Here is a 72089-nt window from a genome sequence, read left to right as displayed (position 1 = left end):
GTCAAGGCACATATGGGAGTTGATGCTTCCTGCTCCTCCCCTTTCTCTCTCTCTCTCTCTCTCCTCTCTGAAAATTGAATAAATAAAATCTTAAAATTAAAAAAAAAAAGAAAATACAGATTCTGGCTCCACAGGTCTGAGATGGGGTATGGGATTCTCCTTTTTTTTTTTTTTTTTTTTTGTATTTTTCTGAAGCTGGAAACCGGGAGAGACAGTCAAACAGACTCCCGCATGTGCCCGACCGGGATCCACCCGGCACGACCACCAGGGGGCGACGCTCTGCCCACCAGGGGGCGATGCTCTGCCCTCCGGGGCGTTGCTCTGCCGCGACCAGAGCCATTCTAGCGCCTGGGGCAGAGGCCAAGGAGCCATCCCCAGTGCCCGGGCCATCCTTGCTCCAATGGAGCCTCGCTGCGGGAGGGGAAGAGAGAGACAGAGAGGAAGGAGAGGGGGAGGGGTGGAGAAGCAGATGAGCGCCTCTCCTGTGTGCCCTGGCCGGGAATCGAACCCGGGACTTCTGCACTCCAGGCCGACACTCTACCACTGAGCCAACTGGCCAGGGCGGATTCTCCATTTTTAACAAATATCCAGGTGATGCCAATACTGCTGGTCTCAAGATCATGCAGTTTTTTGTAATATATGTAAAACATTAATTTTTTTACAGCTTTACTGATATATAATTTGTAAATAATGTGTAAGTTTAAGGTATAAAACATGATGATTTGATATATAGGGTGAAGCAAAAGTAGGTTTACATTTTCGTATGGAAAATAATATAATAAATAATAGTACAAGAATGAACTGTGTTTCACTTACTCACAACTATAAACCTACTTGTGCTCAACCCTGTATGTATATATTGTGAAATGGCTACCACGATGAGATTAACATGTTCATCACCTAACATAGTTACTATTTGTGTGTGTGTGTGTGTGAGAGAGAGAGAGAGAGAGAGAGAGAGAAAGAGAGAGAGAGAGAGATAGGAGGGGAGAGAGATGAGAAGCATCCTCGTAGTTGCAGCACCTTAGTTGTTTATTGCTTTCTCATGTGTGCCTGAACGGGGCGGGGGGGGACCTCCAGCTGAGCTAGCGACCTTGGGCTTCAAGCCAGCAACCTCTGGACTCAAGCCAGTGACCATGAGATCATGTTGTAACCTTATGCTCAAGCCAGCTTCCCTGCACTCATGCTGGTGAGCCACCCTCAAGCCAGCTATCTCGGGGTTTTGAACCTGGGACTCAGCATCACAGGTTGACACTCTATCCCCTGCGCCACCACCAGTCAGGCTGTTTGTGGCACTTTCAAGTATGCAATACAGTATTATTAACTGTAGTCACCATTCTATACATTAGCTTGTCAGAACTTATTCATCTTGGAACTAGAAGTGTGTTCCCTTTTACTACCTTTACCCTTTTTTCCTGCCCCGGCAATCCCCAACCTACTTTCTGTTTCTATGAATTTGTTTTTTTAAGGTTTTACATATAAATGAGGTCATAAGTATTTGTCTTTCTCTGTCTCAGTTATTTCACTTAGCATAATGCCCTTAAGTTTCATCTATGTTATTACAAATGTCAAGATTTCTAGGCCCTGGCCAATTGGCTCAGTGGTAGAGCATCGACCTGACGAGTGGAAGTTCCTAATTTTATTCCAGGTCAGGGCACATAGGAGAAGCGTCCATCTGCTTTTCCACCCCTCCCCTCTTGCCTCTCTCTCTCTTCTCCTCCTCTCCAGCAGCATTGGCTCAATTAAAGCGAGCTGACCCCAGGCACAGAGGATGGCTTCATGGTCTCTACCTCAGGCGCTAAAAAATGGCATGGTTGCAATGGAGCAAGGGCTCCAAATAGGCAGAGCATCTCCCCCTATTGGGCTTGCCAGGTGGATCCAGGTTGGGATGCACGCAGGAGTCTGTCTCTGCCCCCCCTCTAAAAAGATTTCCTTCGTTTTCATGACTAAGTAATATTCCACATATATATAGTCCATATATATATCCCTGTCAGACTCATATTTGGATTGTTTTTCATGTATGGCTATTGTAAATAATACTGCAATGAACATAATGCTACACAGATATCTCTTTGGAGTAATCATTTCATTTTCTTTGGATATATACCCAGAATTAGGATTGCTAGGTCATACCCAGACTCCACACTGAGGTGCAGGTTATAGAAAGCCCATGAAACACACTTACCAATTAATTGTGATGCAGAAGACTGGAGTCAAAACAGTCATTTAAGCAATGCAATTACACTCTCAACAGCCCCTTGGCAGGTAATTAATGCAGCACCATCCCTATAGGGAGTCTTATAAGCTTCACACAGCCTCTTTTTCACACATGCCATCATCCCCTCTCAAACTCTTGTTGCATCCACATCTTTGTTCCTTTTTTGTCCCAAGGCTCTGAAAGCCATGTTTTCCAGAAATGTTGGGCTGGCTAAAGAAATCCTGTTCCAACTCTGACAGGTGACAGCTGACCCACCCTCCTCCCAAATTAGGCTTTTTTGGGAAAAACCCTGGCAGTGGGCCATAATTCTCTCTCACACACACACACACTTTATGAATTTTAACTCGCCCCAAGTCAAGACGTCATGGGGCTTTGAAAAGAGAGCATTGAATCTTCCCCAGGTAACTCTGGACAACTGTGCCTCTTGCTTGGGTCTGAAGGCAGTGCCTGCATTCTAGAGAAGGACCTGGGTTCCCACAAAAGGAAAAGTTCAGTTAGGAAGGAGCCCTGCTTAGTGAGGATTAAGTTCCTCCATTAACGTCCTCATGGTGAAATCTGATTTTTCTATTAATCAGACTCTGTGAAATTTCCCTTTTTTAAGGTCGCAATCATTTGAATACTGACAATTTCATATGGTTTGACCTAACAGTACAGCCCAAACTGAGGTCCATCTCAGAGTATATTGAGGCAGAATGTCATTGTCCACAGAATCAAAGTGAAAGAATGCATAGACTGGAAGCCATCCAGAAGCCAAGCAGAGAGTAGCCACTCTCTGTCATGGTTACATAAATACAGTGTGTCCGTAAAGTCATGGTGCACTTTTGACCGGTCACAGGAAAGCAACAAAAGACAATAGAAATGTGAAATCTGCACCAAATAAAAGGAAAACTCTCCCAGTTTCATATCTATTCAGTGCAGTTCTATGTGGGCTCACACACAGACTTTTTAGGGCTCCTTAGGCAGCTATCCCGTATAGCCTCTACAGACTTGTCACTGACTGATGGCCTACCAGAACGGGGTTTCTCCACCAAAATGCCAGTTTCCTTCAACTGCTTATCCCACCGAGTAATGTTATTCCTATGTGGTGGCGCTTTGTTATAAACGCGCCAATATTCACGTTGCACTTTGGTCACGGATTCAAATTTAGTGAGCCACAGAACACACTGAACTTTCCTCTGTACCGTCCACATCTCGACTGGCATGGCCGTGGGCTGCTCTGCTGTATACATGGTGTTACGTCATCATCTGCGCATGCGCACATGCTGCCACATCATCTTACAGAAACTGGGAGGGTTTTCCTTTTATTTGGTGCAGATTTCACATTTCTATCGTCTTTTGTTGCTTTCCTGTGACCAGTCAAAAGTGCACCATGACTTTACAGACACACTGTATTTGTTAGCGTGTGTGCACTTACTTGTAAAACAACTGCTGCTTTACTCTGATGCAGGTGTGAACTCTTGATTTAGACACAGGTGGAATGGGTCTGTGGGGTATTTGATTAAGGTAATAGCCCCAGTGGCATCTGTGGTCTGCAGAATGAAGTATCAACTCCTTGCCTGGCATTAAAACCTGCCCTCACCCAGCAGCTTGGTCTTTCCAATATGCTCATCTTCCCACACTCAGGTTCCTGCCACTAGGAATGGCCCCTCTCCTGTGCAAGCCAGTACATCTCCCTTCCATCTTTGCTCACATCTCCACTCTTCCCAGAGACTCCCCCTGCCCTCCTCTCTTGATGAATTACTGTCCATATTTTGGGGTCCAGCTCAAAGGCCACCGCCTGCATGGAAACTTCTCTAACTTCTTTCATCCAGATCGAAAGTGATTTCTCCCTCGTCCACTTCCACAGTACTTTGAAGCTCTCTTATGATACATCCCATGCCACCTTATTATATATTCCTTCAGGTTTAATTTTTCATTAATTCATTCATTCATTTAAAAAATAGTTATCATCCTGCCATGAGCAGACTCTGTTCTTGCTGACCCGTCTACACTGAAGAACAAGACAGGCAGAGTGCTGTAAAGAAAGATAGGAGGATGATAGAGATCGAAGGGGGAATCACTTTAGATATGGTTTCCCAGGGAAGCCAGTCTCAGAAAGTGAGGTTGGAGCTGGCACCTGAGTGAGGTGAGGAACTGAGTCGTGAATGATCTGGAAAGGGCATGGGGAGCAGAGGGCACAGCAAATGCAAAAGGTCTAATTTAGGAAAGAGTGTGTAGGTTCCAGGGCAGTGCTTCTCACTTTAGTGTGCAGAGACCCGAGGGGGAGCTTGCTAAATGCAGATTTGGATTCTGCAGGTCTGGGGCGGGGAGCCTGAGATTCTGCATTTTTAAACAGCTCCCAGGTCTCATGGCCAGGCTGTGAGCAGTTACAAAGAGAAGTCCCAGGAGGCAGGAGGGTATGCCGGAGGCAGAGCGAGGAAGAGGAGGCTAGAAGGTGGGCAGTGGCAGAGCTTTGATGGCCATAGTATAGAGTAGCATTGCTTCTACTCACCATGTAGAGTGGTTGGAGGGTTTTAGCAGAGGACTAATATAATCTGATTTTCACTTTAAAAGATTCACTCATGGCTGAGTAGTATTCCATAGTGTATATGTGCCACATCTTCTTTATCCAGTCATCTATTGACGGGCTTTTTGGTTGTTTCCATGTCCTGGCCACTGTGAACAATGCTGCAATGAACATGGGGCTGCATGTGTCTTTACATATCAATGTTTCTGAGTTTTTGGGGTATATACCCAGTAGAGGGATTATACTACTCAGCCATAAGAAATGATGACATCGGATCATTTACAGCAAAATGGTGGGACCTTGATAACATTATACAGAGTGAAATAAGTAAATCAGAAAAAACCAGGAACTGCATTATTCCATATGTAGGTGGGACATAAAAGTGAGACTAAGAAACATTGATAAGAGTGTGGTGGTTATGGGGGGAGGGGGAGAGGGAGAGGGAAAGGGGGAAGGGGAGGGGCACGAAGAAAATTAGATAGAAGGTGACAGAGGACAATCTGACTTTGGGTGATGGGTATACAACATAATTGAACGACAAGATAACCTGGACATGTTTTCTTTGAATATATGTATCCTGATTTATTGATGTCACCCCATTTAAAAAATAAAATTATTTAAAAAAAAGAAAACCAAACAAAAGGTGGCAGAGGGTAATTTGACTATGGGTGATGGGTATACAACATAATCAAATGTCAAAATGATCTGGAGATGTTTTTTCTGAATTTATGTACTCTAACTGATCAATTTCATCCCATTACAATTAATTGTTTAAATAAAATTTTATGACCCCCCCCAAAAAAAAGGTTCACTCAGACTTGTACTGGGAAATAGACTGGGGGAAGGGAGAGGGGAGGACAGTTAAAGAGGAGAGGTAAGTGGCTACTGAAATGTTCAGGTGAGTGAAGGTGGCTGGATCTAGGATGAGAAGATCAGAGGTAGAGAAGTGTGTAAGTAAAACTCTCCTGTTTACACTCTGGAAACGCCTTTTGGATAAGAATTTCAAAGTCCCCTGAGAATAAGGACTGTCTTTAGCATCTCTTTCCTTCCTTTTTCATTTAAACTTCACGAAAGGCAACACCCTACTGTTCTATGAAAACTGCTTTTCTGGAGGCCACTGGTGGTTTTCCAGTACTAAAATAATTTCATTTTCAAACTCTCTCTCACCACTTCTATTCAACATTGTACTGGAGGGAAGAGTCAATTAAATAGGTATTGAAAAATGGCATAAATATTGGAAAGAAAGAAGTAAAAATTTTTGTGAACTATGTGATTGTGTATGTAGAAAATTGTTGGTCAAATAAGTTTGTAAATATGATATATATGTTTGCTCGCTTATAGTTTGAATGGGGTGTGGGAGACAGGCTGTAAGCAGGCAGGGTCATTATAGCCTGAGGTTTAGTTTTAAAACTAATCTTTCCCCCACACCCTTGACTGTTGCATGATGTGGGTGGTACACTCTCATGAGGAATCCCATTATGTCTCAGATAAGTGACTTTGTATCAGAGACTTCCTTGTTTGTATATTGGATTAAAGGTTTTGATTTCTACACTATAAAATGGGGACAGACCGGGGGCTCGCTGTCTCGGTTCCTGAGATTAGCATTAGAGAGGAGAGCAGAGAAAGGCCACGTGGAGGAGAGGAGAAGCAGCCAAAATGGCAGAGTGCTAAAAGAGAAGCCAGTTTGTGCAGAGTTTGTGCAAAGAGAAGGAGATGGGAAACATAGGAGAATAAGGCTGATGAGGTAGATACCCTTGATTCTAGGAAACTCAGATAAGTCAGTGGCTTTTGGGAACCCTGAATGGAAAGGAAAGTGTTTTCTCACTGTGTGTATTTCTTGCCCACTGAGTGCAAGCTAGGATTAAAGCTAATGGCCCACCAGTTCTTGGCTCCATTCTTTCATTACTGTCTGTCTGAATCAAATGCGAACCTGCCCAGGCCGGGCAGCTGTGATGGTGGCTGTGGCTACTGGCCTTACAAAAATCCTGAGGAATCTCAAAAAAACAAAAACAAACCTCTTAGAAGCCACAAGTGAATTTAGCAAGGTCACAGGATATGAGATCAATATTCAGAAATCAATTGTATTTTTTATGCTAGCAAATAAAATCCAAAAAGTATAACTTTAAAACTACCATTCAGAGTAGCGTAAAAATACTTAGAAATAAATGTATTAAATATAGTTAAGACTTGTACAAAACAGTCCTGAGAAAGTAAAGAAGACCTGAATAAACAGAAAAATATGTCATGTTCATTATTGTTTATTAGACAAGGTAATTCTCCCTAAATTAATCTATACATTCAGTGAAATCCCTTTAAAAGTCCCAGCAGGCTATTTCATAGAAATTGGCAAGCTGACCCTAAAATTTACTTAAAATACAATGACTTAGTTTAAAACAACCTTTTTTTTTTTTACTCTTAATTGTGGTAAAAGTCTCATAGCATAAAATTTACTATCTTAACTATTTTAAAATGTATAGTACATTCACATTATTATATAACCAATGTCCAGAACTCTTTCCATCTTGTAAGACTAAAACTCTGTACCCACTGAACAACTCAAATTCCCCTTTCCCAACTCCAGGAAGCCATCATTCCACTTTTTGTCTCTATGAATCTGACTACTCCAGGTACTTTATATAAGTGGAATCATAAACTATTTGTCTTTTTGTGACTGATTGATTTTACTTAGCATAATGTTCTCAAGATTCATCTGTGTTGTAGCATGGGTCATAATTTCCTTCTTTTTAAGGCTGAATAATATTCCATTATTTATATAGCACGTTTTGGTTATCTTTTCATCTATTGATAGACACTTGGGTTGCTAACATTTTTGCTATTGTGAGTAATGCTATTCTGAACGCAAGTGAACAAATATCTCTTCAAGATCCTGCTTTTAATTCTTTTAACTTTTTGAGAAAATACCATAATATTTTCCATAGTAGCTGCACCATTTTACTTTCCCACCAACAGTGTACAAGTGTTCCAATTTCTCCATATCCCTGCCAAAATGTTATTTTGTTTGTTGTTTTGTTTTGATAATAGCCATCCTGATAAGTGTGAGGTGATACTTCATTGTGGTTTTGATTTGCATTTCTCTAATATTGAGCATCTTTATATGTGTTTATTGGCCACTTGTGTATCATCTTTGGAGACATATTTATTCAAGTCCTTTGCCACAAAACATTTTTTTTTATTTAGACAAGTTAAATTAACTAGGTGACATTGGTCAACCAGAATACATAGATTTAGACAAAACATCTCCACATCATTTGGACAGTCGATTATGTTATATACCCATCACCCAAAGTCAAATCATCCTCAGTCACCCGATATTTTGTTTCTTTTTTAGCCTCTTCCTCCACCCCACTCCTTTTTTCTCCTCCCTTCCCCTCTCCCCGATAACCACTGCACTTTTATCTATGTCCATGAATCTCAATTTTGTGTCACACCTATGTATGAAATAATACAGTTCTTAGCTTTTTCTGATTTATTTATTTCACTCAGTATAATGTTATCAAGGTCTATCCATGTTGTAATAAATGATACTATGTCATCATTTCTTATGGCTGAATAATATTCCATAGTATATATGTACCACATCTTCTTTATCCAATCTACTGAAGGGCATTTCGGCTGTTTCCATGTCTTGGCCATTGTGAACAATGCTGCAATGAACATGGGGCTGCATGTGTCTTTATGTGCCCATGTTTTCGAGTTTTGGGGATATATACCCAGTAGAGAGATTTCTGGGTCATATGGTAGTTCTATTCTTAATTTTTGAGGAACCACCATACAGTACTTTCTTCCATAATGGTTGTACTAATCCACATTCCCACCAACAGTGAATGAGGGTTCCTTTTTCTCCACAGCCTCTCTAGCACTTGTTATTACCTGTCTTGTTGATAATAGCTAATCTAACAGGTATGAGGTGATATCTCATTGTAGTTTTCATTTGCATTTTTTTAATAGTTAGTGACGATGAGCATTTTTTCATATATCTGGTGGCCATTTGTATTTCTTCTTGGGAGAAGTGTCTGTATATGTTCTCTTCCCATTTTTTTTTATTGAATTGTTTGCTTGTTTGTTGCTTAGTTTTGTGAGTTCATTATATATTTTGGATATTAGCCCCTTATCTGAGCTGTTGTTTGAAAATATCATCTCCCACTTAGTTGGCTGTTTATTTGTTTTGTTATCAGTTTTATTGCTGTGCAAAACCTTCTTAGTTTGATGTAGTCCCATTCATTTATCTTTGCCTTTACTTCCCTTGCCTTTGGGGTCAAATTCATAAATTGTTCTCTGTGGCCAAGGTCCATGAGTTTAGTGCCTATGTTTTCTTCTATGTAATTTATTGTTTCAGATCTTATGTTTAGATCTTTGATCCATTTTGAATTAATTTTTGTGCAAGGAGACAAACTGTAGTCAAATTTTATTTTTTTGTGGCTTTCCATGTGGCTTTCCAATTTTCCCAGCACCACTTATTAAAGAGGCTTTCTTTTATCCATTGTGTATTTTTGACTCCTTTATCAAAGATGATTTGACCATATATATGTGGTTTTATTTCTCGGCTTTATATTGTGTTCCATTGGTCTATATGTCTATTTTTCTGCCAGTACCATGCTGTTTTGATTATCATAACTCTGTAGTATAGTTTGAAGTCAGGTATTGTAATGCCTCCAATTATGTTTTGTTTCCTTAGAGTTACTTTGGTTATCTGGAGTTTTTTATGGTTTTATATAAACCTGATAGTTTTTTGCTCCATTTCTTTAAAAATAGCATTGGAATTTTGATGGAAATTACATTAAATTAAGGTGCCCAATCATCCTCCTTTAGGGAGGACAGTCCTTCTTTTGTAAGTTCTGTCCTCCCTTGAAAAGTCCTCCTACATGTCCTCCTTATTGATATTGGAAGACTAATCTGTAAATGTCTATATTCGATCGATGCAGTTGATTCATTGCATGTGATGTGACATATTTGTATCTAAATGAATACTTTTTTCTGACAATTATTATTAAAAATTAATAGGCATGGACTGACCAGGCGGTGGTGCAGTGGATAGAGCATTGGACTGGGATACTGAGGACCCAGGTTCGAGATCCCAAGGTCGCCAGCTTGAGCACGGGCTCATCTGGTTTAAGCAAAAAGCTCGCCAGCTTGGACCCAGGGTCACTGGCTCAAGCAAGGGGTTACTTGGTCTACTGAAGGCCTGCAGACAAGGCACATATGAGAAAGTAATCAATGAACAACTAAGGTGTCACAATGCGGAACAAAAAACTAATGATTGATGCTTCTCATCTCTCCATTCCTGTCTGTCTGTCCCTGTCTATCCCTCTCTCTGACTCTGTAAAAAAAAAAAAATAATAGGCATGTAAGCATAATTACAATATAAAATATTACAAATGCTTTTACTATGCATTTATCATATTATAGTGTATTATTGTTGCAATGAATAAAATATTTCTTTTATTTACTCTTTTCTTCTATTTATTTTTGTCCTTTTCATTGTAAAAAAAATTTGGTCACCTTAATTAAATTTGTATATTGCTTTGGGTAATATTGCCATTTAAAATATATTTATTCTTAATATTCACAAACAATGAATATTTCCATTTCATTGTGTCTTTTTAAATTTCCCTTAACAATGCTTTGTAGTTTTCAGTATATAGGTCCTTTACATTCTTTGTTATGTTCATTCCTAGGTATTTATTTTTGTGTTGCAACTGTATAAGGAATAATTTTTTTGAATTCTTTTTCTGAAGTTTCTTTGTTGGCATATAAGAAAGCAATAGACTTCTGCATATTAATTTTGTATCCTGTGACCTTACTGTATTGGTAGATTGCCTCTAATAGCCTGTATGTGGAGTCTTTGGGGTTTTCTATATACAAGGTAATATCATCTGCAAAAAGTGAAACCATTACTTCTTCTTTCCCAATATGAATGCTTTTTATTTCTTTCTCTTGTCTGAGTGCTCTGGCTAGAACTTCCACTACTATGTTGAATAGAAGTGGAGAGAGTGGGCAACTTTGTCTTGTTCCTGATTTTAGAGGAAAAGTTTTCAGTTTTTTACCATTTAGTTTGATGTTAGCTGATGGTTTGTTGTAAATGGCCTTTATTATGTTGAGGTATTTTCCTTCTATACTCATTTTGTTGAGTGTTTTAAACATAAAAGGATGCTGTATTTTATCAATGCCTTTCGGCATCTATTGATAGGATCATATGGTTTTTGTTCTTAGTTTTATTGATATGGTGTATTACGTTAATCGTTTTATTTATGTTGAACCATTCTTGTGTTTCTGGGATGTATTTCACTTGATCATGATGAATAATTTTTTAATGTGATGTTGTATTCAATTTGCTAGTATTTTGTTTAGGATTTTAGCATCTGTATTCATTAGAGATATTGGTCTGTAGTTTTCTTTTTTTGTGTTGTCCTTGCCAGGTTTTGGTATGAGGGTTATGTTAGCCTCATAAAATGTGTTTAGAAGTATTGTTTCTTCTTCAATTTTTTGGAAGACATTGAGAAGGATAGGAACCAAATCTTCTTTGAATGTTTGGTAGAATTCACTAGTATAGCCATCTAGTCCTGGACTTTTATTTTAAGGGAGGTTTTTGATAGTAGTTTGTATTTTCTCCCTGCTTATAGGTGTATTTAGTCTTTCTACTTCTTTGTGATTCAGTGTAGGAAGATTGTATTGTTCTAGAAGTTTATCCATTTCTTCTAGATTGTTATATTTGCTGGCATTTAGTTTTTCATTGTATTCTTCAATAATCCTTTGTATATCTATGATATCTATGGTAATTTCTCCTCTTTCATTTTGGATTTTGTTTATATGAATCCTTTTTCATTTTTCCTTAGTGAGTCTTGCCAGAGGTTTGTCAATTTTGTTGATCTTTTCAAAGAACCAGCTCTTTGTTGTATTAATTTTTTCTATAGCGGGGGTTGGAAACCTATGGCTCATGAGCCAGATGTGGCTCTTTTGATGGCTGCATCTGGCTCGCAGACAAATCTTTAATAAAAAAATAATAATGTTAAAAATATAAAGCATTCTCATGTATTACAATCCATTCATTTCTTACCGCTCATGTTCATGGTTGCGGGTAGCTGGAACCAATCACAGCTGTCCTCCAGGACAGCACCAAATTTTTACTGGATAATGTGTAACGTACATGGGTCATTGTGAGGTCAGGAAGTAAACTTCTTTTAATCAAGTAGTCAGCTAGCTAATTGCAGAAACTCTTTTGATGAAGAAGATGGCTAAAAGAAAAAAAAGATGAGGAGTATCGTACTTTTCAGCAGGAATGGACAGAGGAATTCGCCTTTGTGGAGAGAGCAGGTTCTGCAGTGTGTCTAATATGCAATGATAAAATTGTATCGATGAAACGGTCAAATATAAAGTGGCACTTTGACATACACCATACTACATTTGCATCGAAATATCCAGTGGAGGACAGCAGGAAGAAAGCATGTCAAGAGTTACTGTGCAGAGTGAAAGCTAGTCAGCAGCAACTTCATGTTTGGACCCAAAAAGGTCCATGAGTTTAGACTGGAATTCAGCTAGCTTTGCTGGTGCTTTAGCAATTGTGAGAAACGGAAAGCCATTCACAGATGGGGAGTATGCCAAAACATTCATGCTTGATGTTGCCAATGAACTTTTTGATGACTTTTCAGATAAATACAAGATAATCAAACGAATAAAGAACATACCTCTGTCAGCAAGAACTGTTCACGATCGTACCATCATGATGGCAAATCAAACTGAGGCAACACAAGTGAAAGACATAAATGCAGCACCATTCTTTTCTCTTGCTTTGGATGAGTCAACGAACATAAGCCAATTATCCCAGTTCAGCGTGATTGCAAGGTATGCTGTTGGTGACACACTATATGAGGAAAGTCTTGCTGTTTTGCCTATGAAAGAGACAACAAGAGGGGAGGATTTATTCAAGTCTTTCACTGAGTTCGCTAAAAAAAAAAAAATCTACCGATGGATAAACTTATTTCGGTGTGTACTGATGGTGCTCCGTGCATGGTGGGGAAAAACAGAGGATTCGTAGCACTTCTTCGTGAACATGAAAAGAGACCCATTTTAAGTTTTCACTGCATCCTACATCAGGAGACGCTTTGTGCTCAGATATGTGGCAAGCAGCTTGGTGAGGTTATGTCGCTGGTCACTCGGGTGGTCAACTTTATGGTTGCCTAAGCTTTAAATGATCACCAGTTTAAAACACTGCTGGATGAAGTTGGGGATAATTATTCTGGTCTGCTTCTGCACATCAATGTGCATTGGTTGTCAAGAAGGAAGGTGCTCAGCCTTTTCACAGCTTGTCTGAGCGAAATCTGCACTTTTCTTGAAATGAAAAACATTGAGCATCCTGAGTTAGCTAACACGGAGTGGCTTCTGAAGTTCTACTATCTCGTGGACATGACTGAACATCTAAACCAGCTCAATGTGAAAATGAAAGGCATTGGAAATACAGTCTTATCCCTTCAACAAGCAGTGTTTGCATTTGAAAACAAGCTGGAACTCTTCATCTCAGACATTGAAACAGGTCGCTTACTACACTTTGAAAAACTGGGAGAGTTTAAAGATGCATGCACAGCAAGTGCCCCTGCTCAACATCTTGATCTCCAGCAGCTAGCGGCCTTCACATCTAATCTCCTCCAGTCATTCAAAGCATGCTTTGAAAAATTTTGTGAGTGCACTCATCTTTTTAAGTTCATCACCCATCCACATGAGTGTGCAGTGAGTTACATCCCTGGTGTTTTCGTCAGAGATTTTGAGCTACAAGCTGCTGACCTGAAGGCCTCAGACATGTGGGTGAATAAGTTCAAGTCACTGAATGAAGATTTGGAAAGATTTGCACGACATCAAGCAGAGTTGGCGAGCAAACACAAGTGGGGAGAAATGAAAAAACTTCAACCCGTGAATCAGCTGATTGTCAAAACTTGGAACACGCTTCCTATTACATACCACACACTGCAGTATGTGAGTATTGCTGTACTGACAATGTTTGGCTCTATATATGCATGTAAGCAGTCTTTCTTACATCTAAAGAATGTTAAAACCAACCTACGATCATGTTTAACGGATGGAAGTCTCAACGCCTGCCTGAAGCTTAACCTCACCACGTATCAACCAGACTACAAAGCCATCAGCAAAACCACGCAGCACCAGAAGTTGCATTAATGGTAAGAAGTACTTTATTCATCATTGATTAGCAACAGCATAACAACGTTATTAAAAAGAATTCAGAGACTTATTGTACTTTAAAAGTGTTGGTCTTACATAAAATGTACACATTTACTTGTATTTAATGTTAAACACATTGTATGGCTCTCACGGAATTACATTTTAAAATACGTGGCATTCATGGCTCTCTTAGCCAAAAAGGTTCCCAACCTTGTTCTATAGTTTTTCTCTTCTCTATTTCATTTATTTCTGCTCTAATCTTTATTACATTTTTTTCTTCTGCTGGTTTTGGGTTGCCTTTGTTCTTCTTTTTCTAGTTCCTTAAGATGTGATGTTAGGTGGTTTACTTGGGCTCTCTCTTGTTTTTTTATATAAGCCTGTAATGATATGAGCTTCCCTCTTGTTACTGCTTTTGCTGCATCCCAGAGATGCTGCTATGTTGTGTTGACATTTTTGTTTGTCTGTATATATCTTTTGATCTCTTCTTTTATTTCTTTGACCCAGTCATTTTTGAGCAGTATATTGTTTAATTTCCACATTTTTGTGGGTGTGTTTACTTCTTTTTTGCAGTTGAATTCTAGTTTCAAAGCTTTGTAGTCAGAGAATATGCTTGGTATAATTTCAATCTTTCTGAATTTGTTGATGTTAGTTTTGTGGCCCAACATATGGTCTATTCTTGAGAATGTTTCATGTACACTGGAGAAAAATGTATACTCTGATGTTTTGAGATGAAATTTCCTGTAGATGTCTATTATGTCAATTTGTTCTAGTGTTTTATTTAAGGCCAATATTTCTTAATTGATTTTCTGTTTGGATGAATGATCTAAAGCCATCAATGGTGTATTGATGTCTCCAAGTGTAATTATATATTTTTTGGTTTGTACTTTTAGGTCAGTTAGTAGATGTCTTATATATTTTTGTGCTTCCTGGTTTGGTGCATATATATTAAGAAGTGTTATGTCTTCTTGATACAATGTCTCCTTTATCATTATGAAATTTCCATCTTTGTCTCAGGTCACCTTTGTTGTCTTGTAGTCAGCATTGTCAGATACAAGTATGGCTACATCTGCTTTTCTTTGAATATTATTTGCTTGGAGAATCATTTTCCAACCTTTAATTTTGAAACTATTCTTAACCATGTAGCTTAGATGTGTCTCTTGAAGGCAACATACTGTTGGGTTTTGCTTCTTGATCCAATCTGCTATTCTGTGCCTCTTTATTGGTGAGTTCAATCCATTTACATTTAGTGTAATTATTGACACTTGAGGATTTCCTATTGCCATTTTTCTGATAGCTTTGTGTTTTGTCTGTTTCTTCTTTTTTTTCTGTCATTTCTTTTTGTTTGGTGGTATTCATACTTCTATCTTCTGTTTCTACTTTTTTTAAGCTATGTGTTTCAGTAGTGGCATTTTCAGGGGTGATTACCATTAGGTTATTAAAAGGAAAATTATCATATTTATTAGAATCCATTATTTCATGAGTGCTTCTGCACTCCATTCTTCTTTGCTACTGCTGATCTTTATCCTCTCCCCTTTTATGTTATTGTTGTCACAGATTATCCTTGTTTTTATTGTAGTTTTGTTAAAATTTTTACTTGTAACTTTGTTTTGTTTTGTTCTTTGCATCTGGTCAGATAACCCCCTTTAGTATTTCCTGTAGTGGGTTTTTCTGGTGATAAATTCCCTCAGCTTTTTTATGTCTGTACATGTTTTCATTTCCCCTTCATATTTGAAGGATAGTTTCTTTTGTTTGTTTGTTTGATTTTTGTGGTGTGTGTGTGTGTGTGTGTGTGTGACAGAGACAGAGAGAGGGATAGATAGAGACAGACAGACAGGAATGGAGAGAGATGAGAAGCATCAATTCTTCACTTAAGCACCTTATTTGTTCACTGATTGCTTTCTCATATGTGCCTTGACCAGGGGGCTACAGCAGACTGAGTTACCCTTTGCTTAAGCCATCAAACCAGATAAGCCCATGCTTAAGCTGGCGACCTCGGGGTTTCGAATCTGGGTCCACCGCATCCCAGTCCGATGTTCTATCCACTGCTCCACTGCCTGGTCAGGCGAAGGATAGTTTGATAGATATAGTATTCTTGGCTCGTAGTTCCTCTCTTTCAGTACTTTAAATGTTGGGGTCCACTCTCTTCTGGCTTATAGAGTTTCTGCTGAGAAATTTGATGATAGCCTAATGGGCCTTTTTTTATATGTTATATTTTTCTTCTCCCTAGCTGCCTTGAGGATTCTTTTTTTATCATTGATTTGTGGTCATTTTCATTATGATGTGCCTTGGAGTAGGTCTGTTTAGGTTGAGGTAACTTGGCATTTTGTTTGCTTCTTGGAATCGAGGCTCCAACTCTTCCCACAAGCTTGGAAAGTTCTCATCAATTATGTTTCAATATATTCTCCATTCATTTTCCCTTTCTTCTTCTTCTAAAGTACCCATTATTCTTATATAGCTCTTTCTGATGGAGTCAGATAGTTCTTATAGGGCTTTCTCATTTTTTTTAAATTTGTGAGTCTCTTTTATTTTCTCTGTTGTATCTCTAGTTGTCTGTCTTCAATGTCACTGATTCTCTCTTCAATATGGCCTGTTCTATTAGCTAAGCTTGTTACCTCATTTTTCAGTTTGTGTATTGAGTTTTTCATCTGTTTGGTTCTTTTTTATAGTTTCAATTTCCTTGGTGAAGTACTCTTTTTGTTTATTAAGTTGTTTCTTGAGCTCACTAAATTGCCTTTCAGTGTTTTCTTGAATCTTATTGAGTATTCTTAGAACTTCAATTTTGAATTTTTTGTCATTAAGCTCCAAGGTTTCCATGTAATTGAGATATTTTCCTGGAGATTTTTCATCATCTATCTGAGCTATGTCTCTGTCTTGTATATCCATACTTGATTTCTTTTTCCTTGATGGATTTGCAAGTGGTATTGTTAATAACCCTAACAAGAGATAATTATTCTTTTTTCTTGTAGGAGGTGCTATACTACAAGAATTGCCTCTGCGAGATTCTTGGGTGGAGTTCTGCTGAGGCTCGCTGTGGTAATGATGCAGGCAGGGCTGTCAGTTTGGTAGGAGGGGCTCGTTGTTAGGGCTTTGCAATTTTATGGCTCTAGCAATGGCCAACCAGAAGTCCTCTGGGGCCCTCTTCCATGTCACAACAGAGCAGGGGATCAAGCACCTGGGCACCCTTGCCTCTCACAGAGGAGAGCAGCTTGGAGACCCAGCTGAGGGGGGTCCACCACCACCACTGTTCGCACAGCAAGGGGAGCAATGTGGGACTGGGAGACTGGGGTAACACAGTTCAGTCGTCCCTCCTAAACCACTCTAAGCAGTCAAAACACAGCCCTGGGCAGGCAGGGACTGCATGCCACAAGCTGGTGTCTGAGCTTCAGGAGCAGTTGTGACAGAGATCACAGATCAAGCACATCCAGTGCCACAAGGCTAAACTCCACTGGTCAGGTGGGCAGATCAAGAGTGCTCCAGTGCCCTGTGGGCTGATCTCCACAAGCTACTTGTATGCAGTTCTTGAGAATGCACCATGGTTTTTGTGTGCCCAGTGCCTTCAATTGCCCAGCGCCTGCAATCCCCATTCTTGGTCATTGCCCTATCTCCACTCCTTCCCCCCAGACTCTCCTCTTCTTTAGGCTCTGGCTCCGAGACAAAACCTGCACCAACAGAGCCTCCTTCCCTCAGGTCCATGAGGAAAGAGAAAGACTCAGTTCTCTGGCATTTTATTTCTTCTGTGAGCAGATTCTATCTTTGGCCCACCTTCTTGAGCAAACCCTACCTTTGTCTATCTGGTGTGTGTATATTTCAGGTTCATCTGGGGTTTTTCTCTGAGTATAGTTGTAGAATTTGTTGAAATTTCAAGGGGAGAGATTGGGAGTATCTCTCACGCTGCAATTTCTCTGATGTCGCTCTCATAAAACAATTTTTAAAAAGAAGGAAGTTAGAAGACATACTACATAATTTTAAGACTTACTATGAAACCATAGTAATTAACACAAAGTAGTATTAAATAATAATAGACATATAGATGCATGGAACAAAATTGAAAGTCCTAAAATAGACCTTTACTTATATATTCAATTAAAAGTTACCAACATAATTCATTAGAAAAAATATTAGTCTTTATAAATGGTCTTAAAGTAACTAAATAGTTATTTTTAGAAATATATTAACCTTGACCCTTTCTCACACCATACATAAAAAATTAATTCAAAGTGAATCATAGACCTGAATGTAAAAGATAAAACTATAAAACTACCAGAAGAAAACATGGAAGACAATTTTTGTGATCTTGAGTTAAGCAAAAATTTCTTAGCTAAGACACAAAACTACTAATCATTAAAGAAAACATTGACTCATTAGGTTTCATCAAAATTTAAAAAAATTTTCAGTGAAAAAATAAAAAGGTACACCACAGATTGAGAGAAAATATCTGTAAACTATCTGACTAGTATTCAGATATGTTAAAAAAAAACCTCTTAATACTCAATTATAAGAGGACAAATTACCCACTTAAAAATTAACAAATGGTTTGAACAAATATCATATTTCACCAAAGAAGACATATGAATGGTCTACAAGCACATGAAAAATGTTCAACATCATTGGTCATTAGGGAAATGCAAACTGAAATCGCAAAGAAAAGCCACTCTATGATTACCAAAATAGCTAAAAAAAAAAAAACCCAAAACCCAACAATGCCAATGTTGATAAGTATGTAGAGAAATCAGAAACTTCACAAGTTGCTAGTGGAAATGTAAAAGTGGTTGTCCTCTTACGAGAACAATTTGACAGTTTCTTTCAAAAGTAAACACATGCTTACCGTGCAATCCAGCAATTCCACTCCTAGGCAGTAACCCAAGAAAAATGAAAACATATGTCTTCTGAAAGAGCTGTAAATAAATATTTATTGCAGCATTATTTTTGATAACCCCAAACTGGAAACAATACAAATGTCCATCAGCTGGTGAATGGATAAACAAAACACAATCTATTCATACAGTGGAATAGTACCTACTATAAGAAAGGAATGAATTAGAACTGCCTGCGACAACATTAAGGAACCTCAAAAACAGACTAAGACAAAAAAGGCAGACACAAAAGACTATACAAATGACAAAACTATAATCTTAAGGGGATATCTGTGGTTGCCACAGGCTGGCCGTGGTATCTGATATTGACTGCAAAGGGGCATGAGGGAAATTTTTTTTATTATTAAATTTTATGCAGTGACATTGATAAATCAGGGTACATATGTTGAGAGAAAACATCTCCAGATTATTTTGACATTTGATTGTGCTGTATACCCCTCCCCCAAAGTCAAATTGTCTTCTGTCACCTTCTATCTGGTTTTCTTTGTGCCCCTCCTCTCCCCCATCACATCTCTCCTTCCTCGCCCCATCCCCCATCCTCCCAACCCCCACCCCTGTTGCCATCACATTCTTGTTCATGTCTCTGAGTCTCATTTTTATGTCCCATCTATATATGGATTCATATAGTTCTTAGTTTTTTCTGATTTACTTATTTCACTTCGTATAATGTTATCAAGCTCCATCCATGTTATTGTAAATGATCCAATGTCATCATTTCTTATGGCTGAGTAGTATTCCATAGTATATATGTACCAAAGCTTTTTAATCCACTCGTCCTCTGATGGACACTTGGGCTGTTTCCAGATCTTCGCTATTGTGAACAATGCTGCCACAAACATGGGGGTGCATTTCTCCTTTTGGAGCCGTTCTATGGTGTTCCTGGGGTATATTCCTAAAAGTGGGATAGCTGGGCCAAAAGGCAGTTCGATTTTCAGTTTTTTGAGGAATCTCCATACTGTTTTCCACAGTGGCTGCACCAGTCTGCATTCCCACCAGCAGTGCAGGAGGGTTCCCTTTCTCCACATCCTCGCCAGCACTTATTCTGTGTTGTTTTGTTAATGAGTGCCATTCTGGCTGGTGTGAGGTGATATCTCATTGTGGTTTTAATTTGCATTTCTTTAATGATTAGTGATGTTGAGCATTTTTTTTATATGCCTATTGGCCATCTGTATGTCCTCTTTGGAGAAGTGTCTATTCATTTCTTTTGCCCATTTTTGGATTGGATTGTTTGTCTTCCTGGTGTTGAGATTTACAAGTTCTTTATAAATTTTGGTTATTAACCCCTTATCAGACGTATTGTCAAATATGTTCTCCCATTGTATAGTTTGTCTTTTTATTCTGTTCTTATTGTCTTTAGCTGTGCAAAAGCTTTTTAGTTTGATATAGTCCCATTTGTTTATCCTGTCTTTTATTTCACTTCCCCGTGGAGATAAATCAGCAAATATATTGCTCCGAGAGATGTCGGAGAGCTTACTGCCTATGTTTTCTTCTAAGATGCTTATGGTTTCACGGCCTACATTTAAGTCTTTTATCCATTTTGAGTTTATTTTTGTGAGTGGTGTAAGCTGGTGATCTAGTTTCATTTTTTTGCAGGTAGCTGTCCAATATTCCCAACACCATTTGTTAAAGAGGCTGTCTTTACTCCATTGTATTTCCTTACCTCCTTTGTCAAATATCAGTTATCCATAGAGCTGTGGGTTTATTTCTGGGTTCTCTGTTCTGTTCCATTGATCTATATGCCTGTTCTTATGCCAGTACCAGGCTGTTTTGAGTACAATGGACTTGTAGTATAACTTGATATCAGGAAGTGTGATACCTTCCACTTTATTCTTCTTTTTTAAGATTGCAGAGGCTATTCATGTTCTTTTTTGGTTCCATATAAATTTTTGTAATATGTGATCTATATCTTTGAAGTATGTCATTAGTATTTTAATTGGTATTGCGTTGAATTATAGATTGCTTTGGGTAATATAGACATTTTAATGATGTTTATTCTTCCTAACCATGAGCACAGTATATGCTTCCACTTGTTTGTATCTTCCTTGATTTCTTTTATCAATGCTTTGTAATTTTCCAAGTACAAGTCTTTAGTCTCCTTGGTTAAGTTTACTCCTAGGTACTTTATTTTTTTGGTTATAATAGTGAAAAGGATTGTTTCCTTAATTTCTCTTCCTGACTGTTCATTGTTGGCATATAAAAATGCCTCTGATTTCTGAGTATTGATTTTATATCCTGCCACTTTGCTGAATTCATTTATCTGGTCCAGTAGTTTTTTGACTGAGACTTTAGGGTTTTCTATATACAATATTATATCATCTGCAAATAATGATAGTTTTACTTCTTCTTTTCCAACTTGAATGCCTTTTATTTCTTCTTCTTGTCTGATTGCTGTGGCTAGGACTTCCAGGACTATGTAAAATAAGAGTGGTGAAAGGGGGCACCCCTTCCTTGTTCCTGATCTTAAGGGTATTGCTTTTAATTTTTGCCCATTGAGTATGATGTTGGCTGTGGGTTTCTCATAGATGGCTTTTATCATGTTGAGGTATGTTTCCTGTATTTCCACTTTGCTGAGAGTTTTGATCATGAATGGGTGCTGGATTTTATCAAATGCTTTTTCTGCATCTATTGAAATTATCATATGGTTTTTCTCCTTTTTCTTATGTGATGAATCACATTGATTGATTTACGAATATTGTACCAGCCTTGCCTCCCCAGAATAAATCCCACTTGATCATGATGTATGATTTTTTCCATATATTGTTGGATTCAGTTTGCTAATATTTTGTTGAGGATTTTAGCATCTATATTCATCAGAGATATTGGCCTATAATTTTCTTTCTTTGTGTTGTCTTTACCTGGTTTTGGAATCAGAATTATGCTCACCTCATAAAAGGAGCTTGGAAGTCTTCCTTCCTCTTGAATTTTTTGAAATAGTTTGAGAAGGATAGGAGTTAGTTCTTCTTTGAATATTTGGTAGAATTCAGTTGTGAAGCCATCAGGCCCTGGACTTTTCTTTGTTGGGAGTTTTTTGATAACTGTTTCTATCTCATTTGGTGTAATCAGTCTGTTTAGGTTTTGTGATTCTTCCATATTGATTTTTGAAGATTGTATGTTTCAAGGAATTTGTCCATTTCATCTAGGTTGTCTAGTTTTTTGGCATACAGTTCTTCATAGTATTTTCTTATAATATTTTATATTTCTGTTGTGTCAGTTGTTATTTCTCCACTCTCATTTCTAATTTTATTTATTTGAGTCCTCTCTTTTTCTTGGTGATTCTAGTTAAAGGTCCATCAATCTTGTTTGCCTTTTCAAAGAACAAGCTCCTAGTTTCATTGATCCTCTGTATTGTTTCTTTAGCCTCTATGTCATTTATTTCTGCTCTGATCTTTATTATTTCCTTCCTTCTAGTACATTTGGGCTTTACTTGCTGTTCTTTTTCTAGTTCTTTTAGATGCAGGGTTAGGTTGTTTATTTGAGCTTTTTCTAGCTTCTTAAAATGTGCCTGTAGTGCTATGAACTTCCCTCTCAGTACTGATTTTGCTGTGTCCCATAAATTTTGAGTTGTTGTATGCTCAATGACATTTGTTTCTAGGAATTTTTTTATTTCTTCTTTGACCTCATTCTTAATCAATTCGTTATTAAACAACCTGCTATTTAGTTTCCATGTGTTTGAGAATTTTTGAGCTTTTCTGTTGTGATTCATTTCTAGTTTCATGCCGTTGTGATCAGAGAAAGTGCTTGATATGATTTCAATCTTCTTAAATTTGTTGAGACCACTTTTGTGCCCTAACACGTGTGGTCTATCTTAGAGAATGTACCATGAGCACTTGAAAAGAATGTATATTTTGCTGCTTTAGGGTGAAAGGTTCTGAAGATATCTATTAAATCGAGTTGATCTAGTGTGTCCAGTAAGTCTGCTGTTTCTTTGTTAATTTTTTTTCTTGAGGATCTATCTACTGATGTTAGTGGGGTATTGGAATCCCCTACTATTATAGTATTGCTGTTGATCTCACCCTTTAAATCCATCAAAGTCTGCTTTATATATTTAGGTGTTCCTATATTAGGTGCATAGATATTTATCATAGTTATATCTTCCTGTTGGATTACTCCCTTTATCATTATGTAGTGGCCTTCTTTATTTCTTACTATATCCTTTGTTTTAAAGTCCAATTTGTCTGATATAAGTATTGCTACCCCAGTTTTTTTTTTTCATTTTCATTTGCATGAAATGTTTTTTTCCATCCTTTTACTTTCAATTTATGTGTATCTTTTGTTTTAAGGTGTGTCTCTTGTAGACAGCATATGTACGGGTCCTGTTTTCTTATCCATGCAGCTACCCTATGTCTTTTGATTGGGTCATTTAATCCATTTACATTTAAGGTTATTATTGATATGTAGTTGTTTATTGCCATTTTATTCTTTAAAGCTGTATTTCCTTTTTGCTATATTTTTTCCCACTTTGATCTGTTTACAACAGGCCCCTTAACATTTCCTGCAGCATTGGTTTGGTTGTAATGAATTCCTTGAGTTGTTTTTGTCTGGGAAGCTTTTTATTTCTCCTTCAATTTTAAACAATAGCCTTGCTGAATAGAGTAGTCTTGGTTATAGGTTCTTGTTCTGTATTACTTTGAATATTTCTTGCCATTCCCTTCTGGCCTCAAGTGTTTCTGTTGAGAAGTCAGATGTCATCCTTATGGGGGCTCCTTTGTAGGTGATAGCTTTTTTTTTTTCTCTCTTGCAGCTTTTAATATTTTCTCTTTATCGCTTAGCTTTGGTATTTTAATTATGATGTGTCTTGGTGTAGGTTTCTTTGGGTTTCTCTTTAATGGAGTCCTCTGTGCTTCTTGAACTTGTGAGAGTTTCTCCTGCATTAATTTAGGGAAGTTTTCAGCTATGATATGATTGAACAAAGTCTCTATCCCTTGTTCTTTTTCTTCTTCTTCAGGAACCCCTATGATGTGGATGTTATTTCTCTTCAGGTTGTCACAGAGCTCTCTAAGAACTTCCTCAGACTTTTTTGAGTCTCTTTTCTGTTTTCTTCTGTGCTTTCATGCCTTCATTCCAGTTGTCCTCCAACTCGCTGATTCGATCCTCAGCTCTATCTATCCTGTTTTTAATTCCTTCCATTGTGGTCTTTATTTCTGATATTGTATTTGTTATCTCTGACTGATTCTTTCTTATACTTGCTATTTCTTTATTTAGGTGTTTATAATGACCATCCATTGTTGTTCTAAGATCCCTAAGCATCCTTACAATCATTATTTTGAACTCTGCATCTGGAAGTTTGATTATTTCCATATCACTCAGTTCATCTCCTGAAGGTTTCATTTGGATTGCACTTTTTTGTCTTCTCATTGTAGAGTTGGTTGAGTCTAGGCTTGGTGTTGTCTGCCTCCAGTTTTCAGTTGTGTTATTTCTAGGTCTTCTTGGGTTGGAATAAGCTATTATTTGTAATCCACTTTTGGATTTGGGCAACTTTGAAGTCTTGATTTGTTTGTTTTCTTAACAGGTGATAGTCTTGTTTACTGATCTCAGCAGGGGGCTTCCTTGAAACTGTATCCAGGAATGCGGTGGGTGTAACCTGAGACTCTGAAGGCCTCTTCCACCAACTACTCTCTCTGGGTGCAGGGTGTTTTCTCAGCTTCAGTAGGAGGAGGTGTATCTCAGATCTCCATGGAGACCTGAATTACTGCCCCTCCTCCCCCACTTCTTGTCTTCAGCTGTGTCTTGTTGCTCTGATTGGAGCTGGAGAGGTGTCTGGAGATCTCTGATCCAGTAGCAATTCAGTACTGTTTTGTGGGGAAGGATCAGTCCCTCCCCCAGCTATGGCCACCTCCAGCATGGATGAGTCAGCTTTTTTTAGATCATCTCCTGCATTCCTTAGGCCCTCACAGTCTGTCCCTCTCTCTTTCCTTTCCACTTGGGAGATAAGCTGGTCTTTTCAACACACCTCGCTCCCTGGTCACCAGGCAAGTGGCTGTGAGCAGTATTTTCTGCTCTTTTCCCTGGGGTGAGATCCCCTCTGGGCTCTCAGCCTCACCCCCCCTCCGTTCCTATAAGCAGGGGAGATTCAGGCGCTCCCTACCAGGTTTGTTGTGGCTTCTTCTTTGCTCCTTGGTTTTTGAGAGCTGTTCTTGTAGTCCAGAGTTGGTTTTTCATGCTGATTTTTCCTAAATTGATTTGTATTCCAGTTTGGTGGTGAGAGCTGGGTGTCTGTGCATCCGCCTACTCCGCTGCCATCTTCAGGTCCCATGAGGGAAATTTTTGCAATGATAAAAATGTTCTAAAACTTGAAGAATGTGGTAGTAATCACACAATTGTATAAATTCACCAAAACTCATTGATTGAACGATAGGGTTAAAGTGAGTAAATTTTTAGTATACAATTTATACCATAATAAACTTGTAAAAATTTTTTTAATATGTAAAAACTTCCCTACTCAAGCACACACACACACACACACACAGAGAGAGAGAGAGAGAGAGAGAGAGAGAGTTCTCTTCTGTGGACAATGGTGGTTCTGTGTTTTTTCTGGCTTTTCTCATATCTCCCCAATGGTGTCCAACCTGCTGCAAAGACCATTCTCCTCTGCTCATCCAGCAGCAACCACAGCTCCCAGGGCTGACCCTTGGCCCCTGCTCTTAGGGACCTTCTTACTCATGCCCTTGCTTCAACTACCCCCATGAGCAAGTGATTCCCAAAGGCACATCCTCACCCTGACCTCTTCCCTAAGCTTCAGACTCATGGTTTTGTTTGTTTGTTTGTTAGTAAGATATCATTAGCTGGCACCTGTAGAATGGATACCACACACTCTATATACACAAAATTTAACTTATCTTCTGCCTCCTTCACCTGCCCTTCTTCTCATAGCCTTCCTTTGCCTGATTACCACCATCTATACACATGTTCAAGCCAGGGATGTGAATTCAAATAGAAACCAATCTCTAGACCTGAATTTTTTCCTTTTCTTAGATACAGTCCACATACCAAACATGTTCAGATTTCAATGTTCAGTCTGATGAATTTTGACTGTTATATAGACCTGTGTAATCATCAGCAAAATAAAATATAGAACTTTTCTATCATTTGAGAAAGTTCCTTTAGGCCTCTAACTAAGTAGTCCTTGCTTCTCCAAAAGACTTACACCCACTCCACTGTCTGGTTCTAACGTTATCTGTTAGGTTTGACTGGATTTGGATTCCATATAAATGGGACCCTGCAGACACTATTTTGTGTTTGGTCTCTTTTTTTAAACAATGTTTTTTGCTATTCATTCATGTCATACATGTATCAATAGTTTGTTCCTTTTTATTGCTCAGTGATATCCCATCCTATGGTTCCATAGTTTGTTTAATCATTCCATGTGGGTAAGTGTTTGGGTTGCTTCCAGTTATGCAATATTTAAATAAGGCTGCTATAAACTTTCTTTGTAATTTTTTAGAAACATGTTTTTGAAGGGCAAATATCTAGAAGTGAAATTGCTTTGTCAAAAATACTTATTTCACTTTATAAGAAACTATTCAAAGAGTTCTCCGAACCTCAGCATTTAACTCTCCCTGCCAGCAGTAGACAAGAACTTGTCTCTCCACATTTCCGCCAGCTCTCAGGATGGCCAGTCATTTTGATTATAGCTACTCTGGAGGGTGTGATATATATCTCATTGTAGTTTTAATTTGGACTTCCCTGAGAGTTGATGGTGCTGAACACTCTTTCATATGCTTTCTGGACACTTTTGTATCTTTTTTTTGTGAAGTGACTGTTTTTGTCTTTTGCCCATTGATTTATTGGATCATTTGTTGGACTGTCTTCTTGATTTTTTTTTTTTTGGTGTTCTTGATTTTTAAATTTTATATATTTGTCATCATTTGTCATCTCTGTCCCCTGTGACCTACAGGAAAACATCAGGCATCTTAGAGTGATGGTAAGCCCTTCATATGTGTCCATCCAGACTAACTTCTCAGCCTCATCACCCTGCACTCCTGTTTTCCTAATCTGTAGACTGGTAACACTAATAACTTGCAGTCATGGGCATGCAGTTTCACACTGCTGGGCCTTTGCGCATGCTGTCCCTTCACCTAGGCTACCCTCCTCTCTTTCTCTGAGCCTCTCTTTTTCTTCTTTTAAGAGTCCGCTCAAAAGGCATCTCTCCTGGGAAGCCTTCTGTAAACCTGCAGACTGAGTGGGATCCCTCCTCTGGGCTCCCATAGCAACAGGGTATACAATCATCTGAGTGGCTGCTGGTTGTGTTGACATTCTTGGCTTCTGCCTCCCCTCTTTGCTCCTCTTTGCTTTGGTCAGGAGGCTGTCTTATTTATCTTTGAACTTACAACCCCAACCCATGACAGGAGTTCAATAAATGCCTGCTGACAGAGGGAATCAACAGCAGTTCATACAGCCTGACAGTGATATCAGGGAAAAGCTACTACTCACTCTTTTAACTTTTAAAAAACAACAACAACAAACATGTGTGGCCGGATAGGAAGAAAGGGATGAGATGGATAGGTATAATTCCTTCAATGTGAACAGCAGGACCCCCTGCTGGGAAAGTTGGGTTGTGGAGAAGAACGAGTTTTCTGTGCCCACCCCACGGAGTGGCCCTCTGCACTTGTCCTGCCAACAAAGTCCCGGCACTGCCCACCCTGAGGAGGCCAGAGGGGCTGACGGGGATCAGCTGTCCATCCACTGCCCTCTTGCTCTCATTGCTCGTCACCTTGGAAAAGATGCAGCAGTGACTCCCTCCTGCTACAGAGTGCTTGTCAGCTCCCAGAGGTATCGGGCAGGTGGAGGCTCCAAATCCACTCAAAACCCAGTCTTTGGGCCTGCAGAATGGCTCTGTTTGTTCCCTTCTCCCTCGCTCCAGAGACCCCTGTGGGAGTTTGTTAATTTCCCCACCTGCAGTGCAGGCCTCCGCATTCACAGTCAGGCATGTTTGAGTTTGAACCCAGGTATTGGCCTTAGCAGCTTGTAAAGTTATAGTGACAGAATGGGAAGAATCCAAGGCTTTTGAGCTAAGGATCAACCCTTCATCCTGTGCTTGTTTCTCCTCTACAACATCTCTGCCATGTGGGCTTTCCCGCTCTACCTGAGGACAGCTGTGACTACACAGAGCTCTTCATTATGAGCTGCGATTAGTGGCTCTCGCATCTCCCCCCGCCCACCATAGAGCATGTTCCACCCTCGAGGTCTTCCATGACACCATCCCAGGTATGTGGAAACAGTGCTCCTAGTCCCTAATCTTTTCTTCTCCAGACCAAAGGTCTCCCGTCCTACAAATCTTCTCCATGTGACACAGCTTCAGGTTCCCTCAGCAACCGTCTTGCTGTTACCATGCCATCTACAAATGTGCGTCGGCCTCCAGGGAATGCTGAGCTTGGCCATTCTCCTAACCCTCCCACCTCCAGTCATCTCACCGGCTCAGCTTCTCTCTTGTTTGTATTTATTTAGTTGGCCATGCTCTTGGCAAATAGACACAGGCTATAAGCTTACTCAGCTGCAGTAGAAGCAAAAGGACTGTGTCTTGTTCACCTCTGTCTCCCCATGGTACTCACGACCGTCCCTAGGAGTGGGTGGGTGCTAAGGCAATGTTTGTGAAAGTGAATTGAATGAAGAGACTTGTCTGGAACCTTGGGAAAGATTAAAATTATACACATTATATTCTGTGTAGTTGATCAGACAAATATTTTTTAAGCCCCCAGCTCTCATCACCAACGCGATCATTCCCTAGGTAGGGAAAGAAGGTGGAGGGGCTCCTCTCTACGAAGGCAGGTCTGGGGAGTGGCTGCGACGGGCCAGTTTCCGTGCCAGATTCTTCCCTGGAAACAGCTTTCCTCCCTACCTTCCCTTTGTCAAAGATGGCACAGGAGCTACATCTTGCCTTCTTTATTTCCTTCTTGAAACACGTGTCTCAGAAAGTGTTTCAATAACTCAGTTTGGAGAGCTCATTCTTGGACTTGGGATTCAGATGTATGCATGCTAACAGCCCTGTAGAAAGGCAAGAGGTTGGCCTTGACCCCCCTGAGTGGATGAATGCTTCCCCAGGACACCTGCGGCTTGTCTAACATTGCCTGCAAGGCAGCTGGTCCAGGGCCTCCCCTGCTCTGAGCTCCAGACTATGACTTTCTCTTAAAAATAGATCACCAGGAAGATGAGCAGTCCAAGGCAGGCCCTCACCACTCACGGAGGGGAGGCGAGGCTGTCCCGGAACCGAGTCTCAGTCTGAGGACCTGCATTTGCCATCAATTTCCCTGGGACCCTAGGCCTGTCTCTCTGGAAACCAGGCCCCATGTTTGCAATGCGCCTGAGAGTCTCTTAGAAGTTGGAAACAGTCCCCGATACTGCTTTAGGACACTTGGGTTTCCAGAAACACTCCAGATCTAAAGAAGAAAAAAAAAAAACCTCATTGCCAAAATGAAAATTTTAGAATCAAAAGTACTTTTTGTGTATATTTACTTTTTTATCTTAAAAGTTGTGACAAAGATGACCTTCTAATTTTTTAAGAGTAACAAAAATTTCAGATGCTAGAGCTTCTTGCTCTGAAAATCCTTTTTTCTTTTCTTCTCCTTTTTTTTTTTATAGCTTTTTAAGGGGCATTGGGGAAAGTTACTGAGTTTGCACACTATATAGTATACCAGAGTGCGGAAAAGACCTAGAGAAACCTAATTAAAATATAACCAGTTATAAGACAAAAAGCTTATGCAATTTCACACAAGGCCTTCAGTGCTAAGATTTGACTCTAATCCATTCTTTCAGCAGAAAGTGACCTTCCCGAGTTTCACAGATTTGTGGGAGCTAGGGACCTGACGAGTCGGGCCAAGCAGGATCACTCAGCAGAGAAAAATGCCCTTTGTGGCATTCAGGTTGCATTTGTCTGGGGTTCTCACACATACCCATGGAATCTGGAAGATTAACAGTGAAAAATGACCTATTTTAACAGGTGCACACTTGTGTGTAAGTGGAATTTAGCCGAGCGTGGAATTATTTTAACATGGAAATAAGTTGTGGACATTCACAAACATCACTCTTTGACCACACAGGACTCAGACACATGGTCAACATTTGAGAGTTTCTCAGGACTTGAAGCGGATGTGTTGGTTGGATTTTTCCAGAGGAAGCTACAATATCACAGGGAAATAAACACTGATGTCTACAAAACATGACTGTTCATGTTTGAATTCCTTCTTCAAAGAGTGTCCCTTTTCTCAGGGGAACAGAGAGCAAAACTTTTAAGTTATTAAATGTGTTTGGAAAAGATAATTTCAATGATACCAAGAAGCAACAGGTGAAGTAAGTGCACATTTCTCAGGACAGTGCTTTGAAAGATGCACTGGTCCAGAGGAGTCATCCCTGGTTGGGCCAAGACCCAGCGTTTGCGGAAAGCCTGGCCTGAGGCAGAATGCTGAAGCCCTCTGGGCCTTGGCTCTCTCTATTGTAAAATGGGGACTGTCCTCTTGCCCTCAGCCCTTCATAGGACTTCAGAAAGAACAAATCAGCCAATGAATGGGAAGATGCTCTGTGAATGTCAAACACTGTCCATGTGGGTGAGAATTGTCACGGTCACTAACTGTCATTGCTGTGAACATAACTTGAAGCTGTATGTATGTGTAGCAGGACAGAGCAGCATGGGAAGATTTGTTGAGTTCCTGTGGTGTCTCTAGGAAACAATCTTTTTTTTTTTTCAGGGTGACAGCTGGTCTTTTCTGTGATTTGATGTTCCCAGGAATCTGTTCATTTACACATGGAATTTGGGTCTGGGAATTCTCAGAGTAATCACGGGGTGGGTAGAAGATTTCCTTACTGGGAAAGACTTGGACCTGCCTTTTCAAGATAGCTAGATAGCACCTTTACAGAGGAGCTTCATTGGCCCTAAAGGTATGATTTCAACATCTCTTCACCATGCTGTGTGTGTGCATGTGTGTGCATGTGTGTGCATGTGTGTGCATGGGGAAATGCCCTGAAGAATCGTTCACTCCTGGTCATTTCTTTTGGAGAAACTCATTGGCTGCGTGACTTTCTTCAGGTCACTTCATCTTTCTGAGGTGAGCATCCTGACCTTTAAAAGAAACTGCACTGTCTACTCCACAAGGCTGTGTGTGTGTATGTGTGTACACATACACACATATATTATATATACACACAGGATAGTGCAAATGTGCTCACTCTGCTGAAAGGGCATTTTTTGTCTCATCTGGTCTCTTCTACACACACACACACACACACACACACACACACTTTATCTTATGGATAAGATAAAGTCATTCAGAAAGAGGACACAGTATGCTTACAGAAAATTGGTTGCTGAGGGTAGGCTTTAAAAGGGAATGAATGAGCCATGTTTGATCAGGGATAATCATTGTGACTATGTATGTAATGCCTCCTGTGTGCTGGCATATGATGAACCAGGTCATCATGTAATCTTTACAACCCTGGGAGGTAAGTATGTCTCATCTTCGCAAACAAGGAGGCTGAGGCTCAGAGACACCCATTAATTTGCCTGAAGTCACACAGCAAGTAAGTGGCATGGTTGGTTTAGCGCTCTGGTCTGTCTCCTGTAGACTGTGGCCCGTTCCGGCCCTTGCAAGCATAGACAACAAGGGACATTGCATGAGTCAGGGATCCCCAGCTGTTTACAAAGAGTGACAAACTGGTTTCTGAGCCTTTGTGTCATTTTTGTTTGTTTTGAGTGTGTGTAGTTCTTGTCTGTTTCCCTAGGTCACTTCACCTTCAGTCTTTAGTAGTCAGTTTTCCAGTTCTCAGGCCAGAGTTCTGTCACTGGTCAGCCTCACACGCCACTACAAATGCTCCAGCTTCTGGCCTGCTCTACCCTCTGCTCCTGCCCAGTGGCCCCCGGGTTCCCAGGCTGAGGGTGCAAGACCCACAGTGAGGAGAATAGAAAGAGGGGCTCTTGCTCAGGCGTGAAGTCTGTCAGACTCTGGGCTCCTGCCACGGGGGCCTCCAGGGCCCTGGCTTGGGCCACCCAGGAGACAGGACCTGCCTGGGCAGAGCAGGGGCTGAGAGGTCCTCTGGCTGCCTTGTTTACCGTCGCCCAGACTCCGGGCCTGGCCCTGTCAGCCCGGGCCTGCCTGCGCCCTGGGAAGTGATGGGGAGGGGGTAGTTTCAGTCGCTGATGAAAGCCACTGAAACCAGAACCAAGCACACATAAAAAGGAGGAAAGAAGAGGCACCGGCTGGTTGTGGGTTGCAGGCATGACTGGGCTTGTCTCCCACTTGGGGCAACACAGACACAGACGGCATCATCCCCCAGAATGAATGGCTGTGCCTCTGCAGAGCTGCCTGGGAGCGGGGCTGCCGGGCCTGACGCGGTCAGTAAGACTGATGCCTTGGCCTCCTGAGTCCCGGTATGTGTCCCCTGGCAGAGGGGCCATTCAGATCCACCTTCAGGAGTCCTGGGTGTTGAGAAACCTTGAATGGTGTAAACTGAGAGGCAGCACCATCAATTCCTGTCTAGACTAGATTTTTGGAATCCAGCTTCCCAAGATGAAAGGGTACATTATGAAGACAGGACATAAATCTACTCTGCCAACAAGACCCACATTCACCTCGGATTATTTACACTTTTTCCTCCCTCTGCTCACTGCCTGCCTCACTGAACCCACTTTTGAATTCTGTCAGAGTCACTTAGTACATCAGACCCGCAAGTAGCCAGCCACATGTCCTGCCATGATGGGGGGTCCCTTCACTCCAGGACGGTTGATCCCTTTCTCACTCCAGCAAAGTTCTGCCTTTTTTACTTGGGACCTTAATGACACCCCAAATGCTAAGTAAAGGATCCTGTTAGCCATGAGCGTGCCATAAAACCTGGCTGGCTAGAGCCACCAAGTGTGGGTTACTAATTCCGCCTCCACTCCACCCGCACCCTTGGTCCCGTGCCCAGAACCTCTGTGTGGTGGTTACTCAAGGATGTGGAAAGCCACTGGAGCAAGGCTACTGACACAGCCCTTTTCAGAACTGCCAGCCCAGGTCCCTTGGCAACCAAAGCTCACCATCTGCCTAGTCACCCAGGGAGAACACAGAGGTCAGTGAACTTCTGTTGGGGCCGAAGGTTCTGGACATTGAAAACCAGCCATGGGTTCCAACCAATATCAGGGAGACAATCTGGCCTCTCACCCAGTCTCAGGTCTAGCATTCCCAACTGTCCGAGACATCATGACTTGGATGATTCCTTGAGGCCTTAAACGTCAGAACATGAGGCTGGGTCAAGTCACTTTACTATCGAGGTCCCTGTCTCCCCATCATTATCATGAGAAGGACTGGAAGAGTCTCTCAGATCCCTGCCAGCACAGAGCTGTGGGAAAATAGTGTGGGCTAGGCAATCAGAAGTGTCCATGTCCATATCCTGGCTCTGCTGTGTGGCCACAGGCAGGCTTCCGAACCTTTTCTACCCTCAGTTTCCTCGTATGTAACAATGCCTATGGCCCAATGGTGGAACTTTTCCTGCTCTACAGCAATGCTAATAATAGCTAACATTTACGGTCTGTTTCCCAGGAGCCAAGTTCTGCTCTAAGTGCCTTGTGTACCCTAAGTCAGCTAACTGGAAAGAACCTCTACAGAGAACCAAGGCTAAAGGGACTGCCTCTATTCCTGGCCACTCAGCTATCAGGTGCTACAACAGGAATTTGAATCCTGTAGTCAGACCTTAACCATTAGTCTCTCTTCAAGAGGAACCTCATAAATGTCAGGGTGTTTTTTTTTTGTTTTTTTTATCTTCCTTCCTCCAGCTCTGTACCCTCTTTAATTTGGTGACTGAACATCTATCTATTCTTGATGTATCTCCACCATCCTTCTTGTCCCACATAGTTACCTGTGTCTCAGCCATTCTTCCCAACCCCCTTTACTTCCACATTTAGTAGTGTTCCAATTAAAGGGAACAGCTTGTGCAAGTGTCCTGTGGTGGGGGAGGGGCAAGGAGGGAAGAGCAAGGCAGGCAGGCTGAGCTCAGTAAGCTGATGGAGTCCAGACACTGGCTCTGAGGACCACATGAAGGACTTTTATCTGCATGCTAAGAGAAATGAGAAACTTCTTAAGGCTCGTAAGCCGAGGAGTGACATGACAGAGTCTACCTTTATGAAATGCAATTCTCATCCTAATAGAAACCTCTTCAAGATCCAGCAATGCCTTCCTAAGCCTCCAAGCCAAAGTTCCTCTGCCTCCCATTCAGGGCCTCTGCTCAGCAACCAATTAGGGCCTGGCTCTCAGTTGGGGGCAAAGTGAGGGGTTTCCTGGAAGGGCAGTTGGTCTAATTGGTGTCTAAGACACTTCCATCATCCCAGAGAGTCCAGGAGCCTGAGTCCCCCTCTCTGTCTCCTTTCAGTCCTGATGCCCCAGTACCTCACCTGTTCACAGGTTGCCCCTTACCTCGTTCTACAAAACTCCACACTTTTTCTTTCCAATTACACTTGTAAAATACTTCTAAATTAACCCTTTCTGATGAACTCTGGCCGCCATGTTTTCAGAGACTATATGTATATTCAACCATTCGGGGCTAACAAAGGGTGTTTCCTAAGTGCCGTGGGTTGTGCTAGACTTTGAGGAGGATGCACAGCCTGCCTTCAAGGCGCTCACATCCAGTCTTGGGGGAGGAAGAAGTGTGTCAGCAGATAACTGTTACAACATAGAAATACAGGCACAACGTGGTGGGCATTCGGGGGGGGGGAGTGCCCACTTCCGCTTGCGGGAGGGATGATCTGCACAGCCGCTCAAACTGGAGGCAGCATTTGACTCGGACCTCCATGCAGATCTGGATGCACGCACACGGGAGGAGGGACGCTCCAGAGGCAGGGCACAGCGAGCGCGGACTCGGAAGCCCGGCAAGCACCGCTCGCCCAGGGAGCTGAGGGGGAGGGGACAGCACACATTGGCCCGGGCTCCTGGGAGACAAGCCAGGCGGGGTGGGGGGTGGGGAGAAGGGACCGAGTCCTGGACCACACCCCACTTTTCCACGCAGTTTTTCCCTTGCATCTAAGCTTTTGAGCTACTACAAGGCAGGATCTAGCCACACCTCTCTTTCAATAGATAGTGTCAGTACCTGGAATTGTGGTCTGAACAGCATGGATGCTCAGAGAGTCTGAGAGATGCTCATGGCTCTGCCTCATGGACCCTGTGGGAGGAAGAAGGACTTGAGCCACGTGGTGGCTGGGCCATGTGATGTCCACCCTCTCTGCCATTGCTCAGGCCTTTCCCACCATCTAGGCTCCTTTGTCCCCATCACTCCCAAATACCTCCTCTCAAGCCACCAGCAGCTACTGCCCTGCCCCACCCCAACCCAGGTCCCCTGAAGGCAACATTTTCTCTCTGGAAATTCAGAGCTTCCTCAGAGCTCTCCCTTGCCTCTCCTGCTCACCTGGACACTCCCACCCCGCCCCACTGTCCCCCTGGACATTCTGTGTCCTAGCCATTCTGCCTTTCAGAACGAAAGGTGCTTGAGGCCTCTTTCAGCCTCTCTCCCCTCTCTGACATCCTCCAAGACCCTAGCACAGCAAACAGCATGCATCACCTGGCACAGGGGTACATGTGGCCTGCTCGTTCCCCAAGGCCCCGGGAGCTGCAGGCTGGGGGCAGTGTTTGGTCATGGGCGAGGCTTGGGACAACCTCTGGCATTATTTGGAGCTGCAATGATCTGACTCTGTCCCTATCTGGCAGCTGCTCCTCTGCCCTGAAGAGATGTCTGCAACCTGATGGCCAGGTGCTGATAAGGCGGCTGAGGGGTGCCCGCTCACCTGACTCCCAGCACAGTCAGCCCTGTGCTCTCTACTCTGAGTCACTCAGGGAGGCTCCTTTTCCACCTGTGGTTTCTGTGACCTCTCCCTCACGTGCTGCAGGAGCCAAGCACATACCTGCCAGGGAGAGGGGAGGATGCAGTGGGGCTGCTGGGACGAGGTGAGCTCTCTCTCTGTGAGATTTTGGGGTATATGCTTTTCCCCTTTGGGGCAGGGTGTCCTCACTGCCAGTGGGGTGCCATGAGCCGTATGATTTACACATGCCTCTGTGTGGATTTACAAACACCTCAACTCTTTTTCACTTCTTGAAATCAGGGCAAGTTATCAAGTGACTTTATGAGGCATTTATTGCCCACCTCCACATGCCCAGTGGTGTTTTAGGGCTTACAAAAGAATCAGGGCCCCCGTCTTCCATGTCACCTCACTCCAGTCGCATCCACAGTGCCCAGTGCCTGGGACAGGGCCAGCAGCAGTCCGGGAACTGCCAGCTCTTCCCGGCTTGGCCCTGGCAGGTGTCTGCTCCAGCTGTTTTCACCACCTGGAATCTCCCCTCCCCGGTTGCTTATTTATTTCTGCTTACCCTTGTCAGGCCTTGCTGTAGGTTAGCAGTCACTAGGAAACTGGAAGTGTTTCCCCCATCAGAATTCCTGTCCCCACACCTCTGTGTTCTCATCGCAGAGGCCCACGAGCGTTAAAGCACCACATGGTGTCCCCAGCCAATGCCCTCTCACACACAGAGGATGGGTCGGTGCTGTGCAGAGAGACAACCACCCACAGACCAAGAGACCCACCCAGGTCTTGGTACAGGCTGAGCCTTGGGCCCGGATTTTCTTCTTTAGCCTCTCATCTGAGGAATGAGGAGCTTGGCTGGAGCAGGGTTCCTAGGCCTGGCTCTGCCTGGCCCTGTCTCCTGGGACACTTGTGCAAAATACAGGGTGCTTGGTTCCCTCCCCAGACTGATGAAATTGGACTCTCAAAGGGTGCAACTTAAAGTCTCTATTTTTAGAAAGCTTCCCAGGCAACTGGTACACAGCCCTTCTGCTCCTGTCTCAGGACTAGGGTTGAAATTACTGCTCTAGGACTCCTACAATGCTACACCCCTGTGCTTTCTTGAATGATGATTTTATTTTCCTGAATTTGATACTCCTTGGAATAAGCTGCATCCACACCACCCTCCTGAGAACAAGTTTGGGGTGTGAATGGGAGAGCCCTGGGTCATGACTCTGCCTTCATGCCTTTCAAGGGCTACTAGTTTTCTGTAGAAATTTCTGGTAGCTGAAAGCACACAACTATCACCAACCTATTTGTCATAATCACCTCAGGCTACCAAAATAAAGTACCCCAGACTGGCTGGCTGACAGAGCAGACATTTCCTCCTCACAGTTTGGAGGCTGGGAAGTCTGAGAGCAAGGTGCCAGCAGGCTCAGTGCCCAGTGAGGGCCCTTTCCTGGCTGCAGATGGCCGCCTCCTTGCTCTGCCCTCACACGCAGGAGGGGAGCGCTGCTGTGTCTTCCTCTTATAAGGGCACCAGCTCTGTCAGAGGAGGGGCCCACCCTTATTACTTCACAGAACCATTCTCACTTCCCCACAGGTCTTATCCTCAAATGCAGTCACAATGGGACTTAGGACTTTAACATGTGAATCGAGGGAGAGGGAACAACATTTTGTCTGTAACAACCATCTATGTCTGATGCTTTAGAGAAAGCTAAGCTGACCTAACAAAGCAGACTGGGGTCTAGACAAATTTTTTCCAATATGGCCTTGAGAAATGGCTGCTGTTTGCTGTGTTGCACAGGTAATTCAGCACTTACAACTTAGAAAGACCACGACTACTTCTCTTTGGGTGTTGTGGTTTCCATTTGGCATCCAGTATGCCTCCCAGATATGTGTCGGGACAAATTTCAGGGTGGTTCTGGCTGTTCAAACACCCCTTGTCTTGCCCATTTCTCAAGTAGGATTTCCAACTTTTTTTTGCTGGTTTTGTGATCAACTCTATCTCTTATTAATAATAATGCCTTTCTACCTAAGTCAGCTAATGTTGGTTTGTATGACTTGTAACTCAGAACTTTGACTGATATATATATCATGTAAGGGACAATGAAAGGAATTGGAAGTGTTTGGCTTGAAGTAGGGAAGATTTAGGGAATTGCTATTTATCTATAGATCTCTAAAGGGTTGTCTTGCAGAAGAAAAAAAAACAAACTGCATCTATGTAGCTTCAGACGGCAAGGCTAGACCAATGAGGAAGTTTGAGGAGAAATATCTCAACTCAACACAAAACCTTCTGAGACAGCCCTCAGGAACATGATGCCTAGGGATGAAGTGAGCTTGCTCTGGGTCACTAGTGGGGTTAGTGGAGGCCAGACCCTTTGTTAAGGATGCTGTACAGAAAGGATCTATTTTCTGGGTAAGGTGCCTCTGCTTTTAAAATGTATCTCCATTTTTTATTGCATTTCAGAACAATTCAGGTATTATTTTAGTAATTAACTTGCTACAGGAAGAAAGAAAAGGTAAATGGAAAAAAAGGAAGAGACCATCTAGTCTTGCTTATAAATTTTTTATACTCTTCATTTCCATGATAATAAGAAGGAAAAGCAAATCACATACAATATAGAAAAGTTGGTTATGACAGACATGTATAAAGTAGAAAATACATACCACCTATAAACCACCACACATTTGGGGGTACTAATTTCTAGTCTTTTATATTAATACACACATTAAAAATTTTGGTAACAATTTTATTGAAATATAATTCACATAACATACAGTTCACCCATTTAGAATGTACAATTCAATGGTTTTTAGTGTATTCACAGAGTTGTGCAGTCATCACCACAATCAAATTTAGAACATTTTTCTTTTCTTTTTTTTTATAATAAATTTTTATTAATGGTAATGGGATGACATTAATAAATCAGGGTACATATATTCAAAGAAAACATGTCTAGGTTATTTTGTCATTAAATTATGTTGCAAACCCCTCGCCCAAAGTCAGATTGTCCTCCGCCACCCTCTATCTAGTTCTCTGTGCCCCTCCCCCTCCCCCTAACTCTCTCCCTCCCTCCCTCCCATGTCCTCCCTCCCCCCACCCTTGGTAACCACCACACTCTTGTCCATGTCTCTTAGTCTCATTTTTATGTTCCACCAATGTATGGAATCATGTAGTTCTTGTTTTTTTCTGATTTACTTATTTCACTCCTTATAATGTTATCAAGATCCCACCATTTTGCTGTAAATGATCTGATGTCATCATTTCTTATGGCTGAGTAGTATTCCATAGTGTATATGTGCCACATCTTCTTTATCCAGTCTTCTATTGAAGGGCTTTTTGGTTGTTTCCATGTCTTGGCCACTGTGAACAGTGCTGCAATGAACATGGGGCTACATGTGTCTTCACGTATCAATGTTTCTGAGGTTTTGGGGTATATACCCAGTAGAGGGATTGCTGGGTCATAAGGTAGTTCTATTTGCAGTTTTTTGAGGAACCACCATACTTTCCTCCATAATGGTTGTACTACTTTACAGTCCCACCAACAATGAATGAGGGTTCCTTTTTCTCCATAGCCTCTCCAACATTTGCTATTACCCGTCTTGTTGATAATAGCTAATCTAACAGGAGTGAGGTGGTATCTCATTGTAGTTTTGATTTGCATTTCTCTAATAACTAATGAAGCTGTGCATCTTTTCATATATCTGTTGGCCATTTGTATCTCTTCCTGGGAGAAGTGTCTGTTCATGTCCTCTTCCCATTTTTTTATTGGATTGTTTGTTTGTTTGTTGTTGAGTTTTATGAGTTCTTTGTAAATTTTGGATATTAGGCCTTTATCAGAGCTGTTGTTTGAAAATATCATTTCCCATTTAGTTGGCTGTCTGTTTATTTTTATATCAGTTTCTCTTGCTGAGCAAAAACTTTTAATTCTGATGTAGTCCCATTCATTTATCTTTGCCTTCACTTCTCTTGCCATTGGAGTCAAGTTCATAAAATGTTCTTTAAAACCCAGGTCCATGATTTTAGTACCTATGTCTTCTTCTATGTACTTTATTGTTTCAGGTCTTATATTTAGGTCTTTGATCCATTTTGAATTAATTTTAGTACACGGGGACAGGCTGTAGTCGAGTTTCATTCTTTTGCATGTGGCTTTCCAGTTTTCCCAACACCATTTGTTGAAGAGGCTTTCTTTTCTCCATTGTGTGTTGTTGGCCCCTTTATCAAAGATTATTTGACCATATATATGTGGTTTTATTTCTGGGCTTTCTATTCTGTTCCATTGGTCTGAGTGTCTATTTTTCTGCCAATACCATACTGTTTTGATTATCGTGGCCCTATAATATAGTTTAAAGTCAGGTATTGTAATGTCCCCAGCTTCATTCTTTTTCCTTAGGATTGTTTTGGCTATTCGGGGTTTTTTATAGTTCCATATAAATCTGATGATTTTTTGTTCCATTTCTTTAAAAAATCTCATAGGGATTTTGATGGGAATTGCATTAAATTTGTATATTGCTTTGGGTAATATGGCCATTTTGATTATATTTATTCTTCCTATCCAAGAACAAGGAATATTTTTCCATCTCATTATATCTTTTTCGATTTCCCTTAACAATGCTTTGTAATTTTCATTATATAGGTCCTTTATGTTCTTTGTTATGTTTATTCCTAGGTATTTTATTTTATTTTTGTTGCAATCGTGAAGGGGATTATTTTTTTAAGTTCGTTTTCTAATATTTCATTGTTGGCATATAGAAAGGCTATGGACTTTTGTATGTTAATTTTGTATCCTGCGACCTTACTGTATTGGTTTATTGTTTCTAATAATCTTTTTGTGGAGTCCTTCGGGTTTTCGATGTATAGGATCATATCATCAGCAAAAAGTGATACCTTTACTTCTTCTTTTCCGATATGGATGCCTTTTATTTCTTTGTCTTGTCTGATTGCTCTGGCCAGAACTACTAGCACCACATTAAATAAGAGTGGAGAGAGTGGACAACCCTGTCTTGTTCCTGATTTAAGGTAGAAAGTCCTCAGTTTTATGCCGTTTAATAGGATGTTGGCTGATGGTTTATCATATATGGCCTTTATCATGTTGAGATATTTTCCTTCTATACCCATTTTGTTGAGAGTCTTAAACATAAAATTGTGTTGTATTTTATGAAAAGCCTTTTCTGCATCTATTGATAAGATCATGTGGTTTTTGTTCTTTGTTTTGTTGATATGGTGTATTACGTTAACCGTTTTGCGTATGTTGAACCATCTTTGAGATTCTGGGATGAATCCCACTTGATCATGATGTATTATTTTTTTAATATGTTGTTGTATTCGGTTTGCCAGTATTTTGTTTAGTATTTTAGCATCTGTATTCATTAGAGATATTGGTCTGTAGTTTTCTTTCTTTGTGCCATCCTTGCCAGGTTTTGATATGAGGGTTATGTTGGCCTCATAGAATGTATTTGGAAGTATTGCTTCTTCTTCAATTTTTTGGAAGACTTTGAGTAGAATAGGAACCAAGTCTTCTTTGAATGTTTGATAGAATTCATTAGTATAACCGTCTGGGCCTGGACTTTTATTTTTGGGGAGGTTTTTAATAGTTTTTTCTATTTCCTCCCTGCTGATTGGTCTGTTTAGGCTTTCTGCTTCTTCATGACTCAGTCTAGGAAGGTTGTATTGTTCTAGGAATTTATCCATTTCTTCTAGATTATTGTATTTGGTGGCATATAATTTTTCATAGTATTCTACAATAATTCTTTGTATATCTATGATGTCTGTGGTGATCTCTCCTCTTTCATTTTGGATTTTATTTATTTGAGTCCTGTGCCTTTTTTCCTTGGTGAGTCTTGCCAAGGGTTTGTCAATTTTGTTGATCTTTTCAAAGAACCAGCTCCTTGTTTTATTGATTTTTTCTATAGTTTTTCTCTTCTCTATTTCATTTATTTCTGCTCTGATTTTTATTATCTCCTTTCTTCGGCTGGTTTTGGGTTGTCTTTGTTCTTCTTTTTCTAGTTCCTTAAGGTGTGAGGTTAAGTGGTTTATTTCGGCTCTCTCTTGTTTGTTCATATAGGCCTGAAGTGATATAAGCTTTCCTCTTGTTACTGCTTTTGCTGCATCCCAGAGATTCTGATATGTCGTATTTTCATTTTCATTGTCTGTATATATCTTTTGATCTCTGCACTTATTTCTTCTTTGACCCATTCATTTTTTAGAAGTATGTTGTTTAGTTTCCACATTTTTGTGGGTTTTTCCCCCTCTTTTTTGCAGTTGAATTCTAGTTTCAAGGCTTTATGATCAGAAAATATGCTTGGTACAATTTCAATTTTTCTAAATTTGCTGATATTGTCTTTGTGGCCCAACATATGGTCAATTCTTGAGAATGTTCCATGTACACTAGAGAAAAATGTATACTCCGTTGCTTTGGGATGAAGTGTCCTGTAGATGTCTATCATATCCAGGTGTTCTAGTATTTTGTTTAAGGCCACTATGTCTTTGTTGATTCTCTGTTTGGATGACCGATCTAGAGCCGTCAGCCGTGTATTGAGGTCTCCAAGTATGATTGTGTTTTTGTTAGTTTTTGTTTTAAGGTCAATAAGTAGCTGTCTTATATATTTTGGTGCTCCTTGGTTTGGTGCATATATATTAAGGATTGTTATGTCTTCTTGATTCAACTTCCCCTTAATCATTATGAAATGACCATTTTTGTCTCTAAGTACTTTTTCTGTCTTGTAGTCAGCATTATTAGATATGAGAATCGCTACACCTGCCTTTTTTTGGGTGTTGTTTGCTTGGAGTATTGTTTTCCAGCCTTTCACTTTGAATTTGTTTTTATCCTTGTTGCTTAGATGTGTTTCTTGTAGGCAGCATATAGTTGGATTTTCTTTTTTAATCCATTCTGCTACTCTGTGTCTTTTTATTGGTAAGTTTAATCCATTTACATTTAGTGTAATTATTGACACTTGTGGGTTCCCTACTGCCATTTTATAAATTGCTTTCTGTTAGTTTTGTATCTAGTTTGATTCTTCTCTTTTGTTTTTCTATCATTTGTTTTTGTTTGTTTGTGTTCCATACTTCTTTCCTCTGTTGCTACCTCTTTTAAGTCAAGTGTTTTTGTGGTGGTTTTTTCAAGGGTGGTTACCATTAAGTAATGAAAAGGGTACCTACCATATTCATTGTAGTACCCTATCTTATAAGTATTTCTGCACTTCATCGTCCTTTGCTACTGTTAATCTCCATCCTCTCCCCCCTTTTTTTCCTTTGTTGTCACAGTTTAAGTTTGGTTTTATTGTGTTCTTGGTGGAGCTGTTACTTGTGGTGTTGTTTTCTTTTGTTCTTTGAATCTGGTTTGAAAACCCCCTTTAATATTTCCTGGAGTGGGGGCTTTCTGTTGATAAATTCTCTCATCTTTTCTGTATTTGTGAATGTTTTTATATCTCCTTCATACTTGAAGGATAGCTTTGATGGGTATAGTATTCTTGGCTGAAAGTTCCTCTCTTTCAGGGCTTTAAATATTGGGGTCCACTCTCTTCTAGCTTGTAGAGTTTCTGCTGAGAAATCTGATGATAATCTAATAGGCCTTCCTTTATATGTTGTACTCTTCTTTTCCCTGGCTGCCTTGAGAATTTTTTCTTTGTCATTGGTTTGTGTCATCTTTATTATGATGTGCCTTGGAGTGGGTTTGTTGGGGTTAAGAAAACTCGGTGTTCTGTATGCTTCTTGAATTTGAGGCTTTAGTTCTTTCCACAGGCTTGGGAAGTTCTCGTCTATTATTTGTTTGAGTATATTCTCCATTCCATTTTCTTTCTCTTCTCCCTCTGATATACCTGTTATTCTTATGTTATTCTTTCTGATGGAGTCAGACAATTCCTGTAGGGCTTTCTCGTTTTTTATTATTTTTGAGTCTCTTTCTTCTTCTCTCTGTTGTGCCTCAAGTTGTTTGTCTTCTATTTCACTAATCCTATCTTCAATCTGGGCTGTTCTGTTAGCTAAGCTTGTTACCTCGTTTTTCAGCTCGTGAATTGAGTTTTTCATTTCTGTTTGATTTGTTTTTATAGTTTTAATTTCCTTGGTAATATATTCTTTGTGTTCATTGAGTTGTTTTCTGATCTCCCTATATTGCCTTTCTGTGTTTTCTTGTATATCTCTGAGTATTTTTAAGATTTCTATTTTAAATTCTCTGTCATTTAGCTCCAAGGCTTCCAATATGTTAAGTCTTTTCCCCATAGATTTTTCCACATCTATTTGTGTTACCTCTCTTTCTTTTGTATCCATAATATTCGATTTCCTCTTTCTTATCGGCATCTGAGGGTGGTCTTGTTGATAGCACTAATTAGAATTAATAATGAGTAAAAAGTAAAAAAAAATAAAAATAAAAAAAAGAAAAAAAAAGGTAAAACACCCCCCCAAAAAAACAGTAATAATTTATTATTTCCCCCTTTTTTCTTTCTTCTCTTTCCCTTCTCTTCCCTCCTCAGGGAAATATCGTGCCTATAATGGAGGGCCTGATTTGGGGTGAAGAGTTCAAGGGGCAAAAAAAGAGAGTAGGGACCTACTAAATGCAAAAAAAAAAAAAAGAAAAAAAAAAAAGGAAGAAAATCTTAGACAAGCATAAGATGATTTGCTTGTAAGTGATGGTCAACTAAGAGAAATAATGAGAGGGATAAGAGGGAACCAGAAAAAAGGAACAAAAAAGAATAATAAAGAAGAGAAAAATAAAAATAATAAGTAAAAATCTGTTGTATTAAGTGGAGCGAAGATTAAATACAATGGAGACCTTGGGTTGGGAGGACCCAAAATGCCACAAAAATAAACAAACAAGAAAAAAAATAAAAACAAAAGCAAAACAGAGAAATAAAGCCAAAAAAAAAGCCTTGAGTCCCAAATTAACTAATTTGTTCGTGATTGAGGATTATATGGGAGGAAAGTAAAATGAGAAAAGAAAAAACGAATAGAAAGGAAAAAATAAGAAAAAGAGAAAAACGAAGGAAGAAATAAAATAGGAAGAGAAAAAAAAACAAAATAAAGCAAGACAAAAAAATAACAAAAAACAAAAGAGGAGAGAGTGAGAGTTAAGTGTTTTGGAGTATAACCTTAAAGGAGGGTGAGGATGAAGAAGAGAAATAAAATGCAACACTCATGGGTAGTGTAGTTCAAGAAAGGGGAAGCATAAGATGGGCAGAGAATAGAAGGACCGATGTGGAGGAAATAAAGGCAATAAGACAGAGGAAACAAACAACAACAAAAAAAAATTAGTGGATCAAGTTGTAAAGTCTGTGGATTTTTCTTGATTTTGAGAGGTTAACTTCTTCCTTTTTCTTTTCTCTCCCTCTTCCTGGTCGGTGACTCTGTACCCCAGGCTCTGCCCCTGTGTCACACTTAGGTAGGGATTGCAGTTGATGGGATTCTATGGCAATGTCATATAATTGGCTTTAGTCTTGCTGGTAGTCACGGCTTGTTGGCGTTTGCAGGGTCCAACAATGAGAGAGTTTGCTTTCCTGGATTCTCTCTCCTAGTCCCCCCTTTCTGAATTAGCAGCCTGGTGATCCAGCTATAAGGCTGCAACTGCTTCTGCCTGGGGAGTAAGAGGCTCAAAGAGCTGGGAAATCCCCACTCTATCCCCACTCAGTGCAAGGCTTTGGGAAAGGCTCTGACAGTCAGGGTCTCCAGTTTAATCAGGCGGGGGTGGGAGTCAATTGTTGTCAAGGTGACTGTTCAGCGCCTATCATTTAGTTGGACCTCTCAACCCAGGCTTTCCACACTTTGTAGCCTGTTTTTGCAGGGAAGAAGAGGCACTAGTCTCTGCTTGCGACTAGTGTAGTATAGATCTTATTATCTGCCAAGTCCTTCTTGTTAGCGTTTATCCCTGAATATGGAGGCTCTATCAATCAGAAGTTGCCCCCGCCCCTTTAGCGAGAGGCACTAAAAAATATCACGCCTCTTGTCTTGGATCGCTGAACTGAGAGAGATCTTATCAATTAGAACCGAGGGTGCGCAGATTTCATGGGTTAAGCTAATTTCAGTGATTGGGTCGCAGCTGTGCTTCCGAAGGTATTTTAGGCTGCCTGCGCGCGCCCCTCCCCCAATGCTTGATTGTTAGCTTGAATGGCTGGGTGAGGTGCCCCACCCACGGAGAGAATCTCCCAAGCCTCTCCCGCTCGCCCTGCCGGTGGCGGCTGGATCACACCAGGCGCAGGATAATGGAGCACCTGGGTGTGCGGGCCAGTAGGGCGCTCTGGGCGCGTGGAATGCCCAGGGCACGCGCGCGAATGGGGTGCTCTGGGCACCGGTGGCTGGCGACTCTCACTCGCTGTGTGCGGGCCGCTGGGAACGTTAGCGGTGCCCAACCGGACCGGGCGCGCGCGCGGCGGCTCGCGGCGGCTCGCGGCTCCCAGATGTGGGCTGACTCACCACAGGCGTACTTCCTCGCGGCTTGAATGAACGTCGCTGCGGTAGATTCCTCCACACCCTCGTCTCTCAGATTCAAGTGATAACAGTCCTTTCGCTATCAGTTTGTGTGGAACTCCGGAATGCTCCGAGGATAAATTTTTCTGTTTCTAGTTGATAAATTTGTTGTGATTTAGGGGAGAGCTGTCGGACGCGCTGCTCACGGCGCCATTTCCGTGACGTCACTCAGAACATTTTTCTAACTTCCCCCCAGATTACCTACCCTTTAGCAACTACTCCTTAATTTCTTCCTTCCCTACCCACCATTAGCTCCAAGAAACCATTAATCTACTTTCTATCACTATAGATTTGTCTTTTCTAGAACTCTATATAAATATAATATGTTGTCTTTTCACTTAGAATATTTTCATGGTTCATCCATATTATAACATGTGTCAGTACTTTATTTTTATTGCCATAAAATATTCCAGTGTATGGATAGGCCATATTATTTAATCCACTTCATTGGTTGATATTTGGGTTGTTTCTACTTTTTGCCTCTTATGAATAATACTGTACTGCTATAAGTATTTGTGTACAAACTTTTATATGGTCATATGTTTTCATTTCTCTTGGGCATATACCTAGTAGAATTTGGGGGTCATATGGTAACTCTAAGTTTAAATCTTTTGAGGAATTTCCAGACTGGTTTCCAATATAGTCTCATCATCCTAGTGGGTGTGAAGAGATATTGTGTGATTTTTATTCACATTTCCTGATGGCTAATTACTCATCTTTTCATGTGTTTATTGGTCATGGCATATAGTCTTTGGAGAAATATGCAGATTCTTTGCCAATTTTTAAATGATGTTCTTTGTTTTTCTTAATATTATTTTAAGCGTTCTTTATATATTCTATGTAGAAGTCTTTTATTAGTTAGATATATGATTTGCAAAAATTTTCTCCTATTCTTTTGGGTGTCTTTTCACTTCCTTCATGGTGTCCTTTTTTTTTTTTTTTTTTTTTTTTTTTTTTTTTTTTGGTGGGCCATTACCTCCTTTAATCCTAGCTCGCACCCAGCGGGCAAGAAATACACACAGTGGGAAAACACTTCCCTTTCCATTCAGGGCTTCCAAAGCCACTGACTCATCTGAGTTTTCCTAGAATCAAAGGCCCCACCAGCCTTATTCACCTCTGTTCCCCATCTCCTTCTCTCTGCACAAACTACATAAACTGACTTCTCCTTCAGCACTCCGCCATCTTGGCTGCCTCTCCTCTGCAGTGCTGATGGCAGGATCTGAGCCTCTTCATGGTATCTTTTGAAGCACAAAATATTTTTAATGGCCTTGGTCAGTTGGCTCAGTGGCTAAAGTGTGGGCCTGGTGTATGGACGTCCCAGGTTTGATTTCTGGTCAGGGCACACAAGAGAAGTGACCATCTGGTTCTCTCCCCCTCCCTCTCCCCTTTCTCTCCCACTTCCTCTCTCGTAGCCAGTGGCTCAACTGGTTCGAGTGTTGGCATCGGGCACTAAGGATAGCTCAGTTGGTCTGAGCATCAGCCTTAGGCACTAAAAATAGTTTGATTCATTTGAGCATCAGCCCCAGATAGGGTTGTCAGGTGGATCCCAGTCAGGGTGCATGCAGGAGTCTATCTCACTATCTCCCCTCCTCTCCCTCTTTAATGTTGATGAAGTCCTTCTTACCTATTTTCCTTTTGTTGCATATGCTTTTGATGTCATATTTAAAAAACCATTGCCTAATTCAAACTCGTGTAGATTTACCCCTATATTTCCTTCTCAGTGTTTTACAATTTTAGCTTTACATTAAAGTCTTTGATCTAGTTTGAATTAATTTTTGTTTATGGTATAAGGAATGGGTATAATTTTATCCTTTTGCATGTGATATCCAGTTTTCCCAGCACTTTTATGTTGAAAGCATCTGGTTTTCCCAGTACTTTCATGTTGAAAACATTCTTTCCTCAATGAATTATTTTGGTACTTGTGTCAAAAATTATTTAACCATAAATGTGAAGGTTACTGCTGGAATCTCAATTTTATTTCATTGATCAATGTTTCTATCCTTGTGCTAGTCCAACCATCTTGATTACTATGGTTTCGTAAAAAGCTTTGAAATCAGAAAATGGTGTACTTTAATGTTGTTTTTATTTTCCAAAATTGTCTTGAATATTCTGAGTCCCTCAAATTTCCATATGAACTTAGGATCAGCTTATCAACTTCTGCAAAGAATTCAGATGGCATTTTAATGGCGTACATTGAATCTGTAGATCAGTTTGTATTGTCATCCTAACAACATAAAGTGTTATGATCCAAGAACATGGGCTCTATTTTCATTTATTTTTATCTTAATTTCTTTCAACAATGTATTCTTTTATAATTTTTAGAGTATATATTTGTGTTTCTCTTGTTAATTTTATACTGAAGTATCTTTATACAAAATTATGTTATCTGCAAATAGAAATAGTTTGACTTCATCTCTAATCTCAATGCCTTTTATTTTGTGGGTTTTTTTGTTGTTTTTTTTTTACCTGATTATACTGGTTAGAACCTCTAACATGATGCTAAATGAAAGTGGTAAGAATGGATAATCTTGTATTCTTCTTTATTGTAGAAAAAAAGCAATCATTCTTTCACCATTAAGTATAATGTTAGCTGTGAGGTTCTTTGTGAAGTTTAGGAAGCTCCCACCTATTCTTTGGTCGTTGAGTATTTGGTCATGAATGATGGGTTTTTGGATTTTGTTGAATGCTTTTTCTACATCTACTGGGATGATCATGTATTTTTTGTTCTTATTCTATTGATATAGTATATTAATTACATCAATTGCTTTTTGGACTTGAAACAAATTTTGCATTCCTGAGATAAGCCCCACCTAGTCATGGCATATATATATATTTAAAAAATATTAATGGATTTGATCTGTTAGTATTCTGTGGTGGTTTTTATGTCTACAATCAGAAAAGATATTGATCTGTAGGGTTTTTTGTTTGTTTTTTTGTTATTTGTTTTACGTGTAATGTCTTTGTCTGACTTTGGTAGCAGAGTGATGCTGGCCTTACAGAAATAGTTAGGAAGCATTTCCTCTTTATGTGCATTTTCTAGGGCTGCCATAACAAATTATTATAAACTGGTGGCTTAAAACAACACAAAGTTATTTTCTCATAGTTTTGGAGCCTAGAATTCTGAAATTAAGGTGTCAACAGGGTTCGTTCCTCCTGGAGGCTCTGAGGGAAAATCCATTCCATTCCTCTTTCCCAGCTTTTGGAAATTCTTGGTTTTCCTTGGCTTTTAGATGCATTGTTCCAGTTTCTTTCTCTGTCTTCATTTGACTTCCCTTCTGTGTGTCTCTGAGTCTTCTTCTTTTCCATCTCTTTTGAGGATTTAGGGACCACACTAAATCCAGGATGTTTTTATTTCAAGATCTTTAACAATTGTATCTGCAAAGACCCTATTTCCAAATAAAGTCAAATCCATCAGCACTGGGGATTGGTACTTGGACATATGTTTGCTTGGGGCAGGTACTATCCACCTTCCCAATGAACTGTTAACCCCTGAAAGGTCACTTACTCATTCATTTGCTCACTCTTTCAACAGTTACCCCAAAGGTCATAGGAAGAAATGGGGATAGAGTAATGAACTGGATAGAGTACCTGCCCTGAAGTCTATCTCTGTCCAATAGGGCCTAGGAACACAAATAACTAAAATATAAAGAAGGGGATGGTAAGAGTCATAAAAAGTGGAAACCCAAGGACTAAAGAGAGCAGCCCAGAAGAGGAATGGGCTTTCACAGCAGAGGCTGACGTTGGCAGCAAAGGCAGGCGTGAGAAAGCAGGGGCAGATCAGGGATTGCTGTGATTGAGTTTGGCAGGAATATGAGAGGTATGGGTGGTGGAAGAGTGGGTGACAAGGCCAGAGAAACAGTTACCTAGAGAACTCAGACTCCTTTGTTGTTCATTTTAAGGTTTGTGATGATGGCCTGGGGTGTTCTAGCTGCCAGACCCCATTTAGTAACATTAACAATGTCCAAAAGTAGCCTGAGGGGTCTATGGCTCCAGGTACGGATCGTCTTGAGCTGACCCTGCAGCTAGAAGATGCTGGCTGACCAGGAACCTCATGTACTTTCTGGGAGAAACTTCCTTCAATGACCCCCCAGAACCAGTCTAGTTCCCTAATCCAGGTTCATGCTGAAGCCAATTCTGAACATCTTCCTTCATCTTCCTTCCTCATCTGGCTGAAAATCCCTGTAGCAGACTAATTCCTAAGCTTTATTTTTTTTTTCATGCAAATTTTCTACAAAATCTTGTCCCACCAAACAGAACTAGGGCTGATCCCTGGAGATCAATAGAGGCAGGTGGTGTGCACTGCCTCACCTTTAGAAGTCATAGGGTGGCAGTGGTGATGGGGAGTATTGTTCCAGAAACTTGTGGCCAGGATTCTATCTAGGCGTCCATGCAGGACCTGGAGAGTGGCATGTGGAAAAGAGGGCCACACTGGCTAGACTCTGGGGATCTTGAGATTCTGAGTGAAAGAGGTGTCACCTCACTTCATTGGACTTTATTGATGGTCACTTCTCTCTGCTGGGCAAAGGCCGGGGGCAAAGAAAAAAACAAAGTAACATCGTAAAAGCTTTTGGATCTTCAGCCAGGGAACAACTAGTCCCAAGCAAATTTACACAAAGTTGTTTGAAAGGAAGTATGTCATGGAAGTGTAACAATAAATAGCTATGCTGGGCCACGTAGCTTCTGCCACGGAAGAACAGGCTCGGGAGCTGATCTCTTGGGAGGAGCCCCCTGGGTGGAACATTTAGTCACACAGGAAGAGCACATGCTGGTGGGGCCTTCCTCCCTCCAGCACCATCTGGGTGAAAAGAAGGTCAACATATGCAGATTCGGAAGCCGAGGTTATGACATGGAATACACAGGGACTTCCCTCTTTGAAGCCACAGTTTTCTCAGATTCAAAATGAACAGGCCTATGTTTTACCCACTGCTTGCCCCCATTCTTATAGTGTTCCTTGTCACTTCAGTCTGGGGCCCTCCCGAGCCAGAAAGTCCTCCTGAGAGCGCAGAGACAGCGCTGCCTCCCACAACCCTCACCCAGTATAATCACGCAAAGGTTGCTGGGATAAGCCCCACATGCCCAAAACAGCCTGTGCTTTGTCCCTGAAAGAACTGAGGGCCACAGTGGACTAGAGCCAAGAGACCTTACTTCTAGTTCCAGCTCCCTCACATACTTGGTGGCTTGGACAATGTCATCTAGTATCTCTGGGCCTAAATTTTCTCTCTGTAAAATATTTATAAGTCAGGCTTCAATGATATTTGTGTGTTACAAAGCTCCTTAGGGATCTTGTCCAGGGGTTCTCAAGCTACAGCCTACTGGTCAATCCTGTTCACAGCCTGTTTTTGTAAATGAAATTTTATTGAAACGCAGCCCCACCCACTCATTTACATATCAGTTATGGCTGCTTTCACTCTACGCAGCGAGTGGGCAGTTGCAAGAAACACCGACTGGGTGGCTCCCAAGCCTAAAATATTTGTTGTTTGGCCTTTTATGGAAAAAGTTTGTCAACGACAGCTTCAGGACAACCCGTCATTTTAACAGCAAGGAAACTGAGGCAAGGAATGTGCCAAAACTTCTAGAGCAAGTCAGAACGGAGGCCAGGCCAGCCCTCTTTCCTGATTAACCTCAGCCCAAAGTTCTCACCGGGCCTGAAGCTCTCCATCCGATCCCAGAGCTGGGCGGCAGCTGTGTTGGGGGAGGAAGCCTGCGGAAATGGAGGAGGTGGTTCCCAGGAAAGGAGTCTGTGGAGTTGGGGCAGAGCCCAGAGCCCGTTGCGGGGCAATCCTGGTGAGGTCCTTGCGGGCCGCACGACAGAGGTCAGTGTTGGGCTGCTGTGCCTCAGAGCAGAGCCAGGTGGCTCTCCGAAAGGCAGCAGCTTCTCAGGTGGAATGAGATGAGCGCTGGCCTCTGAGGACACTTTAACCGCAGGTCACGGACCTTGGTAAACTTTAGTTGGCTTTTGAACCACCGGGAGACATTTTTTCTTGCCTTTTTTACTCACGGGCTACTTCCTCCTTCTAGCATTTATTAATCTGACTGGTTAACCATTGACCCCAAATGCAGCCTCTTCTTGTTTCAAATCCTATTCTCCCCGTTGGCTTCAGAAACGAGCTCCTACTAAACAAACCTACTTTTCTTCTCTTTCTTTTCACAACCAGAGTCAAGTGATAAAGGAGGTGGGGTCAGGGTGCCATGTTTGCTATGAAAGATACACCCCAAAGCCTGGGTCTGGGGAGGGGAGAAGGCCCTTCTGAGACAGGCTAGCTATGCTCAGAAAGAAGGTCACCAGCTACAAGACAAAAGCAACTTGATTTAACTCGGAGTGGGGGAGCACACTTCAGAAAAGAAATCTGTAAAATTGTTAACTTACTTGATTTCTCAGTCATTGAAGAAACACTCATATTCCCTGCTTCTAAACAACTGCTCTTTTGCTTTAATCCCCCCAGGAGCAGGGGAATGGTTTAGGGAAGGGGAATCATTAAAGTGGAGGAGGAAATGGAGACAGCTGCTGGAGGAAGGGCGAAGTCAGAGGGTCTGCGGCAATTTGGGGGAAGAGCCTTCAGAGCAGAAAGGCCTCCCAGGCTGGCATGAGCCCGTTACTGCTTTCCTCAAATGGTTAGAATCCTCTAGAACAGGGGTCCCCAAACTACGGCCCGCGGGTCGCATGCGGCCCCCTAAGGCCATTTATCCTGCCCCCACCGCACTTCCGGAAGGGGCACCTCTTTCATTGGTGGTCAGTGAGAGGAGCATAGTTCCCATTGAAATACTGGTCAGTTTGTTGATTTAAATTTACTTGTTCTTTATTTTAAATGTTATATTTGTTCCCGTTTTGTTTTTGTTTTTTTTACTTTAAAATAAGATATGTGCAGTGTGCATAGGGATTTGTTCATAGTTTTTTTTATAGTCCGGCCCTCCAATGGTCTGAGGGACAGTGAACTGGCCCCCTGTGTAAAAAGTTTGGGGACCCCTGCTCTAGAATGTAAGCTCCACGAAGGTAGGGATTTTGTTTACTGCTGTGTTCCTAAGCACCTAAAATAGTGTCTAAGATGGATAAGATGCTCAAATATTTGTTGAATGAGTGAATGAATAAAAAATTAGTGGTCTGAGCAGTTCATTCAACTGGGAGTGGGGAGCACATTTTAGAAAAGAAATTTGTAAAATTGTTAATTTACTTGATTTCTCAGTCATTGAAGAAACTATCATAATTCCTGCTTCTAAACAACTGCTCTTTTGCTTTAATTCCCCCAGTTCCAGGGAAGGAGAAACAGTACAATGGAGACAGCTGCTGGTCTTCAGCAGGTGGCGAAGGCCCCCCGTGGTTCACTCAGAAGCTGTCTCCACCTGGGCCTCAGCCACCATGGCAAACTCCATGAAGGAGACAAACTCTGCTGAACCATCAAGACGAGCTCCAGAGAAACATCACTCCCAAGGATAGTGTTTCTATCCAGCACCAAGGGACACCCAGACAGTGATCAACTAGCCCTTCTGTTGTGAGTTTCTACCTCTCATTTAAGGGGGCTTTATACCTATGGGGAGTTATACTTTATTCTGATAAACCTCTAGTTAGTGAGCACTCATTTTGTGTCAGGCATTTTCCATATATTTTCTCATTTGGTCCTTACAATAAGCTTGCTAGGTAGGCATTATTACTCTCATTTACAGATGAGGAAATGAGAGGTTAATAAGTTTGCTCAAGGTCACACAGCAGATTTGCATTAGTCTGTCTGACCCCAGAGGCACTGTTCTTCCCATCAACTACACATTCTGCCTCTATCTCTGTGACCCTGGATGATGCCCTTTATTCCAGACTTCCATTTTCCAAATTCTCAAACCCAGGGAGCCGAGCAGTGTTATGCAGAAAAGTTTTCTACACATGGGTTTGTGAACAGGTGACTTCACTCCTTAGTTGGCCACAACATAATCTGCTTTTGGAAGTTGAAATAGCAATGCCCTTTATTGAGAGGAGCTCAGAATGTGTCCTACCCACTCAGTCTGGGGATACGGTGAGCCACCCTGCTGAGTCCTGGCCCTGCTTCCTCTTCTAAAGTCAAGAGGAGCCCAGCTGGGCCCCCAGCCCTGGCCTTGCCTCTCTGGCTGCAGGCACTTACAATGGTCTTGTCTTCTCTTCCACTTCTCCTAAGCAACACTGAGAGTAAGCGGGCCCCTGTGTGCTGTGAGCGCTTGTCTCCCGGCACCGGCACACGTTTCCTCCTGAAACTGAGGTGGTGGGGGAAGAAGATGGAGCGGGGTGGCATCCGAAGGGGGAAAACCTGGGAGCCGTCTGTGTTCCTGGTGGGGCCTCGAGTCGTAATTCACCTGTTGCCCAACTGAGGACCTAGAGGAAGCTCAGACTCTCTACACTGGAAAGAATCTAAATGGTAATTAAATACATGGTTTTCAGGCTCTTATTAACTAGTTTGTTTCTTTCCATAGCCACCCTAGCCCCTGGGAGCCATCACTCTAAGCAATCTCTAACCCAGGGGTCGAGAACCTATGGCTCGCGAGCCAGTTGTGGCTCTTTTGGTGGCTGCATCTGGCTCGCAGACAAATCTTTAATAAAAAAAATAACAACGTTAAAAATATAAAACATTCTCATATATTATAATCCATTCATTTCCTACCACTCATGTTCATGGTTGCGGGTGGCTGGAGCCAATCACAGCTGTCCTCTGGGACAACAACAAATTTTTATTGGATAATGCGTAACGTACACAGGTCATTGTATGGCTCTCACAGAATTACATTTTAAAATATGTGGTGTTCATGGCTCTCTCAGCTAAAAAGGTTCCCGACCCCTGCTCTAACCAATCCCTGACTCCTTCACGCTCAGCGGTGCTGATCTCTATATGATGACTAGGTGTTCTGCATCTCTAGCCTGACCTCTCTCTTATTCCTCATCATGACCAGATGCTGAGCACTGGTTACTACCAGCCAGTAGGTGGAAACAACAAGCCCAGGCTCTTCACATCTGGAGAGGGAGGACAGGAATCAGGCACAACATGTGTTTCTCAGGCTTGACTTCACACATCACCTGGAGAATTTTTTTAAGCTCCACCGCAGACCAATAAAATCAAAGTCCATGGAGGTACAGGCCCAGCACTGGTGTTTTGTTTTGTTTTTCTTTAAAGCTTTTAAATTTAATTCTAATATACATCAGAAAATTATATAAAAATCTTGGCCAATTTTCATGAAGTGAATACCCACATGTTACTACTGCCTATATTTAGGAAAAAAGGACTCCGTGCAGCCCAGAGCCCCAGCCCCGTGTGCCCAGCCCCGTGTGTCCCTCCCGTCCCTGTCCCCAGGAAAGTAACGTTCTCCCAACTTCTAACGCCGTATATTTGTTTCACCTGTAACAGAATTGTAGCGTATGCACTCTTTGTCTTACTTTTTTGATTCAGTATCTATCTTATTTGTAAGATTCACCCATGTTGTTTTGAGTAACTGTTGTTCATTGATATATATATTTATTTTTATTTTTAGAGAGAGAGAGAGGTAAAGGGGACAGACAGGGACAGACATACAGGAAGGGAGAGAGATAAGAAGCATCAGTTCTTCATTGTGGCACCTTCATTGTTCATTGATTGCTTTCTCATGTGTGCATTGACCAGTGTGTGGGTGGGGATCCAGCAAAGCCAGTGACCCCTTGCTCAAGCCAGTGACTATGGGGTCATGTCTATGATCCCACACTCAAGCCAGCAATCCCATGCTCAAGCTGGTGAGCCTGTGCCAAATGCAGATGAGCCCGTGCTCAAGCCAGTGACCTCAGGGTTTCGAACCTGGGTCCTCTGCATCCCAGGCTGTTGCTCTATCCACTGCACTACCACCTGGTCAGGCATAACTATTCTACTCTTTTTGTGTGTGTGTATTTTTCTGAAGCTGGAAACGGGGAGGCAGCCAGACAGTCTCCCGCATGCACCTGACTGGGATCCACCCAGCACGCCCACCAGGGGTCAATGCTCTGCCCATCCAGGCGTCGCTGTTGTGACCAGAGCCACTCCAGCGCCTGAGGCAGAGGCCATGGAGCCATCCCAAGCACCCGGGCCAACTTTGCTCCAATGGAGCCTTGGCTGCGGGAGGGGAAGAGAGAGACAGAGAGGAAGGAGAGGGGGAGGGGTGGAGAAGCAGATGGGCGCTTCTCCTGTGTGCCCCGACCGGGAATCAAACCCGGGACTTCTGCATGCCAGGCCGACGCTCTACCACTGAGTCAACCGGCCAGGGCCTCTACTCTTGATAAACATGGATTACTGGCAGTTGTTTAGCTCTTAAAATAATGCTGCTATGAATATTCTTGTTTTTGGCACACATGTGTAGGTGTTTCTGTTGAGTATATTATCTAGGAGTGGAAATGCTAAGATACATCTATTTCAGCTGCAGTGGATAATGGCAGAGTTTAAAGTTGTACCACATTGGTGCTCTACAAAGCTCCTCAGGTGACTCTATGGGCAGCAAGCATTGAAAACCCTGCCCAAGGCTTACTAAGGGGTGGCAAAACCAGGCCTACTGCCAACCTTCACCCTGAAACTTCTCCCTCTTCAAAGACTGGTGAGGGGAAGAAGAGAGGGCACACTTGGCCTTGTTCCAGAGCGTGGCCTGCTCTGCCCTGTGGGGAAGGAAGGGACCACACCAACTCTGAGGCCAGGTAAGGGGAAGGGTCTTCCACAAGGATCTCTCGTAGAGATTGGGGAGTCTCAGGCCAAGGGGGCTGATACTTCAGTCACCAGCCACTTGTTTGCTGAGGGTTTAACTCGCAAGCCCACCCTGACACCACCATCTAAATAGAGTGAAAAGGGCAAGAGAATTCTTGGGACAGCTTATCACACATGCCCTGAAGGAGGGGGTACATGTAAGCAGAGACAGTACCCACTTCCTTTCTGGCCTTGATAGTCTGGCAGGTACCAACAGGAAGTAGGAAGGAGTGTGGAGTCTATGCTGACAAAGGGAGAAACAGCCACCTTCCCCAGTTTCCTGCAGCCTCTGAGCGTGTCTCTGGCCATTCCTGCTGTTCCCAGTGAGCAGGCCCTGAGCACAAAATGGACGGTAGCCACAGGCTGCCCAGTGGCTACCACGTGAGAGAGCCCCTCAGAGCGGGAGCTGGGAGGATATACGCCTGCAGGACCTTGGTCTGATGGGCACTGTTACAAAAGGGACCAACATGAAGCTTAAACTAACATAGTCACTAGAGAGACGGCCATATTGGTGGAGGCCACTGCAGCCCGAAGAACCAGAGTAAAGCCACCTCCCTACCACACATGAGGCCAGAAACACAAAATGACCTTCCCTTCCTGCTCCAATTCATTAAAAAAAGAAGTCCAGAACAGGAAGAGGAAGGTGGAAAGAACTTCCCCACACAGATCCTTCAAGGCATAAGGAGAACTGACTGGGGGGGAAGGACCACTCTGAACCAGGCGTGAGATCAGTGAGTTAAAGGAGGTGCAACTGATTTTTTTTTTAAATATTCATACAACATAAAAGTCACCATTTCGAGTATTTTAAAGTGTATAATTTGGTGGCTTTTAGAATATTCACTTCTTTGACATTTAATTAACTGAAAATGATGACATCTGTCCACAATGCCATTATGGGTTTGGAGGAAAAGCAGAAAATGAAGAACAATGTAATGACAATTCTGTGAGCCTCTGCCCCAATAGCCTTACACACCTGACACCACCTTGTCACTCAGGGTCAGCGTAAGTGTCCCTTCCATTGCAAGACCTTGCCTGACCACCACCACCTGCTACCCAGGCAAAGACCACCATAGTTTAATGTTTTTATTCTACTTGTTTAAAATTTTCACACTGCTTATCATCCTCTGAAACAATCTTGCTTATTTACTTGCTTGCTGGTTTATTCTCAATAGTCAGCCTTCAACCAGAGACTATAAACTCTGAGAGCGGAAGCCTCTCCTACCTTGTTCTCCACTGTGTCTCCTGAACCTAGAGCTTCCCCGCTGGGCACAATACCCAGAAGTCATGTGTGTGTGTGCTGAGCATTTGAAACGTAGTTAGTCCAAGTTGAGATGTGCCGTAAGTGTAAAATACAGACCAATTTCAAAGACTTAGAATAAAATAATGTTAAATATCTAAAAAATTTGTATATTAATTACTTGTTGAAATAAACACTTTGGAACTATTGGATTAAACAAAATATATTACTATAAAATTAATTCTTGTCTGGCCTGTAGTGGCGCAGTAGGTAGATCATTGACCTAGAATGCTAAAGTTGCCAGTTTAAAACCCTGGGCTTGCCCAGTCAAGGCTCATACAATAAGCAGCCAATAAACAACTAAAGTGAAGCAACTGTGAGTTGATACTTCTTGTTCCTTCCCCCTCCTCTGTAAAATCAATCAATAAAAATAAAAATTAAAAAAATAACTAATTCTACTTGTTATGTTTTCCTGTTTAAAACATGGCACTAGAAAGTTTAAAATTATATACATGTTTCATATTGAATTTTTTTTCTTTAATTTTATTTTTTAAGCAAGAGAGAGAGACACACACACACAGAAAGAGAGAGAGAGAGACAGGAAAGGAGAGAGATGAGAAGAGTCAACTCATAGTTGTGGCACCTTAGTTGTTCATTGATTGCTTCTCATGAGTGCCTTGACCAGGGGGCTCCAGCCAAGCCAGTGACCCCTTGCTCAAGCCAGCAAACTTGGGCTCAAGCAAGCAACCTTTGGGCTCAAGACCATGGGATTACATCAATGACCCCACACTCAAGCCAGCGACCCTGCACTCAAGCTGGTGAGCCTGCACTCAAGTTGGCAACCTCGGGGTTTCAAACTTGGAACCTCAGCACCCAGGTCAATGCTTTATCCACTGCACCACCTCTAGTCAGGCATCCCATTGCGTTTCTATTGTACATCATTGCTCAACCATTACCAGCTCGATAAACAGGTAGGTCTTTGATGAACATTTGTTGCGTGGAAGAAGGTAGCCACAGATCTTTCTAAGAGTACATCTTATCATGTCACTTGCCTACTAAAATCTCTTTATTGGTTCCCCATTTTTGGCTAGACAAAATTTCTGCTTTATGACCTGATATATGAGGCTGTCATGATCAAATGCTGCTCCACTGGTTTTATTACCTGCTCTTCTCCAACATGGATAAGCTGTCTGTTCACACATGGGTCTTTCTGCTGGGCTGTCTCTCCTCCACTATGTCCACTGGCAAGCTCCCAGTCATTTTTCAAGATGCAATTCAGTGTCAGCATTTCAGAATCTTTCCCTACTCTATTGGCAGAACCACCATAGCCCCTAGCAGAGCAACCAGCCCACTGTGAGGCTCGTTATTTCTGCACCCCATCAGGTCACTGCCTCCTGTGTGCATTCTCACAGTAGAGCAGGGCTTTCTGGGAGTGAGCAGGTCCATGTCTTATTCACCTTTTATTCTTCAAAATTAGCATAATCTGTGGATTTACTGGGTTCAGCCTCTGTGTGGTCCCTCTTGGGGTTTGGTTACAACCAGATGGAGGTTGGGACTGGGATCATCTGAATACTTAACTAGGCTGGGGTTCCAAACTGGTTTCTTCACTCATTTGCTTGGAGCCTCAACTGGGGTGGCTGAAAAAACTACAGCCTGGCTTGGCGGCCCTCTCCATGAGGCTTGTGCAGGAGTGCTCACAGCAGGATGATCTCAAGGTTGCTGGACTTCTTATCTGCAATAGCTTTTCTCAGAACGAGTATTCCCAGAGACCCAGACTGTAACTGGAAAGGTCATTTCTGCTGCATGCATTGCCCTAATGTGAGTCATGGGGTGGTGGCAGCTGGAGAGGAGGGCACTTCCCAGCAACATGGACATAGGAGGTTCATTTGAAAGCCATCTTTGGGACCAACTGCCACATGCCCAATCTGAAACTTGAACCAGGAAAGACAAATGAAACTCAAAAGTAAATAATGTAAATACATATGTTTAAACAACATATTTTCAATAGACTTTAGGCCTACACCATACAAGTCATCAGGGTAAGCCTATAACACTTTGGGGCAAACTAACATTGGGAGAATCTATGAAAGACAAGGCACTTGAGTTTTAAAGAGTGGCCGAAGAAATCTGGAAAAATCTTTAGGAAACATTTGCTTAATGGTGGGGCACTAATTACAGCATTTGGTAAAGATGTAAGAATGTTCAACGTGTTATTGATAATGACAAAAAATTGGAAAAGAACAAAAGAACCTTTATATCCAAGGTAAGCATAGAGTGAACCATTAGGCAAACATTGAACACTATGTATTGAGTTTTAATGGTAAAGTGCATAACAAGCTGTTAAGTGAATAAAGTATCAGTGTGCAAAACTTTGTATAAAATGTTCTTCCAATTACATTCAAATATGTACATGCATAGAAAAAAAACCCTAGAAAGGTATATATCAAATTTCAACAGGCCCTGGCCGGTTGGCTCAGCGGTAGAGCGTCGGCCTGGCGTGCGGGGGATCCGGGTTCGATTCCCGGCCAGGGCACATAGGAGAAGCGCCCATTTGCTTCTCCACCCCCGCCCCCCCCCCTCCTTCCTCTCTGTCTCTCTCTTCCTCTCCCGCAGCCGAGGCTCCATTGGAGCAAAGATGGCCCGGGCACTGGGGATGGCTCCTTGGCCTCTGCCCCAGGCGCTAGAGTGGCTCTCGTTGCGGCAGAGCGACGCCCTGGAGGGGCAGAGCATCGCCCCCTGGTGGGCAGAGCTTCGCCCCTGGTGGGCGTGCCGGGTGGATCCCGGTCGGGCACATGCGGGAGTCTGTCTGACTGTCTCTCCCCGTTTCCAGCTTCAGAAAAATACAAAAAAAATAAAAATTTCAATAGTAAATATAGTCACATAGCAGAATCATGGAAAATGCTTTTAACTTTTCTTCTTTGTGCTTATTGTATTCCACAAGTTTCATATAGTGAGCATGTACTATTTTTATAATCAGAAAAGGAAATTAACAATGAGTAAAACTTCACTGGGAACTTGGGGTTATGTCATGGTCCCAAGGTGTCCCCCAAACCTTTACCCCAGGGGTCAATATAGTTATTAGTGAGACCTTAGCACCTACTGCCTTAGACCGAATTGCACAGTCTCACATGAGTTTCTTAACTTTTCCAGACTTTGGTTATCTCCTTTGTAAAATTAGGGGTCTGGACAGTAAGATTAAATCTGCAGAACTTCAGAATTTATAAGCACTTTTCCTTATCCTATTAAATCCTCACAATAGCCCAATGGTAGAAGCAAGCCCAATCTTCTCATCACCATGTGACCCAAAAGAAAACAGGCTCTGCAAATTGAGGCCACTAGCCCAGGGTCACGTGACAGTCAGCAGTGGTCAGGATCTGAAACCAGGTGTTCTGGCTTTACACCTGGGGCCCTGCGAAATCAGAGCTCCTCTTCTGTCTGAACTATAAACTCCCATGCTATGATCCGATTCCAGCCAAAAGCTCTGCCTTCTGAGGCCACGTATACTAAAACTAACCTATTTCTTTCTTTCTGTGTTCCAAGGATTTTAAGGGCAGCTCCTCTGAGTCATGCACATTTCTAGTTCCGTCTGCTCTTCCTCAAACAGCATGGTTCGGGGGGCACATGTCAGTTTAAAATTGCAGAATTTCAGAACTGGAAAAGCTCTTTAAAGGTCATCTGGCCGAAGCAGCTCCTGTCAGCCTTTTACAGACACCTTTTCATCTGAAACCTCTGTCCCTCAAAAATGCTCCTGAGGGGGCGCCTGCCGCTGAGAGGGGTGATAAAGGTGCCCTTTCCCCTCCTGAGCCACCAGACATTGGCCAGGTTACCTTAAGTCAGAGGGGGGTGTGGAGGCTGCAAAGCGTGGGGCAGAGTGACTCAGCCTTTTAACGAGGACAAGGCGCACAATGGAAAGGCTGGAGAGTTCCAAAGGGAAAGAAACTCAGAAAGGCCAAGACAACTCACACACAGAGAAAGCCACTTAGAACAAATCCCCAGGGCCAAGAAGAAACCATGGAAAAAAAAAAAAAAAGGAGAAAAAAAAACCCTCTCTTCTGAGAGAGCTCTATTGTGTGTGCTCTGGGTCAAAAGAGCTTCCCTGTGCAAAGGGGCTCCCCCACCTGCTGGGACTCTCCAGAATGCGTCCTTTTTCTTCTGTAGGGTTCAGCAAACTTCCTGCTTCCTCTGTCCCAGGGCACTGAGCCCCTTCGGCACCGGTCAGCCAGGGCGATGGGCTCGGCAGCCGTGGCGGCGGCTCCTCCGGGCACTGGCACAAAGTTACTTGGTAAATACCGCACGCAGCTTTGATAATTTCTTGCTTCGCTAGTCTCTTGGGATTCTGTCCATTTGTGTTAAGAAAAAGAAGTTGCATTCTTTTTTTTTTTGGTTCACAAATACAGATACTTTCATTGTGTGGAGGACTTACAGAAATGTATGCCTGTTTTCTAATACTAACCCACTGAGTAATATCTTAAACAAGTGGCAAGTAAGTTTTTTTAAAAAAGAATGTTCCCTCCTCCCCTCCCCCAAATGTTCATAAAAGCTTTGCAAATATAGACATTTTAAAAGTAAAACTTCCTTCAGGTGGACTGGAAATACTTTATGCTGGAATGTCTTTTACCCAAAACTGCTTATACACATGAAAAACCATAAAGCATGAAACCCCCACAGTTGTTTTCGCCTCCAAATAAAATCCTTTTGTGTTTAGGGCTCTCCCAAATAGATCCTCTGAAGCCATAGACCTTTGTTTCTAGGATTCCATGAAATCATTTCATATAAGGCAAGAAATCCTCATTAGATGTATGTATCAAAGAACTGGAAACCTCAGGCCTCATTGGTTATTTCAGTCCACCCCACCTGCTGTCACAGTTCTTCTAAGGTGGTCTTAAGTCCACTCTGTGCCAGGCTGGAGCATGTTAAGAATCTGAATGACATTCTCATTAATTATCACAACAGCCATATGAAAGATGCATAATCTTCATTTTCAAATGATGAAACCAAGTTAAGAGAGATCAAGACATGTGTCCAAGGTCACAGAGCTAGTTAGTAGGACAGCAAGACCAGGAAGCCCCTGAGTCCTTTTCCTTCAGATGGTCATCCAGCCGGCAGTCCAACCCCCCGTCATGAACTCATCTCCCCAGAGAGCTCATCCCAGTTCGAGGCTGTGTCTGCTGTTTTACGGCGTTCTTCCCTGTACCAAGCTGAAGCCTGCCTCCTTGTAACATCCAACCAAAAATACGTGTGATTCCTTCCCCCCGGCAGGAACCAGACCTGTCGTTGAGGATATTACCCAGAGGGGATTCTAGGAGGTATAAACTGGTGGCCCACTCACTAGGAAGCATCGTTTCCAAGCTCCGGGTCAGAAGAAGTTGAGGAGGCACACAAGGAAGTACCATCCCAGGGTGAAGTTGGATCTACACACACTGCATGGATGCAGAACTCCGGGTGGCCAGACATGTTGGGGGCAGTTAACAGAGGAGGGGGAAGTGACAGTGGACCACAAACTCCACACCAAAAACTCGTTCATAGAAAGACAGTGCAGGACGGAGACGTGTGCTCTGATTGGATATAAGCTCCAGAATCCCACCCTGCATTTGTCTGCCAGCCATTTCCTGGGTCATGGATGGCAGTGGCCTGGAAATATAGACCACCCAGGTCATGATCCTAGACAGGCTGCATGGAGGCTTCCCCAATCTCCCCAACCACTTATGCCCTCTGCCTGCACACAGACCTCTTTACCACACCGTCTCATCATGAGCTAGTCCTCTACATGTGACCTTGTAGGGCAGGGTTAGCAAACGAGCGTCCAAAGGCAAATCTGTCCGACCAGCTATTTTTGTAAATAAAGTTTTGTTGGATCACAGTCATGTCCGATCATTTTTGTATTGTCTGTGGCTGCTTTCTCTACAATTGCAGAGTTGAGCAGTGTAATCGAGACTGTCTGGAGCCACAGGGACTAAAATACGCACTATCTGTCCCTTTACAGAAAAGTTTGTCAACACCTGTTCTATTGTAGAAAGTAAGAACAGAATCTTGCTCATCTCTGTATTCTCAAAGTTATAGCCATAATTCCTTTATATGTAAAATAGCAGTGAATGAAATATAAAGGAGATATCATATTAAGAGCCAGCATATGTAAAATACCGAGCACAGTGCCTGGCATTGGACAGACGCCCAGTATGTATTTAGTAAATAAATGAATTGATGGATGTAAAAGCGCTTCCCAAGCCATAAAATGCCCTGGAAGAAAGAGCGTGGCAGGTTCTCATCATTGTTGTCAAATACAGAAATTTTCTGGAACGAAGTCTTCCCTCCCCTCTGGCTTCCTGGAGCTGCATTTTATGAGTAATATCTCACAGTCTTAATTTAGACCAATACATATTTCAGTTTGTACATGGCTCCCCTTCATCCTTTTCTCTTGGCATCTCCCTCTAGGTATTGATCCTTAGGTTAGATCTTGAGCTCCTTAAAGAAGAGGTACCAAATATTGACCACTTTGGTTGTTTTGTACTGAACCAGCCTAGCAAAGCTCAACCATGTTTCCCAGATTTCCCTGCTTTGTATGGCCTGCCTTCCAGCTGGCTACAAGAGAAACTGGCATGGGAGTCAGAAGGTGGTGTAAGAGAATAATTATTCCACTTGGAAGGTCGGTGCCTGTTCCCAGGTAGCACCACAACTCAGCACAGGCATTGTTACTGATCTGCTCGTTTACCGCCTTGGCACAGGGCCGGCGCTCGTTCTGCAGCCTTTCCAGCTCCCACTGAGTCCTGGGTCAGGCACGAGTGCAGGCTGGGGGTGCGCGTTTCTTCTGTAGGTCACGCATATTGTCAAGGTTAGATGTGGTGAGAGACAGGCACGGGCCTCAGGTTGTTCTCACTCTCTTCTGCTTCAGGTCCAGCTTGTCTTCCTGACCACAGTAACTTCAGAACCACCAGGAGACACCGAAGCAGTCTCCCCAGACTACCTCCCCAGCGGCTCTTTGTGGTGCCTGGATAGTAACTCTTCTCTTCCAGACCATTATATCCATAGCTTCTCTCACAATTGTGAAAGGTCTAATCCCTATTTAAAATAATTCTGTTTTGTATCATTGAGAGTGACTCTGTTTCCCTGATGAAACTATGAGGAAAAGAACTGAAAGGACGATTCTCTGAACTGGTTCTGGAATTGTTTTCTGGAATGGGCTCTCTGTTCTGATTATACTTAAAGGCATAATGATCCTAATACCAGTGATAAAGGGGACACTGGTTGTTCATGGTCTGTAGTGTCAAACCAGCTACATGAAATATTTCTTGTTAACCTGTAAAAAAGTGCCTATAGAAGGCAAGGCTTTAGATGACCAAGTAGTTGTTGCCACAGGTTATTTCAGTGAAAATAAGAAGGGGAAAAGGGTTGTTAGGTAATTTCTAAGTGTGCGGGAGAAAGAAAATTATGATCTGAGGTCTTTAAGTCTCTGATTTAAGGCCTGGCTAAGGAAAACCCATAGCTCCAATGGCTACAGGGCCAAGAATTCTCAAAATCAATCCCAGAGTCGAATCCTGGGCTGAATGATGCAAATTAAAGTTACAACTTCACAGAGTCTTTTACATTAAAAGTTAGGACATTGACTGGGAAGAAGTGAGACCCTGAAGACTGAGATAGAGACATATGGTCAGAGTCAGAGGAAGCTGAGAGCTTGAATTCTGAATTTTGCTGAACCTTCTTTACAAGTAGTAGAAGCACTTTCCTCTTAACTGAAGAGCTCAGTCTACTTTTCTGAATAAACTTTCAATGGACCTGGGCCAGGACCAAGGACCTCAAGTGCCTTGCAGAAAAGTATTGATTCTTCTCAAGACCTATCCCCAAATCCTCTCATTGCTTCTCGACCAATCACTAGATTCAAGTTTCCACAGGCCCCAATGGTTATGGATCAAAGTGTGACCCATGTGAAAATACATATACAGCAAAGAACTGCAAAGTTCTGCCAATTTATATTCATAGAAACCTGAGGAATATGTATACAAATGGGTCTTTTTCATGTTGTATCAGAGTGAAAGCAATACAATTCTGAATCAGGCCGAATATGTCAGTATAGGTCCACTGAGCAGAGATTCTCAAATTAGTGTGTTACTTTGAGTAGTTTTGAGTGTCTCTACCACTCACTGAATTAAAATCTAGACCCAGTGATGGCTTATATCTAGTGCAATTGAAATGCTAGAACTTTCTTGATACAATGCAGAGGAAGGTAGCCAAAAGTTAAGGAAATCAGACCTCAGGAGTAGATTTATTGTGTGCAACCTGTTTACCCATCTTCTAATTATGTTTTCAGGAGGCTCCCAGGGACACTTCCTTCCCCAAGGCCTTGTTATATGGTATGCAGACCTCACGGGGTGAGGGTGGGGCAGTATTATTGAAGAACCTATAGTAGCCATTGAAGTGGATTCCATGAATTCATGAAGATAAGGACAGGGTGTCCAGGTGGTAGAAGCCAAGTGTAAGACACTTAATCATCTGAGAAGAGGTGGTTACCATAATGAACAGCAGAGCCAAAGCATTAATCAGAATGGTTTGACCTGCAGAGAGCTCTTTGGCATTGACTAATTGATCATAGCATCCTGAAAACTGAAAATGATGAGTGGCTTACTCAAGTCTTATTTGATTTATATAAACTGAAAAGCTCTAGGTCTGGCAAATAGAGATGATTTGATTACAGTAGAAAATCATGGCACCTTCAATCAACTCACAGACTTAAGCCAGTCAGTTCTCACTCAATCCCATCGCCATCTGAATGAAAGAGAGTTGTTGAGCCCATGAGGAAGGAACTACTATGCAATCCAAAATTTATACAGTAAATCTTTTTTCTAGTTTTTCCCCAAAGTACCTGAGAACATTTACCAGTATAACTTTGCATTGGGGGAAGAAAAATGACCACACCTTTCAAGAATCACTGGGTATTGGTTATGAATTGACAAATCTCAAACTGTGGTCCACAGTTTGAATAGGGGCTCCTGGAAGTCAAGTGATTGCTGGAGTTTTGCCTTTGACCCATCGCACAGTGAGCTCAGTGTGCTCCTGAACACCTTGTAGTTATTTCCCCAGTTCCAGAATTGATCATTTAAAGAGACATACTCAGCCACCAGTAGACTCTCTGCATGGTTTCTTTATCCACAGAGTAAGGGCAAGTATGGTGGGAAAAGTCAAGTGGGAGGCAATAGAATCACCTCTAGCTACAAAAAATTAAATTAATTTCTGGAGGTATGGCCACCATCATGAACTTGAAAAATGCAGAGATGGTGAACCCCACCAGATCCACATTCACCTTGCTTGTTTGGCCTGATAAATGGATCTTGGAGAATAACAATAGATTATCATAAACTTAATCGGTGCTAACTCCAATTGCAGTCCCTTTTCCAGGTGTGGTGTTTTTCTTTAAATTTTAAAATATTTAATTAATTTATTAATTAATTTATTTATTTTAGAGAGGGGAGAGAGAGAAGGGGGGAAGGAGCAGGAAGTATCAATTCCCATATGTGCCTTAACCAGACAAGCCCAGAGTTTCCAACTGGCAACCTCAGCGTTCCACATTGCCACTTTATCCACTGCGCCATCACAGGTCAGGCCAGGTGTGGTTTTGTTACTGACAAAAATTGATGCAACCCCTGGTGGCTATTGATTTGGAAAATGTTTTTCCCTCTATAACTCTTAACAGAGACCACCAGGAGCAGTCTGCTTTCTGATAGCATGTTCCACTATACAGCTTCACTGCCCTGGCTCAGTGCTGTATTAACCCCCCATCTACTATCATAATCTAACTCAGGGACCTTGATGGTCTCTCCATGTCATAGGATATCACACGGGCCGACTGTGCTGATGATATCATGCTAATTGGTCCTCATGGGCAGGAAATAGAGGCTACTTTGGATACTTGGTAAGAAAAAAGCAAACAGAGAAAAATAAATCTCGAAAAACTCAAGGACCAGCGATTGTGAAATTTCTGAGTCCAGCGATCAGGACATGTTGAGATATTCTGTCCAAAGTGAAGGAGAAGTTGTAGCATCTGGCCTTCCTTAATGAGGAAATGGTGGAACGCCCCACGAACCTCTGGATTTTGTGGGCAACTGTCTTTCATTTGAGCACGGTACTTCAACTCACTTATTGGGTAACCTGAACTGCTGTGACTTTTGAGTGCAGTCCAGAAAATGAGAAGACTCTGCAGCAGACCCAGCCTGGCAATCAAGCGGCTCTGCCACCTGAATGGAGCATATGCCTCAGCAGATCCATTTGTGCTAGAAGTGTCTGCAGCAGATGAGGCAGCTGTATGGAACCTTTAGCCGGTCTCTGTTGGTAAAGCATACTACAGACCTTTAAAACTGGAGTGTAAAACTGTGCCATAGCTACAGTGAATTAGTTCCCTTTAAGAGAGTTTCTACCTTGCTATTGAACCTCATAAAGACTGGATGCCTTCCATGGACCACCAAGTTACCACTAGACCTGAGCTGACCATTATGAAATGAGTTCTGTCCTTGTGAGTTCCAGTTTGTCCTTACTCTCTTCTGCTTCTTCCCCAACTGCTTTTCCTGAGGACCTGTAGTGGCTTCAGGCCACCATCAAATGCAGAACCGTACATACACTTATTAACCAGCATCACTTTGTGGTCCCTGGTGCTGAGTTTTCTCTGATCCTCCAACTGTCCCCTTCCAGATCTTCCCTTCCTCAGTTTCTGCCACAATACTGATGGTTAAATTTACGTCACAGATCCTTTATTCTACCTCTCATAGTGGTTCCGCTTTCCTCGTTAAATGCAGACTGGTATAACCACCAATTATGTCTGTGATTGCATTTATTTTCATTACAGCTCTGCCTGATTGATTTAATCTCCTGAGTTTTTCGATAAAGAGTCTAAGAACTGCACAGTTCTCCATGGGCCTCATTCCAAAAGCACTGGAATCAGACCCCTCCATATCAGTCTAATTTCAGAACTGCATCACACAGCCACCCTTGAGGCTGGGGAGGAGCATCAGGTGTTTGCTAAGCTGCATTCAGGTTGACCCTTTGTGGATCTGGTCCCTATTGTTTCCACAGGCTCCTTGGTCACCTCAGCCAGTAAGACTCTGGGATCTGCTCATTCAAGTGCTCTTCCATTTCTGTGCCTTGTTTAGGTGAATATTAAATATTAAAATATGTTAAAATTATGAAGTACTTTAAATAGACAGAAGTATCCAGAAAAGAATGTAACAGACATTCTTAGACTCAACATCCAAAATTGCCATATTTGCTTTAGCTTAATTTTATTTCATACCTTAAAAAATATAAAAACCCAAAAATATGTTTGTTTCAGCATTGTTAAAATCCATTGTTATAAATATCCATCTATATAAGAATGAATAAATATAATGTTTAAATTGAAATGAATACCATATAGTAATTGAAATGAATATATTAGGTAAATATTTTGAGGGGAAAAGGCAAATTATAAAGAGCAATATAATAAATAGTATTAATGCACATTTTTAAAACCAAAAGACCCATATCATTATATGGTTCCAATTTCTTAATCGCTTTTTTTCGAGCTATTCCCCAGGGCTTCGACCTGCCTCCGTGTGTCCTTGATCTCTCCATCCCTGCCTCCATTTTTATCTTGAAAACTTTTCTGAATTATCATATGAAGTCTACCTCTTTGTATCAGCAGCCCACCCACAATCAGCCTGCTTCTGTAACTCAGAGAATCATAATGTATTCATTAAATTCAGAAATTTATAATAATATTTTGCATGTTAAAGCATAATGGGTCTTCCTCTGAAAAAGTAACTCTTTGTGCTTATTTACAAATAGTATAGGTCTTTAGAGTTGAACTTGATCTGGTAGAACCCAACCTCTGGTTATTTGTCTGGGATGCCCTTCAAACCTCGTTTAGACAGAAAACATAAGAAAGATGGGAGATGCCAGGTTTTGGTGAGCATAGAGAGAATTGGAAATTCTTAAGCCCCGCTGGTGGGAGCGTGGACTGGTGGAACCACTCTGGACACCGTGTAGCAGTATTTCCTGAAGAGGAAGCTACGCTTACTTTCTGTGACCCAACAATTCCATACTCAGGAAAACCCCAACAGAAGTTTGTGCACATGGATGAGAATTTTCCCAGAAGCACCTTTCAGAATACTCACCAAACAGAACAACCCAAATGCCCATCAAAAGTTAAATGGATAAGAAAATTGTAGGATATTTTTCTAGTGTGGTGGTGAAAATATGCAAACTGCAGGCTCCCAGCCACATGAGTGCATTATTCCTAATGTTAAGAAAGGTAAGCCAGACACAAAACATGTGTATGATTCTATGACGTGAAGGTCAAGACAACCAAAATGAAATCTCGGTGTTCAGGGACCAGGGGTACATACTTAGGTGGTGGGAGGAGAGAAAGTCAGGGACGTAGTTGCCATAAAGGTCAAAACAAAATTGATTTTTGGTGGGAAGAGGTGTGACAGGAAGGGGATCTGGGGTACTGATAATGTTCTGTTACCTGATCTGAGTGGTGGTTATGCAAATACTTGTCTTATAATGGTTTATTTTACTGGTATGTTTTATGGGCTTTTTCTGTATGTATGAAGTTTAATGGTTTTTAAAACCCCCACATATCATAGCACTCTTAAAATATTTCTAGTGAGAAGCAATGGATGATTTGCAGGATTCTTTTGAGAAATCTCAAATTTGCAAATGCCGTTCTAGCAGTGATTTCCCCCCAAAACTTCCACTTTCTGCCCAAGAACTACACTTTCTTAGACATTTTCACTTTCAAAAGAGGTATGTGTGTGTATATATATAATATTTTTTTTTGCAAAGAAAATTTTTGCCCTGGCTGGTGGCTCAGTGGATAGAGCATCAGCCTGGTATATGGACATCCCAGGTTTGATTGCCACTCAGAGCACACAGGAGAAGCGACCATCTGCTTTTCTCCTCCTCCCTCTCCTCTCCTCTCCCTCTTACCCTCCCACAACCAGTGGCTTGACTGGTTCAAGTGTGGCCCTGGGTTCTGAGGATGGCTCCATTGAGTACATCAGCCTCAGGCGCTAAAAATAGCTTGGTACTTGAGCATCATCCCAAGATGGGGTTGCTGGGTAGATCCCAGTCAGGGTGCATGCAAGAGTCTCCCTCACTATCTCCCCTCCTCTAATCTATTTATATATATATATGATATTACATATATATAAAAGATATTATCACTTAACAGAATTGTCATATGAGTTACCAGACCAGGTGGGGAGTAAAAATGGGCCCAGTGAACCCCCACCCTCATGAGCAAAAAGATTCACCAGGCACACTCTCTTCACAATGTACCTTGTTTCAATTCCAAGTCACAGAACCTCAGGGACCCTGAGAAATAACTAATACCAAAAAGTGGTAGACCTTTTAATACAGTGATAGCCAATACATTTACTATGCAATTTGTTCATTCCTTTTTATAGATGGGGAAACTGAGGCAGAAAGAAGTTGGTCAATGTCTATCTAGAAAATTGAAAGCCCTGGTGATGGACAGAGGTTCTCTGACTGTAGAGCCTATGCAAGTAACCACCAACCCTCCGACCATTCTCTGATCATCTAAATTGGGGATCAACACACATTTGGGAATTGTTAAATTCTCTCTCTTACTCATGGTCAAACAATCAATTTATTTTCTTTTCCAAAATACCTTTTGATTCTATCCTTGACTTTTCATTTGCTCAGCCCAATGTGGCCAGACTAATTTCTCTTTGGGTTTATTAGAAAAATCTCTGACCTATTCTCTCTAAGTCCAACTCCTCTTTCTCTGAGTCCTTTGATGGTTGTCCATTGCTGCCTTGTCAAGTCTGGTTCCTCCCCATAACTTAGAGTTGCCTTCATAGCTGGGTCCCAGCCTTTTGTTTAAGCCTCTTCTCCTACTCCTCTCTTTGTATATCTACCCACTAGTGGCCCCAGACTATATACTGTACTCCCACGCACCAGAGATGTTCTCCCACAGTACTTTCCTTTGACAGCCTTCCCCCTGCCCCCTCCACCATCTCTCCAGTCTCATTCATTCTTCAAGACGCACTGCAAACACTCGTTCCTCTGGGAAGCTTTCGCTGATGCCTTCCAGCCAGAACCTATCTCCCCCGTTTCGCTGCTTCAGTCTTGCTGTCTTTATCAGTCTGCCCTAGCTGATATTTGCACAACTGTCAGCTCCACTAGACTGTAAACTCTTGAGAACAGGGACTGTG

At 41.9% G+C, this 72089-nt stretch overlaps 1 long non-coding RNA gene and 1 other non-coding gene across 2 annotated transcripts; one reads left to right on the top strand and one right to left on the bottom strand.

Annotated features, from left to right (window-relative positions):
* Positions 1-487: 487 nt before the first annotated feature.
* TRNAS-GGA (transfer RNA serine (anticodon GGA)) lies at positions 488-563 on the bottom strand. Its single transcript has one exon. It is a non-coding gene; the product is annotated as a tRNA-Ser (tRNA).
* Positions 564-51396: 50833 nt separating this feature from the next.
* LOC136311908 (uncharacterized) lies at positions 51397-63702 on the top strand. The gene is made up of 3 exons (XR_010726847.1): positions 51397-51779; positions 53212-53453; positions 61429-63702. It is a non-coding gene; the product is annotated as an uncharacterized lncRNA (long non-coding RNA).
* The last annotated feature ends 8387 nt before the right edge of the window (positions 63703-72089 follow it).

Source organism: Saccopteryx bilineata, chromosome 8 (genome assembly GCF_036850765.1).
Source record: "Saccopteryx bilineata isolate mSacBil1 chromosome 8, mSacBil1_pri_phased_curated, whole genome shotgun sequence".
Taxonomy (NCBI): domain Eukaryota; kingdom Metazoa; phylum Chordata; class Mammalia; order Chiroptera; family Emballonuridae; genus Saccopteryx; species Saccopteryx bilineata.
The sequence above is the reverse complement of the archived record's forward strand: the minus strand, read 5'-3'. Positions and strand labels throughout refer to the sequence as shown.